We start from the raw sequence: 71,921 nt of genomic DNA on the forward strand, positions 1-71,921 counted from the left end.
TGACCTCTGCCTGTGGAACTAGTAGTCTAATGGAACTTTATTAGTATTGGCAGTTTTGCTGCCCTAGACTCCTTTGGAAGAAGGCAGGGCATATAAATTTAATGACTGAATAAATACAGCTCCCTGCAACAAAATAATGTAAATAAAATGCAACAGTGCTCTTTCAAAGTCAAGTTTAAGTGGCCCATTTTCATGGATCTGGAGTTATATGCTGCAGAATGGAAAAATAAAAATTGCTCCTACAACTGGAGGGAACAAAAAAGTCAAAGGACGATGCTGTTCAACTCACAAAAGCTTGATAAAAAATGTTTTTATTCCTAAAATATTTTAAATACAAAGCTTTAAACACAAACCATTTTAAACAGTGTTCTGCTTCATTTAAGCCAGTTTAATTACAAAACCGAGTGAATACTCTTTTAAAAATAAGATCTTTGCAAATTCTGCTTTTTAACAGGACTAGTTATAACTCATAGTAATCCTAGATATTTTTAGAATGCACCCATGAACAGACAAACTGGTTTGAAAGCTGAGATTCCTGCTTTTTGTAGTCTTATCAACAACAGGACATCATTTTTATTTTCACCTTGTGTTTAGATATGTAGTTGTAAATTAAAACGTCACATATTGTATCATTCATTGAAATTAACATCTTGGGATGAAATTCTCAGGAAACATGGAAGAACAGGAAAATGTATACTACACATGCATGTTTACAAGCCACCCCCATCAGAAATCAACCATTAAATTTGAATATCCATCATTCCGAAAGACCCAACAACACTCACATTACCTTAACATTCATCAAGACGTGTTGCTGGTCTTGTCAGGGCCAGCCTCATGAACGAGGGGGCCCTTGGTAAACTCTAGTGAGCCTACGTCTCTACCAGTGGTCCCTGATAGGCTTGACTAGCAGCAGCATGGTCTAGCCACCATTTTAAATCTCCCACAATGCCTTGAGCTAATGCTATATCAGGGGCATTGTGGGGAATTTAAAGGGTGGCTAGACCCTGTTGTCTAGTGCTGCTTGCAATACCAGTCTGAGGGGGTGGGGGGAAGCATAAAGAGAGCCCTTGGGCAAGTATCAATGGTGAAGCCTTGCTTGGGCCCCCACTACTACTTCTGAATGATACTGACCCGGACTTTTGTCCTGCAACAGCCTTGGTAACTGTCAGGGTACTGCCATCGGAACAGGGTAGGGAAGCAGAGGGGCAGTTGGGTTACAGGGAACCTCCAAAAATCTTGCAAAGCAGTTTTTCTTCCTGTGGTGAGGAAAGCCACACCTCCAGTGGGGAAGAAAGGAAAGGACCAGAGGATGCTGCTGGGGAGCCTCAGCACCGCTCCTGACCAAGCCGGCCAGGAGGGAAGCACGCCCCTTCCATCGTCCACCCTGCGCAGAGGTGTAAAACGCAAAGAAGGAAGGAAAAGGCTGGGGGTGACAAAGCTCTTATGTTGGGGGAGGTCCTGGAAACAACCACTCCCAGATTCTGCTAGCGATTGAGGCAGGCATGAACTTGTGGCTCTGCACTGTAAATAGTTTTGCACCCAAATAAAACCTGTAAAAGACAGGTCTGAGTCCTGACTGATTACTCACGAGCAACCACCGCTGCCATCTGACAGTAACAGAACCATCTTTTGACTGTTAGGGCAACCACAAAGCCCTGAGGTTCAGAGCACTAAAGAAACTCTTCTCCAATCTCTTTACAGTTCCATCTTTCTAGCTGGATAATTATAACAACATCTCCAACGTAAGAACGAACATACAACTACTGCTGTCCATATTCTTGTACGAAAGTAAATTACTGGCTTATTTTGGTTCCACTTCCCCACTATCTTATCACAACAAGTAGTTTTCCAACACAGTGCCCCACATTTGTTGCTTTTTAAATATTAAACTCCATTTAAAGAACCAATGTTAATACTTCTATTTAAGATGTATGCCTTCTGTTATAGTCTGCTAAGTGACCATATACAACACAAGATACAAGACATCTCCAAAACTCAAGCATGTCTGTCTTAACCAAGTCACATCACAGTATTTAAAACTGCAAGGAGATAAAACAACCACCAAGCACGCTCAGAACAACACCACAAGCCACAGACGGGGACAGTAACACAGCACAACACGAGACATGTGAAACAGTAAGAGTATTATTAGCTTGAAACTTTATTAGCACTGTGGAGAGATAGTAATTGAAGTGACTGCCCCTTTAGTCTGAAGCTGGAGTACAAAGAAGATATATATATACATAACCACAAAGATCTCTTCATCAAAATAAAAAATGACCCACATGACCCAGTGTCAATGTCCACAATGTTTCCTGGGCTATGTCTTCGCGTTATGCTGCATTTGAGAAAAAGGGATTGAGAGTCTAAAACTTGCAGTAAATAAATTATCTGGTACAAATTTTTTTATCGCTTTACACAGAAATCAACAGGAGAATGGAGATAGGCACCATTATGTTAGCATACTGTAAGATGAACATCATTAAAACTTAACACTGCAGATTAAAAATATGGCCTTGCTTTCAAAGCCACCTTACTATCCAAACCATTTTTACCCTGTGTCAAAAGGCATTAAGGCTTTCAGATATAAATAAAGGCCATACTAATCTAGCTCCTTTTAATGAAGGGAGGATAATAATTAAGACCTAGTCTTTATCCAAGGGCCCAGGGATAAGAACATTATAAAAATGCAAAAATTTACAAAACACACACAAACACACACCATACCTTCTTACACAAAAAGGAGAAGCAAATCTGAAGTAGCCCACAATGCTATTTCAAGTGCTTAGGAAATGTGTGTCAACTGGAATACTTGGGCTATAGTCAATAACGAGATGTGTGTTGGCTGCGGGCTACCCAACTGAGGTGCAAGCGGTTGTTCCACAGAAGTAGTTCACCTCAACACAGATATTCCATTTCTAATCCATACCCTTTGGTAGGAAGATAAGAAAAAATAGCTTGAAAGGGAAAGAAGGAAAAGCAGAACACGAAGCATGTGAGAGGGGTTGTGTACTTCTTAGCTCCCATGGAATTAAGCCAATAAATGCCAAAAACCTCTTCACTAGGAAAAACAACCACCAATGATTAAAAGAGTGCAAGCAAGAACAGTTCAGAACAAATCTGTACACATTCATTCACAATGTGATAGGGTTATTTCAAAAATAAAATAAAATATGGGCCTCCATAATTGGAACCCTAAGGTCATGTGCCATTACCTTTCTTTTGTTAACAGCATACACAAAACAGTCTCAATGTACAGCCAAATAGGTGCTTCTTACAGTTGACAGCACCAAGGGTCACACAATCAGAACCTTATGTATACTATCCCATTAACTTGAAAAGGAAGATTCCCAAAATACCTCCAGAAGCAACTGGTTATACTGGACTGTTCTGTACAAAAACTACTCCTCTCCTTATCGGCTTAGAAGAAGTCAATAGCAGTTGGTCTTTTCTTAGTTGGCATTAAAAGGGATTTCTTCATTTGAGGTGTTGCTTCTGCAGAAGAGCTGGCAGGGGACTTCAGCACCCCGTGAGATGGTTTTTGCTCAGGATTGAAAGCCACCCGGGAGGCTCCCTCTGGGGTGACCAGGATACTTTTGTCTGTCGTCTTAAATTCTGCCAAAGGAAAGATTAAAAAGCAAAAACTTTAGTATTGCATCAGATTGTTATCAAGCATGTGCAAACATTTCGATGGTTGCTAGAGCTGTTTGTGCACAGAAGGAATCCAGAGAAATTGTGGGGGAACAAATAGAACACTGCAAACCAAAAGTATTCTATACTTATTACCAAAGAGCCTGTCTGCTTCAGTACGCCAGACCACATGTGTCAACTGGGCCTGACCTGTCTGGTCCAACATCCTGTTTCCCACAATGGCAAAACAAGAGGCCTATGGGATGCTCACAACAGGACATAAGACCAAGAATACCATTCTCTTAATCATGTTCCCCAGCAACTACTGTTCAGAGGCATGGTGTTTCTGATACGCAGGGTATAGCCATTAATGACTATTAGCTGTTGATGTGCTCAGGGACAGAGTTCATATGGGGGGCAAAATCTCCTTTTCAGCCCAGATGGTGGTGAATCTAATGAGAGGTTTGTTCCCACCTCAGTGGTGTCACAGACAGCAGCTTCTTCCCTCTTCTTCCATAAACCTGTTTGACAATTGTACGGTCGTACCTTGGAAGTCAAACGGAATCCGTCCCGGAAGCCTGTTCGACTTCCAAAACGTTTGAAAACCAAAGTGCGGCTTCTGAAGGACTGCAGGAAGCTCCTGCAGCCAATCGGAAGCCGCAGAAGCCCCGTTGGACGTTCGGGTTCCCAAGAACGTTCACAAACCAGAACACTCACTTCTGGGAGCCAAGGTATGACTATGCTAGCTACTTGTGCCCTAAGGGCTGGTGTAGAGGCCCTTCTTTCTGTCGAACCTATAGTGGATACAAGATAAGTTACTATGAAAGAGAAGAGCCTTCTTGCTGGCTGCAGGTAGGCTATGGCGTACCTCAACTTGTGTTCATTTGAACCCTTCCCACACACTGATTAGTGAAAACTTTTGCTTTTTGCTTGCCAGGCTGATGTTTTACACATGGCGAATCGGTTAGGGGCTTTTAACTGTGATACCTCCTCATTTTTATATTGGTTTGTTTTATATTGTTAAAGGAATGTTGTGTTTTAATGGTTGCACACTGCTCTGTGTGGTACAAAAAGCCGTGCTAAAGAGCTGTGTATAAATCACAATGAGGCACATTTTTGGTATTTGATTAAGACATTAGATATGGATTTTGTCTTTGTTTCAATATAAATTGCATTTAACCTTTGAATAGAATGCATCAGTCAATGATTCCTGTGTGCCTGCATTTTGCAACCCTCATGCTTGTGAAGCTATAAACATGTAATCTTATCTAACCCTAAAAGTAACGAGCCAGCCAGTATGTTTTGCTATGTCTGTTTTGAGTCAACAGTAGGATGTAAATCCAGCATCTCCTTGAAGCTCCTCCAGATGTTTTGGGGAAAGGGAAGTAAGATATGGGATTGGAATGTCTCTAGCCACTACTGAAGGCCAGGTGGCTAAGGCAACTGGGTTAAAGTGTGGTAGTTGAGGCCAAATGGCTTGGGGCACCCAAGGTAAATGTTGGGAAGTTGATCTCAGAATGGAGCCATGCATGCCATTTTCCTCTTGGTTCTGTGTTTTATTTAAAAGATGCTCCCTCACCTGGGCAATAAACAGCTGGTGTAGAAGTAAATTCTTACCACAATTACATGCACAGACAGCATTTAGCAACTGCTATTTAAAATTGCATCAAACCTTCCACTGTTTTACCTGCCTGTTTTTAGAGAAGCAACAAGGTTTGAAGTCATTTTGAACTCACCAGCAGTCATGTTTTTACTCAGTCCAAAGGTGACCTTTTTGGAGTTGGAAGATTGCAGCTTGCTTAACTACAAAGAGAGATTAAAGTGGCAGATAAAGTTGTTTTTCTGGACCAGTTAAACCCTTCCCTTTATTAAAACACTTTTTGTGTCTCTCTACTATCTGACTTGCTTCCCAAAAACACAGTTCATCATCTTCGGTAGTTTATAGTTTCTGAAAGACTGAAATATTTGCAGTTTTGTGCAGTATTAAATAATCACTTAAGTTCTGGTGTGTTTTGCTCAGAAAAAACATTTTAATATATAAATACAATTCCTACTGAACATACTTTGCAGACACCTAGGTGTGACCAATAGGCTTTGGGGAAAAGCTCCCATTAGTGCCAGTAGGATATTTTCCCCTAACTGCAATTGCAGTATGGGATCCCAATAATTATTACCCCTCACTGCAAGCTGTCTATGTGCCTAAAAAAAAATAATAATTAAAAATCTGCTCCTCAAATACAAATACACAATTAATGTGGTCACATGCAGTTTGGCTTAGAGACGAGTAATTCTGAAAATTCTATGCCTAAAGTTTGTTAGGAGATAGCAAGCATGGCATGCAAGCCTCCAACATTTTCACACAAGGAAGAACAAAGGGAGCATGTAAGGCCTTTCCTCACACAACCACTCTCCACACCTTTGGCATGTGGTCCCTGAAAGGTTGCCCTGGAGGGAATGTGGCGCTTGGGCTGAAACAGGCTACCCGGTCCTGCTTTAGCTGCACATTATAGTACCTTTGTCACTATACCTGCATGGGGGAAATGCTGGCTTTAGCTTTTCTAAAGAACATTGGCTTTGGTAGAGTTGTCTTTTCAAATTTCACAAAATCATTTCCCGTCTTTGCCTTCTTGTTCCTTAGCAGCACAGCAGCGCCACCTGTTTCCTGCAGGGAGAGAAAAGAGCAGCAGAGACCAATTAGAGTCTGGACTCAGTAATATGCTGCTGAACAGCACCAGGGACCTTGGTGAAAATGGTCCAGCAGGAGCGCTGGACTAGCTCCTGCTGATGCACCTGCACCCGGCTGAGCCCACTGCCTCTCCTCTCCTTCCTGGTAAGCAGCAGTGGCTCAGTCCCTGCTCCGTGTCACCACCCACTATTGTATTAAAAGGGGGTGTGTTGAATGTAAAAAAAGGCTGAGCCAGAGCAAACAGTTGCTCATGCGCTGTGGATTCTTGAGGAGATATTTATAAGGGGCCTTTTGCAGGCAACATAGGAGGCACTAGGTCTACTGGTGCTCACAGAAACCTTGTTAGCAAACCACGGGCATACAACATAGTCTATATACACTGCAAAATGTCCATGACTTCCACTCTTTTTTGTACAGCTAGATCACATATCGCCCCCAACCTTTAAGACCACAAACATTAGACAAGCCACGCACTGAAACTGCACGACTTCATCTGGAAAGACAAGAGGATTTCCGCATTAGTGTGAGAAAATCAATTAAACTGGCCAACAACAATCAGACCAGGAATATAGAATTTAAATAATCTCATGGAAATACAGGTAGTGAGGCCTTTGCTTGTCTAATTTTAAACTGTCAAAGCTTTCACTTCTTAGTTTCAGAAAATAGATTTTAAAAAAAAACAACACATGGGATTTGGGGATTTATTTTCTTCTTTAGCTTCTATCTGGTCACCTGTTTTACTAGTAAAACCAGCCATTATATACATTCTCTCCAAATAGAAGCAGAAGGATCTGTGTTGGAAATATAGCTGTTTGAGGCAAAAGTACACATATCTGGTATGGGACGTGGGTGGCGCTGTGGGTAAAACCTCAGCGCCTAGGGCTTGCCGATGGCATGGTTGGCGGTTCGAATCCCCGCAGCGGGGTGAGCTCCCGTCTTTTGGTCCCAGCTCCTGCCCACCTAGCAGTTTGAAAGCACCCCTAAGTGCAAGTAGACAAATAGGTACCACTTTATAGCAGGAAGGTAAACGGCGTTTCCGTGTGCTGCGCTGGTGCTGGCTCGCCAGAGCAGCTTCGTCACGCTGGCCATGTGACCCAGAAGTGTCTCTGGACAGCGCTGGCCCCCGGCCTCTTAAGTGAGATGGGCGCACAACCCTAGAGTCGGACACAACTGGCCCGTATGGGCAGGGGTACCTTTACCTACACATATCTGGTGGTACATGTAAAGCAGAGCATCAGAAAATGCAGCCCAATAGAATGTTTATTGTGGTCAGAGAGTCCTCCGCAACCTGCTCCCCAAGCTGAGGTGGAACCAGACACTGTAAGTTGCAGGACAGACCTACTTACACTGCTTCTGCTCTTTTTGTTTTCAACTTCAGTTACAGCTTCTTCCATGGAACTTAGGACTTCCTTGATTTTCTTTTTCTTTTTCATGCTGATTATTTTCTGCTTGGAACCCCTAATCTTGACCAAATTTTGTTTTTTCCTCAATTTAACTTTTCGGAGCACTGTGCATCCAGATTCTGCCAAGTTTTCCTTTTTGGGCTGCTCAACAGCCTCTTCAGAAAAACTGCTCCCAGATATCACACCAGTCTCTGCTTTCCGTTTCTTCTTAATTGCTTTGCTACCACAGGCTACTGGAGCACAGTGGCTGGGATCTTCCTCAGTACTTATATGAGCCTGTCCATTTTGATGGGTGAATTCTATAGGGACTTTCCGCAGGCGGCCATTTTTCTTCTTGGGCTGTTTCTTTATGCTGTTTACCAAACAAGTCAAGGTCTCCAGCACAGAATCACCACTGATACCTACAGTGGGTGCGGCTGAAGAATCCATTTCACTGACCTCCATGCTTAAAGACTTCTTTGGTCTTTTCTTACTATTTAATGATTCACTGTCCTGGTTTGGCTCTTTGGCTCCTTCCTCAGGGACCAGTCCCTTCTCATTACATTCAGCAGCTATACCAAAGTCAACCATCTGGCTGGACTTCCTCTTTCGCTTCTTCTTCTTTTTCTTCTGTGGCCCTGGGCTCTCCTCCTCTTCCTCAAGACCATTTATTATGTTTCTAGCACGAACTGTAAAGACAAAATAAATAAGCTTTGAAATTCAAAGAAGAGGCTGTCGAGCAGCAGCCTCCTATCTCTCTTCCTGGGAAGGGGGCTCTACACCTGAAGAAAGAGTGGGTGGCCCCAACTCCTGGGGCGAGTGATTAGTAATCGAGGAATGGATACTACTATTAGACCCAGCTTCTGTGTGTCCCAGAGGTACTGCTCTAGTCACTGTTGGAAAACAGAATGCGAAACAAGATGAGCCATTGATCTGTCCACAACAGGGCAGCTGCTATACTATTATTGTACAGTATTTGTTGTTAACAGAGCTGATGAGAACAACTACAGTACCACCTCCGTTTTCGAATGCCTCCGTAGTCAAATGTTTCGGAACTTGAATGCCGAAAACCCGGATGTAAATGCCTTGGTTTTCTAATGCACCTTGGAAGTAGAACAGGAAACATGGCTTCCTTATTGAGGCTTCCGCTTTCAGTTTTCGACCGTTTCGGAACTCAAACGGACTTCCGGAATGGATTACGTTCGAAAACCGAGGTACCACTGTATTGTCATTGATTTTCATGTTAGAGATTTTAATAAGCCCTGTTCAGATAACCACCTGCCCCCTGGGATTTGGATCACATTGAGGGGAAGATCACAGCCACACTCACCAGCTCTGTTCCTATGCCCTCATTACCATGTGTGTGTATTGGGGGGGGGAGTTTTTGTGAATTAAGGAGTCAGTTCTATGTATGTAGGCTTCCTGCATGATTTAGAATGCTGATTGCTTCAAATCTTCTGCGCCTCAATGTGTGGAAGGTTGGCAGGAACAGGACCTGAAAACGCAGAATACTGGGTATATGGACCCACTCTCCTCAACATATGGCTGCTGTAAATTGTGTTACGGGAGAGTGTCTAAACAAGGTTACGTTCATGCAGAAAGGCCTAAATGTTCAGGCTTTCCCTGGCAATTAACATTAGTTCCAGCCACCCTCTGTTAATTTACTTTCAGTTTAATTGAACAGAGACACTACAGCAATCAAAACGATACATACACAAAAAGATACACACATAAATCTAAGAAAAAGACAAAAGTTACAAATAAAGAGATGAAAAGAAACACAAAATAGCACTGTCTGCCGTTTCACAGGAGCGTCAGGAGAATTTGGCTTAGTCCCATTTCAAAATGTCCAGAGTCTGGAAAGAAAAGGCTGACCAGCCTATTGATTCAACACTGCGAGCACAGCATGCAGAAATCCTATTGAGAGTGCTTGATTTTGTAACACAATCAAGACTTGCCAAGTCTTCTGTCGTCATCTTGTATTTTTGATTATTATCTGTGGCATTTGCTTTTTCTAAGATATGATTTCAATATATTTCTGAACTCTGTAAACTGCTTTAGAATTTTTACTCACCAGGGGTATATAAATGCTTTTAAATACACAAACAAAATTTGAGGCCACTGCAAAGCTTCCACTCCCTTCCGGCTAATACTCCAACAGCAACAGCTATTTCTAATTTCCAGCGGAGACAATTTATTATCATAGTGAAGTTCAGTTAGGGTTGATCAGTTACTTAAAGAAAATAAAAGAAAAGACGCTTAAAAGGGCAATCCTACAACAAGGCCCTAGGTTCATCTCCAGGTGTTTTCCTCCTAGTGGCACAACAATAAAACTCCTAGCACATGTGCAAAGCTAAGCAGGGTCCAGAATCGTTTCAAATTGGATGGGGGACCACGAATTGGGATTCCAGCATTGCAGGGCGCTGGACTAGATAACCTTCAGAGTCCCTTCCAACTCTACCATTCTATGATTCTACATGGAAGTCCTTCTGAGTTCCATAGGGTTTACCCTCCCAGAAAAATGTGTATGGGATTGCAGGCTAAGTTAGGATATTGCATACTGGTAGCAACCTCACCTTCTTTTTCTGGTTGTGTTTTATCCAAGGGTTTGCCAGATTTCCTTTTCCACTTCCTCCTGCTGAAGGTATCATCATCTTCATCTGTAGAAACGTCTTCAGGGAAGTCATCCTGTGGAAAGGTCCCTGAAGGGAGAGAACACTGGAGTGAGAGTTGCCCCCAAGCAATTAGTGGCTCAGAGGTCCTTCACCCATACAACACGCTCTTTTCTCTACCTATACTTTAGTCCAGCCATCACCAACTTGGTGGCCTCCAGATGTGGTCAGACTGCACCTCCCATCAGCCCCAATCAGCATCTGGAGTGAGCCAGACTGGTGACAGCTGTTCTGGTGTGTATCTTTCTCCATTACCTTAAATGCCAAGCAGAACAAACTGTTCATTCAAAGAGAAGGGCAAGACCTTATCACACCTCCCCAAAGGCAGGAACGGGCAACCTTTGGGGCTTATCTATCAGTGGCTACATGATGGTAATTGGCTGGGCTGAAGCAAAGATTGGGTGGGCACCCCTTCCCTCTCTCTTTCTGCCACCCTCTTCTTTTCAGTCAGCCCCTTCCACACACACCCCATCAATTCCTCCCTTATTTACCACCCACTTGCAACTGAGCAGAGAGCCGCATGTGGTTATGAGGCTGCAGGCTGTCTATGCTTCTTTAGGAGCAGGGATGGGTCTCCAGTCCCCATCATCCCAAGGAGGATGAGAGTTGGTGTCCAACACTTGGAGGGCCACAGGTCCCTCTACCCCTGCTTTAGAGCATCATGTGATACTGGACACAGTTGTAACTAATGTTAGGATACAACCGATTTTCCAGTAAGTTATAATGGAGGTTGGACTAGATGACCCTCATGATCCTTTCCAACTCTATAATTCTATAAGAGGTGATATAAATGTCCCCAAAAGAAGCCCTTTCAGGTGCACATAAGATATCTGTTGCAAATTTAACATGACTGCATTTTCTTTCCTCTGCTACTGTACAATTCTTCACGGAAATGAAAGAGTAGCAGATGTTCTTGAAGCCTCACCTTCTGCAAGATTTTGGAACCTGAAAAATAAGTGGAAAGGAATTATGTTGTCTCAGTTACACCCAAAAATGAAGGCACTATGGGGAAGCAAAAGATAAAAGGGCAGGGGTGTTGGGACTCCAGAAAGTGAAAGGAAAGAGAGGATAATCAGGTAAGTCAGCACAATCAGAAAGAACATTTATTACAATAGGAACTTACTTTTTCACCACTTTGTACAGGCACTTTCTGTTATAAGCAGGTGTGTTTTTTCTGCTGGCCAATTCAAACAGTGTGTCGCCAACAGTTTTATAATCAAACTGTAAACATAAAAGAGGAAGGCATTACAGAAACATAGATCAGCTGCATTCAATAATTTAGCGCAGAACCACTTAAGACACTAATTTACTGATTTTGTACTTACTCCAAATTGGAAAACCCCAATGGCAGGCATAGGCAAACTCGGCCCTCCAGATTTTTTGAGACTACAATTCCCATCATCCCTGACCACTGGCCCTGTTAGCTAGGGATTATGGGAGTTGTAGTCCCAAAACATCTGGAGGGCCGAGTTTGCCTATGCCTGCCCAGTGGAGTATCTCTGTCCAGCTCAACTCCCTGTGCTTCTTCCCCACCAGTCCAAGCAGACTCATTCTCTCAGCCATGCTCCTTCACATCCTCAGGCCTTTGGTTACTGATCCCACAGCAGTCAGGCCTCACTTTCATAAATCCCAATAGGAACCACACTTCAGGAAATCTTGTGAGTCCAACACTCACAAAACTGCACAACATTCACTTGTGCTCCAGGTCTTGCACTTCGAGAACCAGCAACTTGATCTACGTTTAAATCAAGCAAGACAATAAAAATGGTCTTCTACCAGTTTTCAAAGGAAAAAAAAGTTCATTAGGCTAGCTGAATATTGTTTGTGAGAGCTTTTCATTTATAAGAGAGCAGCCATCAAACTTAATCAGATTTAACAAGGCAATTCCCTAGTGCTCAGACCCTACAGAAATTAGTATGTTGTCAAAGACAATACTCACCTGGAGAACAGGCCCAATGTTATCATCTGCATCTTCTAAAAGGTTGTCTGGTGCCTCTGAATCTAGGGAATGTTTGCTTGGCAAGTCTGTGCCTGCAGGATAAAAGCAACACATTTAACAGAGCACCAAATGTGAAATCCGCAACAGACTTCACTAAGGTCCATGAAGCTGCCATCAACATAAAGGAGGGATGCTTTATGCAAGCTGTTAGATGTTTAATGTTGCACACCAGCACCTTAAGGACAGTGCGTGTGTGCGTGCGTGCGTACACACACACACACACAATCTTCCTTTACCCTCAGGAGAAGGACACAACATGTGTCATGTTAAAACAGTGGCCAGAAAGGTGGGGAAATTTGAAAAGGAGACAGAGTACTAAGCTTTGCACACATAGGGTTCTAGGTTCAATCCCTGGTATCTCTAGGTGGGGCTCCCACAGGTGTCCTATGCTCCCATGAGTTCACTTTCACTAGTAAGCAGATGGTTGCATTCTGAGTTGAAGTTTTCAAAGCAGAAGACATGACAGGACTCCATTCTAGAAGTTACAGTTATTACTGTGGCCAGGCCCATACCTCTGACGACTGGCTCGTTCTCTCCTTCATTACTTTCATCTTCTTCCGATAAGTCATCATCGCTCCCCGCTTTCAGTTCTTTCATTAAATCTTCTATAGCAAACGGGGACTGATCAACAATAGTTTCAAAGATGCCACGGATTATGGCTTGCAGCAAAAGATGACTGAACCATTAAGGGAGGAGGAAGGGGAGGAAAAAAGGAGCATCACAAAAGCATTCCAATTTATGGACTCTCTTTCCAATCTATCAAAAACTAACCCATGAAAATTGAAAAAATTGTATGCCATTTGCAAAGAGTAAATAAAAGAACCACAATAAGTCAATCACATAGATTGTGAATCAGAAGCTGATGTCTTTGGATTTGCCCAGGGTTTTCTTCAATATCACCATAGTAGCGCCCGAGGATCAGAAACTAGCTTTTTTATCATCAGTATAAAAGGAACTCATGCAGTTCCCATAGCTACACACTTTCATTTCAAGGCACACAAAAGAAAGCTTTGCTTCACAAACTGAACATTTCACTATCTCGCTTCTTCTGTTTTAATTATGCTCTGTGAGTCTATCCAGACGTTATCTACTATTTAAGAAGAACGCCCCCCCCCGACAACCCTTTAAGTTTAGAGTCAAGCAGCAAAACATAGCTATATAACATACTCCTTGGTCTTGGCAACGATTTTGCAGAATGGTTCTATAAATTTGAGATTCTGGTCTGCGGTGAGCTGCAAAAAAATAAAATACATGGTTAGTTCAACATCAACCTATTCCAATTCTACTCAAAGAGACGGGAAATTTCCCCATCTGAATATTCCCAAGGTTACTTGAAAAGAGCTAGGACTCGGGGGAAAGAAGCATTTTACAGTTGGGGTAAAAATATCATAGAAGATAAGCTCTCTCTTGCCAAAAGATGCTAACACAGACTGGCTAAAACCAATATGATAGCCTACAACAATAGAAATACAAGGAGGAAATATATTTTATTTCTAAATATATGTTTATGAATTACTGTGTAACCAACTGAAATACTGTCAGGATTTGACATGATTTGTCATCTGTTAAGGTTGTCATTATTATGGATTATTTTGTCTCCTTTTGATATAGCCTGACCAATTTCAAAAAGATGGAAACACATATCATGATGATTTTTCCGCCCCCCCCCCCCTTGTAACGTCAGATGGGAAGCATTATACAAAGCCTAATGATTTCCACTGTATTTAAGCAAGACATTTTACATTTTAGGTAACATAAAAAGTTGAGCAAATCTGCAATTCATAAGTTGCTCCATGGTGAGGATTTGCTTTTATTAGCATTAACCAAAATTTTCAAATTTTATCTGATTTTATATGCTTATACAGTGCTACAACAACAAAAATCAATTAGATAGCATGCCCAACCTAAGCAAATAGTAAACACACACAGAGTAAACTTGACTTTAATATCCTTCCTAGGCGAAGACATTAACAGCACTTGTTTTAAGCAAATATTTTAGGGAGACTTGCTAGATTGCACAGCAATACACAGAGATGTTTTGTTTCCTACCTCTTTAGCACCAACTTTAGCCAATTCTTCCAGATAGATGTCAATAAAATGCAATTTTATCCCAACAGGAGCCTTGCTGTCTGGGTGAATAACCTCCTTCATTAGCAAGTTCAGAAATGGCTCAGTAAAACTGGATGAAAAGCGGGGCGGGGAGAAAATAAAGCATGGTCCATTCATCTGTGTAACGTCATATGACATTGCATCAGTTCCAAAAGAGTGGCCACTGCTTTTGAAACAGAAAACAATCTGATCCGCTGAAATAGAGCAACAGCGTGAATCAAATGTTTTCTTCTCTAAGTGATTTACCAGGGTGAGAGTTCCAACAAGTTTACCCTCTCCCAACAAATCCTTTGATGAAAGCTTCTTTTAATACCTTAACGTATTAAAAAACTGTGTGATGTCAGTAATACACAATTTAAAATTGTAGAGGTATTCTAGAATTCTGCACTAAGCCCCTAAACCAGTGCTTTCCAAATGTGGGTCTCCAGCTTTTGGGACTACAACTCCCATCATCCCTAGCTAGCAGGACCAGAGGTTAGGGTTGATGGGAACTGTAGTCCCAAAACAGCTGAAAGCCCAAGTTTGGGAAACACAGCTCTAAACTTTTGTTGTATCTAATGCAGTATAAAGGTTTCCAGCTTGTGCAACAGGATTGCCCCACACCATCCACAATCTGCTCTGAAGGGTTTGGGGGAACCCCACAATAGATTTAGGGGGCATGGTGGGAGGTGTCCCACTGAACCCTTATGCCAATGTGACACTTATGTTATGAATGCCGGCGTGGTTGCTCGAGAGTGTCCCACTGGTCTTTTCAAGGCTTTATTATCTGTCCAAAACATTCACAATGCAGAACGTCTCAATTCCATGTCTTGCTCAGTCACTAGCAGAATCTGGGCGGTCCTTAAACTTTCCCCAGCAGAGCAGTCTTTTGACCCCCATCCTACGCCTCCCCTCTCTGCGCGTAAGCCTCCTGCGCAGAGAGGGCGTGGGCAAAGGGGGACCTGCCTCCCCCCCGCTTTGCTCCGGCTCGGTGATCTTCGGCGGCTCCCTGTAACCCAACTGCCCTTCCACCTCCCGCCTCTGAGCTGATGGCAGTTCCCTGACAACTTACTTATAGCAATTCACTGGATATAAGATGGTAGGACCTCAAAATCCAAAATTTTCAGTGGCCATTAATTATTTTGGTCAAGCAAATATGTACATTGGTATAATTTGCACAGCTGACACAACTTGCACAGGATTCATGGGAATCTTAGCTAAGCAATGCAGATTTTATATAGATCGGAAATAGATACAACACAGATTTTAACTATTAAACAATTCCTAATTTTTCTCACAGTGCAATTAATCTACTGCACCTCTGCTCAAACCTTTATTTTCTTCTAGGAGCACAATCTGGTATTTCTAGTGTACTGAGGCCTTTTTAACAAATAGGCCATGTGCCTCTTTTTTCTTCAGCAACAAAATTTATTGTGTGCATAAAAGGCAGGATGCAAGTGTGTGGGAGAAAATAATAGCAGAACCACTGAAATTTAATTATAAGAACATTATTATTATTATTGTACTTGCTACTTTATATAACACTTTATATAGGTCCAACTCTATGGATGTTTACTTAGGAATAATCCCCAGTGAAGTATTCTTACTATTGCTATTCAATTTATGGCTGTAGTACAGGTTTTAACACTGCTGTTAATGTATGTCTACCCGGAAATATGTCACATGTGTGTTCAATTTATCTTAGAATTGCTGCTTGGAATACAAAACCAGATTTGCAGAAAAATGTGTATAAAGGAAGTGAGCACAAGATGAGCTTTTGGGATGAGGCCCATTATGCCAGCCTGGATAGCTCAGCTGGTTACAGCTTGGTGCCAAAAATGCCCAGGTTATAGGTTTGATCCCCATATGAGACAGCTACATATTCCTGCATTGCAGGGGGCTGGACTAGATGATCCTCAGGGTCCCTTCCAACTCCACAATTCTATGGTTCAATAATGCTTATCAGGGATTGTGAAAGAAAATTTATTGGTAACTCATCAATAGATTTAGAGTGAGCAAGAGCAGTTTCTGTTTATTTCTCTCTCTCTCTCTCTCTCTCTCTCTCTCTCTCTCTCTCTCTCACACACACACACACACACACACACACACTCCCCAGAGGCGCCACCTACCTTTCATTCCATCCATTTCTTTTCAGTACTTCAAAGGACTGTCTCAGCACCATGCGGATCAACTAGGTTAGAAAAAGATGCATCCCATCATGTTTCAATTGATAGGAAATCATCACTTTGTTGACAAACAGCTTAACCATCCATGCAACTTTATACATGTCTATAAGACCTACTGTTTCGATTTGGCCTTACCCTCAAATCAGCACTTATAGGATTATAGCTGATTTTCCTTTTTATGTAAGAACGAAACTTCACATACAGAAATTGAAAGTCTTCTCTTGATGCTAAATGGATTATGGAAGTATGGTGGGACTGCAGAACTCATGCAAGGTTTCTCCATAACACCAAAATCCCCCAGCACACAACAGTAAAGATTAAACATGATATGTTCACGTCTCCCCACTCTGGTTTAAAAATGTGAATTCTAACTTTAGATTTGAAGAGTTCTCTATCTATTCCCATTGCTGAATCTTACTTGTGTTGTGTTCATTCATTATGCTACTACCTAATTTTATGAAACAGTGCAATCCAAAAAGTGGAAGATTTTTCACCCCACACCACCGATTATGCCCCTTTAAAAGACGGTAGAAGAAACAGCTTTTACCATGTAAAATTTATCTAAGCGCAGGTTGTCTATTCCATTCCACTCACGGTTCATGGTCTGCCAGAAAGTCTGAACGAACAAATGCCCTGCAGTGAAATAAATAGAAGCAGCTTTAAAGTTCCATACAGGCTGTGTTAGTTCAAAACATTTTCACTACACTTTTCATAAATGTAGGGGGAAAATACAAAGCTGAAGCTTGCAGTTTAAAAGAAAGATGAGTACTGTAAGGTGGGGAATGCATATGAGGTGTAAAAAATTATGTGCAATGTGATAAAAGCGGATAGTTTCTCTCTCTCATAATACAAAAAGTGAGACCACACAATGAAGCAGAATGTTAGAATATTCAGCAGAGACAAAAGATGGTACTTCATCACACAATGTGTACTTGACAGATGGCTTTATTCTCTATCTACCCAAGTTGGTCATTGAAGTCTGCAGAAGAGATTTCCCTACAAGTTCCAAAGATTTCAGAAGCTTGCTCCACAGTAATGCAGGCTTTTAGTGTGTTTTGTGGAACAGCATTCCTGTAGCAATACGACAGGTGCCCACTATTTGCACTTTCCAGAAACAATTGAAGACATCTTTGTTATGACACTTTCCCAGCTGGGTGAATAGGTATCTGTCACTGGTGTCTATTTTGCATTTATTTTTATCCACTATTTTCTGTATTGTTTAAAACTGTTTTTATTGCATTCTTTACATCACCTTAAAATGTATACAGAAAATGATAAATAAACAAATAAATAGTAGCTACTGTAGAACTGTTTTCACAAGATGTAATGACAACCACCAATTCAGATGGCTTGAAAAGAGGATTTAATCAATTCATGAAAGATAAGGCTACAAACAGCCCTAGCCACGATGGCTGGTTATGCTGCCTGTAGTGTTAGAGGCAGTATGCTGCTGAATACGAGTTCCTGGGATTCATAATTGGGGAGAGCACTTCTGCCGTCAGGCCCTAGTTATAGGCTTCTCAGAGGCATCTGGCTGGCCACTGTGAGAGCAGGATGCTGGACTAGATGTGGCCAGCAGGATTCTAGCTATTTTCACATGTGAAGGACAATTAAGAAAACTCCAAGTGTGAACAATGGTAGTAAATTATCTCTCTGTTCTCAAAAAGTGAAGGAAGCACAAAGCCATCAGTGTGCTGCTGAAGCAAAAAACCTGAAGGGGTTGGCAAGGATCTGAAAGTCATCAAATCCAACCCACTCCCCAAGGCCTAATTTTCCAATATTTATCCAAAGGGAGCTGACATTTTATTTTCCCAACAGAAACATACACAGGACCTATTCACATGTTATTCCAGTTGCTTCTCAGAACTACTCGGTACAGATGGAGAGAATGTCTGACCTAGCATTCCACATGTTTCAGCTGAATTCTATGGTTAAGTATAGCTGCCCGCATTGATGAGTTCTACAGGAGTCTTGATGATTAGTAAGAATTTCACCTTGTGACCAATAGAGCCTCTTATATGTAGTAAGGTATGCAGTTCTGCAGCAAACAGTGGCTGCCCAAACACTGCCCTCAAAAAAATAATAATCATGGACTATTCATGTGGTTTTCATAGAAAATGAAGACACAATGCTTCAGGACATCAATTCTTTTTTTATATACTAATAAGCAGAACAAACAAACTTGGCGGGAAACCCCTGAACATATAATAAAAGTAAAAACTAAAAAAAAATAAAAATAACTTACAAGCATCTATATTCTCTATTACATGGGTAAGTTGTGCTATATTGTTCGATAACTCCTCCTAAAAATGAAAGGAATTTTTTTAGTATACAATGTTCCAAGAGTAGATTCCATTTTTCCTTTTCAGAAACTACCCCCTCACTCCCAAACACTGAAACTGCTCTCTAAACTCCCCCAAACAAAGAAAAGACTATTTGAGAATTTGACCAATAAGGTCAAAATATATTATCACAGTTGGTCTGAAATAGTAGATAAACGAAGAACCTTCTTACCCAAAACAGGGTGGACATTTCAATGCAGAATTTGGTCAGACGCAGACCTATAACATAGTCTTTTGTGCTACCTGTACAGTAGCAAACATGTCTCCAAATTTCAACCACTTACTATCAGTGGCGTAGCGTGGGGGGTGCAGGGGGGGCGGGCCGCACCGGGCGCAACATCTGGGGTTAGGGCAAATCCATGGGTTAGGGGGCGCAAATCCACGGGTTAGGGGGCGCAAATTACTTGCCTTGCCCCGGGTGCTGACAACCCACGCTACGCCACTGCTTACTATTTACTTACCACACTCCTCACCCTGTACAATTGTCTTTCATGTTGTTTGGGGGACAAAAAAAAAATCACCTCCAAATTCCAACTGAACATTGGGTATTTTGTTACCCCCCCATATACTGTAACATGCCAGAGGGGGAAAATACATGAATAAAAGCATAAGCAACATCAGTGCATGAAGAAGGGGCACAGTGTCCCCTCCAGCTATTACACTGTGCTCCTGAGGGTGGAGCAGGCAAGGTCCACAGACAACTGCTCCATTCATAGGCAATATCACGGCAATGCATCCTTACACAGATTGTACATACCTGAAGCAGGGGTTTATCCTGCATCCACATGCAGTAGAATAGTCCTTTCCATATTTTCAGCCATTCTTCCTGGCTAAAGGTACCTGGAGCAACAGAAGTAAACTGCGTATATTAGAGAAAAGGAGGGAAGTTTCCCCAGCCTGTCCTACCAAAGCCCCTACCCCTAGAGATAACAGGAGCCCCATTGCCCATGAAGAGCGGCGCCTCCCCTTCAACCGTACCGTGACTCCACACTCGCTTATCACACCGACCCTCAGTAGTTCACAAGGTACCTGAGAAGCAGAGCCCGGTTGCAAGCACCTCTCGTCCCGGCGCCCATGTGCCCGCTCAACCCCACGCCCGCCTTTCCCTCCTCAGTCCTGTCGCTGCTTCGGGCGGCTGCTCTTCTGCCCCACGCGCTGCCCTCTCCGCCGCTCCAGCAGCCCGGGTCGCCCGGCTGCTCTGCCCCACCAGCGCCACGTGCTTCCCCCGCATCCCTTCCCCGCTCTTACTCGCCGGGCTCCGAGTCCGGAGAGCGAGGTAGCCGCGCAGCTTCTTCAGCGCCCGGTCCCGAACTCGCTTCTCGTTGGCGGCCAGCCTCTGTGCGAACTGAACCTCCGGAGGCTGCGCGGCGGCGGCGGGAGCCATGACACCCCCACCAGCCCTGCTCGCCGGAGAGAGAGAGAAAGGTAACGCGCCGCCCTACGTGGGCCGAGCCCGGGCAGCCTCCCCGACGCCTGCGGATGACGTCAACAGCCGCTACTCCGTCGCAGACCCACAGGCGCAGAACGCCGCGAGCCCGCCGGAGAGAAAGGGGCGGGGCATGGCGGAGGGGGCGAGACGGCGCGTGGCGCTCAAGGCAGCTTTTCCGGAAGGCTCGAGAGAAATGAGTGGCGCAGAGTGCTACTCTACCCAGTCAAACAGGGCGTTTAATATGCCCTCCTCTTTATACTCAAGTCGCGAACGAGAATACGAGCAAATTAAAAATACACGGTCAACAAACAGGGGAAAAATCCAATATCAAAAAAGCATGCTATGGGACCTGCTCCCAGCACATCGATACACAGAAGTAACCTCCATTGAGTTCGATGAGGCTTTGTCCTAGCTCAGAACTAGAGCCCCAGCGGGTGTAGAATTGCAACCTTATTCCCACCGAGGTCATGGTTTTACCTTTGCGAAAGGTTGAGGGCGTTTTAGTTCAAGGCGAGCAAGTAGGGGTGACATGACAGGTGCAATCAACGCCACACTCAAATCAGCCACTGCAGTGCTGGCATCCGTCTGTGTCGAGGGACAATCTGGACCGGAGTATGCTTCCGGTCGTGAAGTCAAACCGCTACTTTAGCAGCACCGAAGTGACCTCCCCGGGGAGCAAGCCCAGGCAGTGTGCATGGAGGCCCTGGGCTGCCCAGGCGACAAGACCCCGCTCCCGGCCTCACTGATGGTCCAAAGGAAAGCAGAGCAATGCTTTATATGAGAGCTGGGGCTGGTCGTAAAGGCAGCTTAGCTTCTCGATTTTTGGCGGATCTTCACTCAAATACTACAAAAGAAACAAAAATTATTTCATTGTATTGCTAACCTATACAGAACCGATTTCATGTAAACTGCATCATCCTACATTGCAGGGGGTTGGGCTAGATGATCCTTGGGTACCTTCCAACTCTACGCTTCTATGATTCCTTTAATAGTCTGTGCGCGCATCGCGAGGAATCTCAATTTTATCCCCTACTTCACATTCCCGTGCCATTCCCCCCCCCCGTCTTCTCTCAGGCTTGAGTTCACTCTTCCACCAAACGGAGCTCGCCGCTGATAAAGGAGGAGCGAAGGGTTTCTTCGAAATTAATCTCTATGGTTTTTTGCGCGAGATTCCAACGTTAAGTATGGGGTCTCCGCCACAGAGATGCGAAAGGTGTAGAGCGGACACTATCGAGAACTTGAGAATTCGGAGCGGAAGTTCCGAGGTGCGTGACCCCCCCACTCCCCCCCACCCTCCTCCTATCACGTTTTGGGAGGGTTATCTGGGCGGGGCCAGAGGGACTTGTTTCTCTCTCGCTTCGCGGCTGGCTGGCGTTGCTATGAAGCGCGCGAGCCGAGGCAGCGCGTGCTGCCCGCGGGAGGGAGAGCAGGTAGCAGGCTCGGAGAGCAGAGAGCAGGCTCGGCCGAGGAGGACGAGGGAAGCGCCTCGGCCCGCTCTCGTCCTGTTAGGATCGGGCGCGGGGATGAGGGATGAGCCCCTCCTCGCCCTCCTCACAGCAGCCTCTGAGGCACCTTCGTCCCCTGTCCTGTTTCCGCCTCTACCTCACAAAACACACCGGGGGACGTTGGGATAGTCGGGCGCTCTCAAGCTTAAATCATAGGATGGTTGTGAGGATAAAAAAGGGGAGAGGGGCTGTTGTGGGTCCAGCCTCCAACTCCTTATAAAGGGCGACCTTGGCCCAATCATGGAGCCAGGAACTGCCCTTCTGCCCTTTCCCCTCTCTTCACAGACAACAGAGGCCAGCAGGCCTAGCAGTTAACAGAACTGGGGCTGGTGGGAGTTGTAGTCGAACAACTTTTGGAGGGTAAAAAGTTATCCAAAACTTTATGACTGGAACATTTTCCTTGGTGCGTAGTGGCTTTGGAGTCATGGACTGAAATTTGAGGCATCTGGGTTCTTTTGCTAGTGCTTAAGATTGTGCCTTCAATTTGTCCTTCAGAACTGAGAAATAGTTGTTTACAACATTCCTGTAATGTAGACTTCTGGACTTGGAAACTTAGGTTGAACTGTGGATATTGTAGTTGGGGGGAGGGTGAAGAAATTTCAGGGGTCTTAAACGCTGAAAACAGTTCTAGAATGTGGCCAACATGTCATATACGGTAAATAGTAAGTACAGAGAAAAAGATAATGAGTTTTTGTTTCTGTTACAGAAAGTGGAGACGCAAGGGGAATTTGTTAAAGTCAGAAAGAGAGCTTTGGAGAGGCTGACTACTGAAGTGATGCAGCTACATGACATTTTGCCCAAAATACTGAATTATGATATCTTGGAGAACTTGCAGAAATTGGATGCTGTTGAAACAAGTGAGTTCTTAGGTTCTGTCATTAATGCTGTAAAATCATTAATGCCATAAAAGCAGCTTAGAGCGAACAACTTAAGTTTGTGGTGGTGGTGAATATTCTTGAAGTACTGGTAACTGAAAGTTGAATAATCGAGGTCCAAGTTAGATAGGACAGAGAAATGTTTGACTCATTCTTGACCTCAAGAAAATACTTGTGGTTGGGTGAGAAGAGGATTTCAAAATGTCAGAGAGGTAAGGGAATGCCCAATCCTTTCCTTGTCTGATGCTCCTCTCTTGCAAATCTTCCCTGGGGAAAAACAGCTTTGGGAGGGAATAGTGATTTGGAGTGGAGAAATGGTTGACAGGGAAAGGGTTAAGCACCTGCCTTCTCACTGCTTCTCTCCAGCACCCCCTTTACATGTTTCTCATGGCAGAATTGGAGCTTTTTCACTTAGCCACATTTTATATTGCTACTGATTAGTGGCTACATGTGCATTATAGTAAAGTGATACCTCGGGTTACAGATGCTTCAGGTTACAGACTCCACTAACCCAGAAATAGTACCTCGGGTTAAGAACTTTGCTTCAGGATGAGAACAGAAATCGCACGGTGGCGGCGCAGTGGCAGCGGGAGGCCCCATTAGCGAAAGTGGTACCTCAGGTTAAGAACATTTCAGGTTAAGAACGGACCTCCAGAATGAATTAAGTTCTTAACCCGAGGTACCACTGTATTTGAAAATGCTTGTCCTTCTTTTTATTGTTTTACTTGAGCCCTCCATTTTTTACAGTTGTGGAAAGGAAAGATATTGAAGTGGAGCAATTAAGAATGGATTGCGAACACTATAAAGCCCGTTTAGAAGCAGCCCAAGCTGATTGTATGAAAGAAAGAAAGGTAGGTAGATTATTAGCTGAAACCCACTTTTTTACATACATAATTGTGCTATACCTCTAACCATAAGGGCAATCGTAAATATGCCTACTCAGAGGTAAGTTCAGTGGGAATTAGCTCCAGCTAAGTGTAGGAAGGAGTGCAACGTCCATACGTGTTGAGACAGTTGGGGGGGCATGCTTTTCTGTACTGGCAACCCCCTCTTTTTGCAGAAGGTTCCTGCAAAAAGAGGTATGAAAGGTTCATTCTGTCTTATGGTAGCCTGTTACATCCTACAAGTTGCTTGGGGAGTTTCTGAGCCCTACTGCAAAGACCTAGCCGAGGTATAAGAAAAAACAAAAGAGAAGCTTTGGATTGATCTTTCCAGAGTTCTGTGAATATGGAATTTCCCAAAATCTTGTGTAATATTCTCAGGAAACAAGGGATAACATTAGCATCTATGCCATCCATCACATGGAAAAGATTCCAGGGAGAAATTATGGAGAATTGCTTTTTAATGCCAATGAAGCTAAAGAATTGTATTAGGAAAACAAGGAAGGCAACAGTCTCGCATACAGAGTTACAAATAACACCAGTAGAGACTATCTAACTTAGCCAGTTACCTGCTTGAGTATTTTCTTGGATTTCAGAGCACGTTCAGAGTTCCTAGTAAAACAGAGGTTCTGAGAGAGAGAGAGCATCTTTGACTCTTATTTAGGTGTTTCCCAGAATATAAAAAACTGAAATGAAAGTTTCACATATTTATGGGAATCGGAGACTAAGCAAAGTTGGCCTCCTTCCCATGATGGGTTATTGCTTGGTTCTGTCATGAAACCTCTTCCATCTCTGATGTAATTGTTCTCTGGCCAGCTAGAAAATTACTTAGAGGTTAGTTCCACCTTTTAAACAATTTTACAGCTGTACAGTATATTGAAAAATTTAAAGCTACATTTGGATGCAACATTGTGAAAAATCTTCAATCCTGAGTGTTTGTTCAGAAACAGTTAAGGATATATGGTTCATACTAAGGGTTCCAGATGCTCTAAGTAGCACTGTGGAGGTCCATCAGAACATAGCTGTTTGTAACATATGTCAACTCACATTGAGCTCAGTGAGAGTTACAAGTAACTATTGATCGCAACTTTCGTTGACATTTTAGACTACAGTCCTCCAGTCACTTTCCTGGTAGTAAACGCCATTGACTTTAGTGGGATTTGCCTCTGTACTTTTCATGTATTAACCTACAATACAGGACTTTCCTGCTGGTTTGCTGTCTTATGTTCATGCTAGCATATCACAGGAATGATTCAATTACCGTATTTTTCGCTCCATAGGGTGCACCGGACCATAGGGCGCACCTAGTTTTTAGGGGGGGAAATAAAGAATTTTTTCTGTCTTGGCTTCCTCTTTAGCCACGCGCAACCTCTCCCGGCGGCAGAAGCTGCGCGCGGCTTTGTTTTTAGCCGCGGGGCTGGGATGGGGGAAGCCCAAGCTTCCCCCGACCCCCGCTCCCAGAACAGGCTGCTATCTGTAAGCCTTCGGAGCCCAGCGGGAACTCCCACCGCACTCAGAAGGCTTGCGGATAGCTGCCTGAAGCCTTGAGAGCGAGAGGGATCGGTGCACACCGACCCCTCTCGCTCTCCAGGCTTCAGCGAAAGCCTGCATTCGCTCCATAGGACGCACACACATTTCTCCTTCATTTTTGGAGGGGGAAAAGTGTGTCCTATAGAGGGGAAAATGCGGTAATTTAGTGTTACTGGATCTTTTCTAGCTAGGATTAATTCTGTAGTGTAATTTCTTGAATTGTTTTCATTTTTCCTTTCTGGACAAGGTTTGTGGAATGTCTGCTATTTCTGCTTCACCCACCTCCCCATTCCTTTATGTGCAGCCCCATGCGCACTTACCTTTAAATTCTATATAGCTTATTTGCAGGTGTTGTAACTCCATCTTCACATGGAGAGTGCATTTTTACCATGCTGATAGAGGAACAATTGTACTAGTTTGCATAAGATGTATCAGGCAAGAGTTTTCAGGAGAGATCTAACAAATCTTTTGAGTTCTGTTTCCCTCCAAACCTCCTTGTGGTACCAAAGACAAAAGCTTGCCCCTTTGCCAAAGAGGGAGCTGCACTAATGGAAAGCATATCTTTTGCCTGGCTCAGGTTGTAATCCTAACGCAATTTACATTAGGAATAGAATTGTAGAGTTGGAAGGGACCGTGAGGATGGTCTAGTCCAACCTTCTGCAGTGCAGGAACATGCATTACAGTGGATAAAACCTGCAACCTTGGCATTACTAGCACCATGCTCCAACCAACTATTACAATATAATTCCCATTTAATGCAGTAGGATTTACTTCTGAGTAGACATTGTTAGAATTGTGGCTTATATTACCAAGAATACTTGTTTGAGAACATTGCTACTATCTATTTTTATATAATTATCCAGACTGTTCTTTTCTTCTGCTTATGACTGTGTAATGTTGCCATAGAAGCTGCGAGATGAAATTCTGATGAATATGCTTAAGTTTGCCATGTGTCCTATATCAAGCTCCTTGAAGGAAAATGGAATGTAAATGTAAATATAAATAAGCAAAAAGTCTTCTATGTATGCAGATATGAGAGAATTCCACAGTTTAGGAAGAATTTAAATCTTAGCAGATCTACTTCACCAGAGCCAAGTTTTTTTGTTTTTTGTTTAATTCTCAGAGGACTTTGGAACTTATTGTGAAATCTAAAGAACGGTCTGATATAATCCAATATGAATCACATATTAGCTTTATTACTTTCAGGAAAAATTAATTGTTCGGCAGCAGCTGAATGAGGCAAAGCAACAATTATTGCAGCAAGCTGAATACTGTACAGAAATGGGTGCTGCAGTTTGCACGTTGTTGTGGAGTATCTCTAGCAATGAAGAAGCAGTTAAAAGTATTCTAGGAAGTGTAAGTTCAGTGACTGCAGAGATCTTTATTTGTTACATATTATACACATATGACAGCTTTGACTCAAACTTTTTTTTAAAAAAAATTACTTTTGTGTCATTCTGGTTAGAATGTCCACATAGCAGCTGACAATCTGCATTTGTTTACTGTGATTGAGACACTAAAATTGCTACATTATTATTGTTGTTGTTGTTGTTGTTGTTGTTATTTCTACACCGCCCATCAGGCTTACAGCATATATATATAAAACATAGTAAAACATATAACATTAAAAACTTCCCAATACATCAGAAAAAGTGGTTAAAAGTTCCTATTCCAAAGGCCTTTGTGAACAGTACAGTTTTCAAAGATGTATTTTAAAAGGCAGTGATAACTCCTGCCAGACTTCTGTTGCCAAGGATTTCCAAAGAGCAGGACCTGGCACACTAAAGACTCAGTCTCTGGTAAAGACCAACCAGATGTAAAGGACACGACCAAAAATGCCCTATCACATGATCTCTGTGATCAAGGTGCATAAGGAATTAGGTGGTCTTTAAGGGACTTTGGGCTCATGTTTTTAGGGCTTTGTGAATTTACACAGTAAACTTGAACCTGGCCCGGTACCAAATCAGCAACCAGGTAAGGAGATTTGTATAGGATTCCACTGTAAGTCACTTTAATTTGTGAATAAATGTCCAGACTTCAAAATAACATTCCTTATGGAAAATACAAAATGTATGAAGCCACAGTAGTTGTAATCTGTGAATGAACTATATATGACAAATTCAGTCTATGTGCTAGCTTTTCCCTGATCAAAACATAATTTCCCAACTGCTAAGTGTAAGACAATAACTGCTGCACCATATTAATATGGTGTAGTGGTTAGCATAATAAAATCAGGACTAGGGAGACCTAGGTTCAAATTTCCACCCTGCCATTAAGCTTACTGAGTGTCACTTGGTGACATTATCTGTTGGCCTGGCTTATTGTGAAGCTTAAATTAGGAGGACGGGTGGATAGATGACCCTATATGGCACCTTGAATTCCTTTGAAGTTAAGTGGTATAATAAATTTCCCTTGTTGCTTTTTCTGTCACAACCTGAGCAGCTTGTCTCTGTTGGCACATGCACTTTGGGGTTTTTTTCTTTCTTTCTCTGAGGTGCTGTCCCCTGCACAGAAACAAGGAGATTAGTGGCATATATTATGGCACACATTTATTTATGCCATGATATTATTCATTAGTTTTTCATAAGTCTAACTTTTGGAACTAGCTTCTTGTCCTCTGGGCCATCTGAATACATTAGCACCGCCTTTCTCAGCCTTGGGTTCCTAGATGTTATTGGGTTACAACTCCCATCATTCCTAGACAAGATGGTCAGTGATGATCGGAGTTGTAGTTCAAGAACATCTGGGAACCCAAGGTTGAGAAAGGCTGCATTGCAGGTTGATTTATGTTTCTGTTTTTTAAGATTATATTTTATAGAGTTGTGACCTACCAAGGACCTCTTGTGTGGGATATAAATCTCAAGAATGAATAAACTAATGAAAGGAAATAAAGTGCCACATGATCCTTTGTTGTTTTTGCTACTAACACAGCTACACATCTGGAAATGGTTGTGCTCTGTACATAGGTGAAACCACCTGTTCTGCTGCTCCTCTTGAACATGGGTTACACTCTTGATGTATGCATTGAAAGGCATCTCAATAATATGTTGGAATCCTACTAATCTGATGCCTGGTTTCATAATGTTTATAGACATTATTTCCCTAGTTAAACTCTTCTTGCTACAGTTGCTTAGGAGAGCTAAAGTCACTGAAAAACATTTGTCTTAATAGAGGAGTCTTGGTAATGTTCTGTGCAGATCAGTATCATAGTGCCATTGAGTTTTACCTACTGAAAAAAACTAACCATTATTTAAAAACTCGTAAGTTTATAACCATAAAGTAGTAATTTTTCCTTATGAATTTTCAGAGTAAAGCTATAAAGTTTTTTAGCATTGCTGGACAGACTATGGAGAGTTTTGTGCGATCATTAAGTGAAGATATCAAACAGCAAGACATGGATTCTGATGAAAGTCAGTTTGTGTTAGGTTTGGCAGGGATTGTTACAAGTAAGTTTGTCCTGGAATGTCATAGGAATAATGAAACACATCATATATAAGTTAGCATATCTTTTTTAAAGTTTCTACCTTTCAAAAGACTTTTTCTGAGCTGATATACAGTGGTACCTTGGGTTACATACGCTTCAGGTTACAGACTCCGCTAACCCAGAAATGGTGCCTCGGATTAAGTACTTAATTCGTTCCGGAGGTCCGTTCTTAACCTGAAACTGTTCTTAACCTGAAGCACCACTTTAGCTAATGGGGCCTCCCGCTGCTGCTATGCTGCCGCAGCACGATTTCTGTTCTCATTCTGAAGCAAAGTTCTTAACCCAAGGTACTATTTCTGGGTTAGCGGAATCTGTAACCTGAAGCGTATGTAACCCGAGGTACCACTGTATTTAGCAAAACTGACCTCACCATATTAATGACTTCCTGCTTGAGAACAAATACTGAGTAAATTGCTTCTTATGCGTACGATAATAAAACCAATGCATGATTTTAAATAGAACTAGGGAAACACTGCCCCATGCCAGATTCACTCTACTTCACAGTCACTTGCACTGCCCAGTGCATGCAAACACCACATACATACAGGCTAGAAACATATGTCTCAGTCACTCACACTACATACAAACAGCTACACATACATACTTCCCCTTCCCCCACACCCCAGTGTACATACTTTTTTCTCCATTAGCATCTTTTGCTCCCTACCTTGCTGATCCTTCTTTTCCTTTCTCTCTCAATACAGGAACATCTCCCTGCCCCACCTTGCAGATCCTTCTGTCTCTATCCAAAAGTGTATCTTTCACCCCCACCCCATAGATCCTTCTCTCTCTACCCAGGAAGTAGGCAGAGTGCTTGAAGGCTTTCCACAAGCATCTGGTCAGTCACTGTGGGAACGGGATGATGAATTGGATGGGTCATTGACCTGACCCAGCAGGATTGTCTTATGTTCTTAAGAGCGTATCCTGTAACCATGAAGCAATGGGGAAGCCAACCTGTTGCTTCTCCCCCAGCACTCAAAGCAAATCCCTCAGGGCTTGCAAAAGGCCTGTGAAGCAGCTGGGACACCCACACCACTCAAATTAAAGCTGTCCATGGCATGCAAATCCTACACAGGCTTTTTATAACCTCAGAAACAGCCTTAACCATGTAAGCTAAGTTAACAAACTTCATAAGAGTAAAGGAAGGCAGACAAAAAGATAATAAATGTATTGAAAAGTGGAATCTATTTATCCTCTATTAGTCTACTGGAATAATAAAGTGCAAGATCTAGCCCAATACTACTCTTTAGTGGGGGACATATAGGGATATTTTTATATAAATTAGCAATGTAAACATTATTGTAATGTTTTTGTTATTTATTTTTATACCTCAAGTAGGCTTTTGCATTTGTGAGGATTGTAATAACTTTCACAAACAGTGAAATAATACTTAAATACACTTTAATCAGGTGTGAATGATACATTTATATATTTATCTGAATTACTGTATGTATGTACTTTATTGTTCATAATATTTGCAAAAACAATGTAATTTTACATAATAACATTTGTAAAAACTCATTACAACTAGGCTTGATAAGGAAGTGGGTTTCTGCAGAATTTGTCCCTCTCAGCCCATGGTTTTCCTCCATAGCTACAAAATTTCTGGATTTTTTTAATCTCTAGGAGATGCTGTAGTGAAACATAGCACCAGAAACCAGCACATCGTTATTGTTGTCTTGTAGGGGATTATTTTCTAGAACTCTAATCCATAGCCTTCCCAACAATTACTGTACAGAATTTTCAGTAGTGCTGTTAGCTTACAAAATTGTGCTGAATAAGAATGTTTTTATTTTTGTGTTCTCTTTTGTAGATGTTGCTGCTTTAGCATGTGGTCGTGAATTCCTAGTTAATTCAAATCAAGTATTGTTGGACACAATGATGCAACTTCTGGGAGACATGAAGCTTGGATGCTGCACAAAACTTAAAGTGTATGATGATTGGATGTTTTTAGAATGAAACTTGTTGTCTTAACAATCTAATATAGTCAAGAATGATATATAGTGTGGTGGAATGTTTAAAGTGCTGTGAACTAAAATGAGTTGTTAAGTGGGGAGTCTATAGTTTAGGTAAGCTGCTGTTAGACTTAACCCCTAACCCCTCCCTCCCTCTGTATCTTTGGTATGGAGGATAATAATACTTGCCTACCGTACAAATGCCTCTGCTTTCTTGTGTTCACTAACATTGATCATGAGTAACATGAGAGAGGCTCCCAGGTAAGGTTTATGAAGACACTACGAGAGTGGGCAAGTCATCTTTATTGACAGAAGACAATGGGTTTCCAGGGTGCAGTCGTTAGTGGATGGTGTGGTGTGGCAGCAGCACTTACCTGACCTCCCAACAGCTGTGTTGCTGCTGCTTATGGGGAAGAAGAGTGGGATGGGTGAAGTGGCAGGGTGAATGTACTGGCAGGAGCACTCGACTGGTGTTGCTGTTGTGTGTGCACTGTCCTATTCACTTCTTCCCCTTGACCCTTCCCACTAGGGGGAAGGGTTGTAGCAGTAGAGCATCTGCCTTACAAGCATTGTAGATGTCATAGCATATTAAACATGGGGATAAAATTATAGCAAGTACTTTGGCCATCCTTGCATTTGAGCCTCGCAGTCAGCCCAAAAGATCAAATCCAAATCTCTGGAAAGTTTCAGAACTGACGTCCTTAGAGATGTGCCTCTGTCAGTTTGCTGGGTGAAGAAGCAGCAAACCAAACACATTTGTGCAAGAGTTTATGAATGGGTAAAGAGGCTTTCTGTATTACTTCCTTAATAAGCTATTTAGATATGTAACTCCTAGGCAGGGAAGATTGAGGATTTGTACCTTAGTCTGTAGCCCCAAATACATTAAAATCCAGCTTTGTCTTGTTTGCTACTGAAAATATGCCATATAAATTTCAGTTGTCTCTATATGTTGTCACAAAGGATGGCCACCAGATGGTGCTCCAGGCTTTGTAAAACACTTACAAAGTTAGCATTTCTAGACAGAACTACTGCTGGTCATAAATCTGTATTTTCTTGCCCCAGAAAACTTATAGTTCAAGAGATAACTAAAATGAGATACTTTATTAAAACGTTTGAACATTTTTAAAAGTATGGATATAGTTTTGTAGTATAACAAATATAAGAGCAGTTGATGATAGGAGGTGGTGCTGAAGAAATAGGGATCAACTCCCAGGCTGTTTGCTTTGGCAGACAGCTTTGCCCTTTGAACAGCTTAGCAGAAGATGTTTAAACTCTGCTTCCCTCTGTTAGTATTTTTTACTGCTTTACTTTTTCAGTTCACCATAACCAATCCCTCAGTTCCCTACAAAACAAACAGCTGAAAGGAAAACACAAAGCACAGCCATGTTTCTCTGCGTCACCTTTAATCCATTTCGTTATCTACTGATACTACTGATAAACAAACAAAGACCATATCAAGAAGTATTAATCCCTTGCACTGTAAGAAATGTTACATAATTTTACATGGGTTAATGATGCTGAACAGCAGACACTGCAAGAGATCCTTTTGTATCACAATATGGCCCTCCTCTGGAATATGATAAGCAGGAATGAATGTGAAGGTCTGGAGAAGGATGTGATTTCCTCTCTTTTCCCAGTTTCTCTCCTTACTTGGAGAAAGATTTGAGTGGATCGCCATCAAAGCTATTTTCATTTTCACATTTCTGCTTCGGATAATAAATTTAGAAAACAGAGATGCAAAAGCTGAGGTCTCTTTGCCTAATCCCCATCTTACATAGAGGGCCCAGCACCTGCTGAATAGACCATCTTCGAGGCCCTGATAGAGCCCACTCCCGCCACAGCCCCGCAACCAAAGGGGGTTGTGGAATGATGCAACATGATGTGGGAAAGAAAATTTGTATCTGTAGTGACTGAAGCATCTTGAAGCCTATCAAGGTGGAATGCAAGGTATTTTTTTTTTGCTTCCTTTTCCCTTTGCTTCAGATAGCATCTCCAACCTGAACATGGCAGATCCTCGTCCTTCTTCCCTCTCCTCTCCCCCCCGCCCCCGTCGGAATAGTAGCAGGGACCACAGGTCATAATACAGGTGTGTCAGTGGCAGAATCCACACTACAAAGCCTACCAGAGAAGCATTTCATATGAATTCAAATACTATCCACCTTTATGTCAAGCTTCTCCATAAATGTTATGAAAAAGAGAAAATGTACAGGGCAGGTGAATTATCCAAGGCTCAGCCTCTCCACCTCACCCTAGGATTGCATTCAATCCAAAGGCTTAAGACCAGATGCCACCATGACTCAGAAGTATCAGAGACCAAAGAAGAACATAGACCAAAGGCGCAGATACTAGCAACAGAATCTGAAAATATTTTTGGACCCACCACTCTTATGGTGAAGGTGGCTTACCAGACCATTTTGAGAGCAAAATCTACAAAAGCCAATGAGACTCAATACTGTAATATAAAGCAGATAAATGACAGCTGTGTTTTGTTTTTCATGTTGATTCTCAACCGTTTATTTTTTATGGGAAAATTTTAAGTTGGAAGGAATAAATTCCTGTTGTAACAGAAGAAGCATAATTTAAAATTTTATTATCTCATTGTGTGAGGGTTTAGGAAGCATACAATTTAGCAAAGCGGTGTTATGAAACATTTCTGGAGGCTTTTGAAAATAGCTGACTGAGCATAGCACTTATCCACTGTGTATATTTTCAGAGTGCTGTGTAAACAGTAACAAGTGGTTTGACAAGAGTAGTGTCACTTCAGAAATAATGGCATAGTTGGTGACTTTATGTAATTCAACAAAATATGCTTTGGCCTTTCTGAAATGTAAATAAAAGGCTAACTTGTTCATCTGAGGTGATGGTGGGAAAGTCCTCTTAAGAGTATTTTCTTCTCAACCTCACAACAGATAAGCCCTGGTTTGCTGTCCTGATTGAAAGCTGATAACTGGGAGAGAAAAAGCTTTTCTTTTCACAAAAAATTAGATTTCGAATAGTAGAAGTTGTTTTATTGTCTTTGTGTAATCTTGGAATTTTACTCTTTATTGATATTGCTCAAACATTCAGATCAGTTTATATTCTTTTAATGTGAACTTCAAAGTGGTGGACATAAGTTTTTAGAAGAATGCATGTCATGTGAGTCTGTTCTCCTTCAGAAGCAGAATAACAGACTAGAATACTTGGCAGTTGCTCCATGTGGGATGACAACAGTCAGGATTAAGATTGATGACTTCCTCCCAAAGGAGGAGCTTCCTTGCAGGACCAGTCTGTTTCCTGTCTCTTAGGAGACAGCAGGGTTTTAGCTAGAGCTCTTTATCAAACAAAAAAGGTAGATTGAATGAATCTGCCTTTCACCTTTCTTGACCCCTCTGTACTGAAATTAGGTAGGACAGGTGATGGAGTAAGCCGGGCAGCAAATCCAAGAGAAACAAGCTGCTTAGGCAGAAAAAATCTTTAATGATGGCTCTGACCCCTTGCTACTTAGCCCAGGAATGTAGAGCTGGATAACAGTAGTGCTGTTAGTCTTTCCAGTAGGCCTTTTGCAGAGCTGTGGTGTTTCAGGCCTCCAGAACCTCCTCTGTCTTTACTAGGCTGGTGTACCTGTGAGCCTGTCAGATATGTCTGATGGTTCAGGGCAGGGGTCAGCAACCTTTTTCAGCCGTGGGCCGGTCCACAGTCCCTCAGACCATGTGGTAGGCCAGACTATTATTTTGAAAAAAATAACGAATGAATTCCTATGCCCCATAAATAACCTAGAGGTGCATTTTAAATAAAAGCACACATTCTACTCAGGTAAAAACACCAAGCAGGCCCCACAAATAACCCAGAGATGCATTTTAAATAAAAGGACATGTTCTAATGTAAAAACACATTGATTCCCAGACCACCCACGGGCCGGATTGAGAAGGCGATTGGGCCGCATCCGGCCCATGGGCCTTAGGTTGCCTACCCCTGGTTCAGGGCCATAGCTTATAGAAAGAGCTTCAGGGATCTGGCTCTACTCACTGCAGACTTTTCAGCAAGAGTATCTAATGTAGCACCTAGAAGAAGTTTTTGACTTAGGCCTGGGCCATAGCTGAAAAATCCAAAAGTGATATCAGGGATATCCAGTTCAGCAGAAATTTTATTTATGTGGGGCTCCAGAGGTTGTCTTTGTAGTACCTAAGGATAAAAAAGTTTTATTCACAAATGTGAAGAAGGAAGACAACAACAGATTTTCAAAAATTCCTGACATTTAGAGACCCTATTCTCTTTGCAAGACATGGCAGTTGAAAAAAATGCCAGATACAAAAAAATCAAGCTTTTTTAAACAAAACAAAACAAAAAGAAAGAGGTGGTGGGGTCAAGCCATCTTGGATCTCAAGTATCTCAGCAAATTAGTAATATGAAGTCATGTTCATCTCTACATAATTCCATCCTTATTTGGGGCATCATGATATATCAATATATTACAATGTTTAGCTGGTGATATATCGTGATGTTGAAAACCAGTTATCGCCCAGCCCTAAACGTTGTAAGTAGTTTCGTTTACTTAGGTTCTGATGTAACAGGGGTCTTCAGGAACATGGTTGGCAGTGAATTTTGGGAATGGGGCACATATTTTATTCTGAAGTTTAATTTAATCTAATACAGGCTGTCTGGCTGTTACTGTGAGAGAGGCACAGCTTTGTTCATGAAGAAGGGTCAGCTGGAGTTAGGCATTGATGTGTTTGCCATATAAGTTTGTTAGAGACATGACAAGCTGATAATAAAGTTAAAGTTGAAGCTAAAAAGAAGAGAATGAATGAAGGATAAAATTGTATTGGAATTTGTTACATTTGTGACAGGATTTTCAATTAAGCCTTGTCAGGCTAATTTTTTTAAGTGCCCTTTTCTGTTTGTCAGGAGGACAAACACTTAATCAGGATGATAGGCTATCCGCTGAGGAGTCTCAAGAGGATTTCACTGAATGTGTTGTGTGATCATATAAGGCTGTGTTCATATGAACACCTCCAGCTAGTTCAATAGGATTTGACTGTTGCCAGGTTTCTTTACACTACATTATTGCAAAATGAATAAAAAGAACATACAGGATTATATTAATATTGATATATCCATTCAGTCTTTGCTTTTTAAATGTGAGGAATGTGCTAAGCTTCCTGAGGCTTGTGTTAGTAACATGGTTTGCAGCTTTTGTAGTGGGATGCAAATTGATATACTCAGTCCCCTTTTAAACTTTTCTTACAGACTGATGCTGATGTCCTTATACAATGTCAGTATCAATGTGAAAGGCTTGAAGTACATCAGTGAAAGCCCAGGGTTCTTTCCATTACTCTGGTGGCTCCTGAATGGTAAGACCTTTATGAATGCAATACGGTACTAGATTGTGCTACACATGTTTTCACTACGTAACAAATGTCAGTATATTAGCTAAATGGAAATAAACCAGCTCCTTCTTGTTTATCAAAACACCTTGTATAGCATGTAAGAAAAGACATATTTTGGAACTTAAGATATGATAGGCAAGAGAATGGAGAATGGAAGGATGAGTTGTATAAGATTACTCTTGCTAAAAAGGTTTATATGCTGATTATCCTATGCATATAGAAAACTATCACACATTCTTCATTTATGCATTGCTGAAATCCTGTCCACTCTTACTGGGGAGGGCCTCTCATTGGACTTGATGAGACTTTATGGTGAGAAAAGTACATAGGATTGAGCTATTAGTTAATCAGTTTCAGGCTTGGGGTTTTTTAAAGTCAGTTATTATTAAAATTAAGGATCTAGACCATGCCCTTGAAATGCAATGTTAGAACAATGAAGCTGTTCTTGCTTGAAACTATTTGATGTAATCTATTGTTTAATTAAATGGCTTGACATCTTCTTAAAAACAAAAACACTGCAACTGTTGATGGAAAGATAAGTCTGAACATTTGTCCTGAAGGGCAAAAGGAAAAGTTATGATTCTGCGCTTGTTAACTTCCTGCTTCAGCTGTATTTTATTTATTAGATTCTCACTTTCATTTAATTTATAACTTTCTCCGTTATTCAGTCTTAGGATAGGTATCAATTCTAAAATCAACACTTGGTAAAATCTATAAATATTTATAAAAGTGTTATATATTATTATAAAAGTATTAAATACATTATTTCAATAAATTACACAGTATCTGCTTGCCACCCAGCTTTTAAAAGCAAGCCCAAGTTAAAATGTATTACGGCTTATTGCAGAGTGATAGGGCTTGGACTTTTCAAGTCTCCATGGGAGGGAACTAACAGAATTGAACTGAAATGTGACAAGGGGCACTGGTGCAAATATATATCTTAGACATACCTCATATTGACTGTTTGTTACGATTTGAGACTTGCATTTCAAAGAACAGAAAATCTCTCAGTTTTGATTCTTGACTACTGAGAGAGGCCTGCTTACCTCCAAAACAGCTGTGTGGTTCCCCCAGCCAGCGCCAAAGCGGGACTTACCAACATAGGTAATACAATAGACCCAGGCATTTCCAAATATTTTTATCAAGACTTGTCCTCTGAGGTTTGACACACAACAAATCCATTTTTTTAGTGCTCCTCAGCACCACATTCTGTCTAATTTCCACTGCATACAGTCATAAAATGTGTCTAACACAGCTACCGTATATACTCAAGTATAAGCCGACTTTGTGGTTTGGTGAACCGGCTTATACTCGAGTCAATAAGTTTTCCCAGTTTATTGTGCTAAAATTATATTCGGGTTGGCTTATACTCGAGTATATACGGTACTTACCCATATAAGATTTGGGACATTGCTTGAGGAAATGCTTGAAACTTCCAAATTGTGCAGTTTGGTGGGGTCTTCTTCACATCAGCTCTTAACATTTCCCAGTGATGAAATAATCTGTCATTAGCAAATAGAAGGGAAGCACCCCACCAGCTTGGACTGGCTTGGTGTGGTATTTCTCAGTAGCATAGCAACAACTTACCCATTGTGCAGCAATGAGACCTGACTCACTACAAATATATTTCAGGAAGCTTCTTTTCTGTACTAAGTATTGGTGTCAGCCCTTAATTTATTGTAAAAGGAGGTTTAGTTTACTGCTAGTTAGATTTGTGTGTGGGGAATTCTCTCCAGGGCTCAAGTTTCATAAGTGTTTTTGACATAGGTGTCCCTCCCTGAAAACTCACATTCTAAAGGCACAATAATGCAGGGAAGCACAAGACAGAGCACAGAAAAATAATGAAAATACCTCAGAGCAGGACTTCCCAGTCTATTTTTAAGGGAGATTTACTGCCAATATTCCCTCTTTCCACCCATTTACCTGATTGTTCTCTGCCAAATTTTCACCACAGCCGCAATTGTTCCTAACCTGTGCAATTCTTGTTAATTACTTAGCCTGTTGCTAGTGCAGCCTCCCACCCCATTTAAATTAAGCAATAAAGAGATATCTGTTGTAACTTTATACTCCCTACGACAGCAATCTGCATTTCAGCTTCATGATATGCTTGTTTACATTGAAAAAAGGGCCACTGAATTTCATGAGACTTAGTTCCAGGTTTGTACATAAAGATTGTAGGTTTAAGCATGCAGTCAGTGGCCACCTCACATATTGCTCGTATGAAATTATACTAAAACGTTATAATGACTGTGGGTAGAATGATGAAAAAGCTTGTAAATTAGTAATACTTGAACTTGGTACCCGTTACTTGTCAGCTTGATAAATTATGTCTTTGATGACTAAAGAATGTTGCAAGCACCTGTCAGTTGAATTCACACCACACTTCCATAGCCGATTGCAGATTAACAGTTTAGCATTGAGGTAATTCAATTACTTAAACCCCATTATAGAGAATAGTTCATCTGTGAGTATACTCCTAATGACACATGTGACTACAATAACTCTCTGCCTTATCAGTTGCTTCTGTTAGTGACTGAATGCAAATGACATCAAATACTACGGTACAGTTCATGTCAGTGATGTTAAGGTAGATTTTCAGTACGTTGTTAAAATTGTGTCAGCTTTTATAGGCGGCTCCTACTCATGAGCTCATGCAAGCATCCACACTATTGTCTTTAAATTATTAATATATATTTTTCATGACTAGTTCTTTGCGGGGAGGATATTGTATTGTTTCATGCGGACCTTAGCTAACACAGTTCAGAAACACTTTTTTCCTGAGAGGTGCATTGAAGAGGTATTTGGTGTTGTAGTGGAAACTGCACTACCGTAATGTACTCTTTGTTGCCTTTCAAGTTGACCTGGACATTTCAGCTAGTACAGAATGCAGCAGCTTGGGTGCATTTTTTTGCTAGGCATCCATAGTATACATTTTGTGTCAGTTGCATTGGTTACTGGTACATTTCTGGGCTGAAAGCCAAGTGTGGGTTTTGACCGTCAAAAGTCCTAAATGGTTTGGGGCCAGGTTATGCCCATTTGAACCTGCATCAGCTTTTGTCATTGACATGTTGGACCACCTTTAAGATTGGTCAGATTGGCAGGTTTTAGGAACAAGGGTTCTCAGTAGCAGCTGCTGCTATGTGGAACCAGAGGGTGTAAAGTTGTACGCTTCAGTTGTATTATTAAAAAAGAACAACAACTTTGAAACCTGCTTGTTTCAAGTGTCTTTCTGCAGATGTGTGTTTATTTGACATTATTCTGACTTGTTGCTGCCACTTTTACACTTGTTTTGTACTGCCTAAATTTATATTTTAATGTATCTTTCTATTCTCTTAATTTTCTAGTTTTTAATGTAATTGTTGTTTCACGTTTACATTGTTCGCTGCCTTGGGTGGACTTTGTCCAGAAACACAGCTTCAGTCGTACCTTGTATCTCAAACACCTTGGCTCCTGAACAAATGGGCTCCCGAACGATCGAAACTCGGAAGTGAGTGTTCCGGTTTTCGAACGATTTTCGGAAGCTGAACGTCCGGTGCGGCTTGGTTTTTTAACAGTTCTGGGAGTCGAACGGAATGCATTCTGTTTGAAAACCAAGGTACGACTGTATTAATATTTTAAATGAACAAATGTTTGTTACAAAGTGGCATTACCCATTAGCTTGTGATCCAGTTTTGTGTTGTAACATACCAGTAGAAAAACAGTGTCCTGGTAAACAATAAACAAAAGGTACAAGTTGGTAGTTCTGCAAGTATTTATGCTACTGCCCCTCCAGACAACTTAGAGCATGGGAAGGAAAAAGCAGAGTTGTACCTGCTGGCCTCCTCCATGTCATGGTATCCACAAGTTCCATCTTCCTGATCTCTGTACATTTGTTGAAAAGTCTGAATGGGGAGCCAGTCCAGCTCCTCCATGTGATCCTGAACGCTGCATGAACAGGATTCCCAATTGTGTGGATTAGCTTACATGCTGACAACTGTGCATTGGGTCCTTGTTCACATGTTCCAAAAAATGCACAGAATCAACAGGAACATTAGCAAGGAGCCAGGGACAATGGATGTGACTCCATTTAATAGTGAGAAAATGAAAGTTGGATGTAGAAAAACTTCATTTGTTGTGCTCAATGAGAAGTCTGTTCTTTTATAAATTATGATAATTGGTTTAGTTAGTTTCTCTTTCATGTTTAGATCCAGATCCAGAAATATGTCTTCATGTTCTACGGCTTCTCCAGTCTGTGATTTTAGAGCCAGATGTTTTAACCAAGTCAGCTCCTGAAATACGTGACTCTTTGCCACTTCCACGTATCCATATGCTGTCAAAGAGCCGCAATGCAGATCTACAAATCCTGGCCCGAGAACTGCTTGAGGACCTTAAAATATTAGAGAGTGAAATATAAGGTTCTGTTCTATAACATTGTTATTTTCTCCAGCATTTTTCCCCAGTGTTGTAGTAATTTGTAAAATTATGCATGCATTCCAAAAAAAGGTTCTTCTTGTAAGTAGATTTGTGTGTTTGTATGTGACCAATGTTTCTTCACAGGAGAAAGTAATTTCATCCATAAATAGGATACATCAGAATTCCCAGGCTAGCCACATTACATCAAACCATCTCACCCAAGCTCACTAGACATTATTATTTCTGCTTTAAGCTGTTTGAAGTCGAAGATTAAATGGTTTGAATAAACTGCAGCTGGTTACATGCAAGTTATATTTGTCACTTTCAAATGATTGAAACGTGATGTTGAATAAATCTTTTGCTGCTGGAAATGTTGTCATTGACTGTGGTCTTTGCACATAATGGGATGCCAGACTATGTCTTACTGTGAACAAGCATGTGTACTGGTACCTGGAGATAAAAATCACAACCACTTCAGTTCTCCCCTGATCCTGCTGCTGTCACACTTCCTGAGAGCTACACCATGGCTTGTCTTGGTGTTACGTGTAAACCTGACTTTATGGTTTGCCTTGCTCCAAACAAACTGAACTGTAACCAAAGTTTGTACCTGATTTTTTTGCAAGACCCTCTATTCTTGTTATTTATTCTTCCTGTGGTATGATGAGTAGGGAATCAGACATGTGTTGATGTCAAAAAGTGCCCTAGAGGAATCTGTAGTAATGATGCAGTGTGCTGAATTCCTGTTTTAAATCTAACAATGCTGACAGTATGTAATGCTAGCCCGGACCTTTTAAGAGACTGCAAGTTTGAAACAGCTAGAGTCTCAGTTTCCTAGGCCACTCATTAACATCAGTCTGATCTCAGTTAAGAGAAGCAGGAAAGGAGGTGTTCTCTTAGTAGTCTCTTGATGGCAGATCAAAAAGAACAGACATTTAAAAGGCAACAACCATCCCATTTATATCTGTTTAGGCAATCTCCTTTTTAAAGTTCTGCTTGTGTTCTTTCACTTTATTTGTGTGTTTGTGGGAAGATGTATATCTAGTTAGAGCATTATTAAAGTAATTGACAGATCATTCAGATGTGGATGGCTAAAGGGAGTGTTATCTATGTTTACTGTAGAAAGAGTTTGGATGAGTGCCGATTCCCTTTTTATTCTGACATGAGGTTTACCAGTTTATGCAAGATTGATGATTACGAGTGGCAATATTGGGGTGGGGCTGGTTGGCATGGTCCTCCTGGCTCTCTTCCACACATTCACTGAAAATGGCAGTGGCAGCTTAAATCTACAAATGACCAGTTCACAACCACTACATTATAGTGGTACATTTGAGAGATTAAGGTGGAATGAAAACTCAACCGTTAGGCTTTACTAATGTCTATCTCAACTGAATTTGCCTCCAGGGTTACAATACATGGACATCAACTATTCCACTTTATAGAAAAAGTCATATCCCTGCACCTTTGTCACAGTACACTATGGCAAGCTCAGTTCTGGTCTCTTGCCTTCAGAAAATCCCAAAGCGAAACCAAAGCCCTTAAATGCCTGAGACCTGAGTAAAAGTCAGTCTTGGGGAGTCATTGCTGTCTTGGTTAGCTGAAGGGGCCGTTTTAGTGTTTGTGGCCAAAGTAAACACTGCCCGGTCATGTTCACTTGACACCATCATGGTTTTCTGTCAGACACCTGAAGCCCATCTTAATTCTCCCATGCTTTAAATGGCATTTAAGATCTTTTTAACTGCTGCTTTTATCAGCTGTAGCATTTTAAGTGTGCTTTTATACTGTTACCATTATTGGTTCTGTTTTGTGAAAAGCCTTGTAGGCTTTTGAAACTGAAACGTAGGGTATAAATGCCTTAATTAGAAATAATAAAAGTTAGGTGCAACCCCATAGAAAGATATTACCAGATATGACTGCCAGCTCTACACTCTGCAGTTTTTCTATGGGTGGTATTCAAGGAAGTTTCACTCAGAGTAAACCCGTTGGCATTAATGGTCTTAACTGAGTCACGGTCATTTCAGTGGGTCTGCTCTGAGTAAAACTTGACTGAATACTGCTCTATGTATTTTGGCTTCTGGAGACTGGAAATAATGCAGCAGAGGTGGTCCTCAGTTCATTTAGGTATAGCTATTTGGTCCACAGACCCCAACATGGCACATCAACTATGCAGTAACTATTGCACAGGCTGCACGTTGCTTAAATTCTAATGTGCGGACAAGTTTGTGTCCTCGAAATTTCATGCTCCAGCAAGTTATTATATTTGTCTTATATAGCTTGACTTGAGTGACTTTTGGTACAAAAAAATCCTTGCTTGTGCAGGAGATCCATTTAGTGTCAGTCAGATGCAAATAAAAGGCTGGTGAGTTTGAAGTAGACATCCCATTATAGGAGGGATTTCTGTAGCCATGGTGATTCATCCCTTGTATGCTTTGAAGTGCTTGGGAGCTGTCTGCTTCATTGGGCAAAATCTATGTGTCAGCAAATACTAAGAAAGAGAGCAAACCAATCAGATCTGGGGATTACTGCTGTGACTCGGCAGGTAATCCAAGAATGAGTGGCCTGACACCCCAACTGTCCTGAAGTTGTTCAGACAGGTCTTTGGTAGAGAGTCACAACATTTGTACTTGACAGCTTTGTGAAGTTAATTCTGCATCAGCCAGAAAGCAGTGCCTTCTTTGTTCTTGTCAGTGACAAGAGAGACCCAGCATTGGTCCATGTCAGGGGTTGGCAAGGTTTACCTTGCCTGGACCGGTTCACTCCAGCGGAGATCTGTCCGTGGGCTGGATTGTGGGTGTGTGTGAGCACCCACGCCCATGATTTCCGGTGTCTGCATTTGTGCAGATGCGATTTCCATCGCTGCAGAAGTGAGTCCCTGCGCCCCGCTGCACCACTTTAGTGCCGCGTGTGGGGACTCATTGAGTAGGTGGCTCAGTTCGGGGGCTGGTTAAATGACCCCTGTGGGCCACGTGTGGCCCATGGGCCGCAGGTTGCCTACCCTTGGTCCATGTAGAGTTAGCCTACCTGCCTGATGAAGAGATCTAGTGCAGATTGCCAGCAAAAGTTGAAGAAAAACCTCTCCTCACACCAGAATAACCTGCGCATCAGTTCAATACAGATTAATCAATCAATCCATTCAACATGTTACTAGAGTGATATGGTGCACTAGACAAGGTCTGTGCAGACAAATAGCTCCAGATGATGACTCAAAATACGATAAGTGAAGAGACCTCAATACAGGTTCATGACACCTGCTGGGGAAAATCCTTTCTGATTCCAGTTATGTCAACTCTGACTGTAAGCAATGTCTGTTCATTATGTCTTTCATTATGGTCCAGATTCTGTTTCTGTTCTGTGAAGGAAGGGGGAAGCAGATCTCACTCTAGCAGAAAAGCCCACACCCACTCCTGCTTCTAGATACACACCTTTAATTGAGTTCAGCAGGTAGAAAACAACTGTCAGTTCCTTGAAGCTTGAAAAGCTGAATGTAGCTCAGTTCCGACATGTTTTAAGGCTGAGCTGGGGATCCTGTGGCCCTCTTAACATGTCAGTCCTATAATCCTTGACCATTGGGTGTGCAAGTTGGGTTTGGTGGGAGATCATCTGGAGGGTTGCAGTTTCCCCATCTCTGTTTTAAGGTCACTTCTGTATTTCAGCTCTACAGAAGCTTCACTCTCGGTGCCAGGCTCAGCCAAATTAATTTGAGTATAATGCTCACTTTTTGCTCTGCCATGAGCATTCTCTTAACCCACCATGATATCTCCTTGTCACAATAAGGCTTTTTTTTATTAAAAAAAGGTTTGTATTAATATATTTTGTTCACAATAGAATGCAGGAGATATCTACCCCATTAGCGCTGCCCCTCCCAGTTATACTTCTTTCTAATTCCCATTCTATGCGCACCACAAAATTTAACATCAGTGGAGCTGAAGGTGACAGAAAGCAATGCAAAACATGGGCTACTAATAATGAAAGACTAGACAAGGCATCAGGCTAAAACGGGTGGGGAACCTCAGACCTGGGGGCTGAATGTTGACCCTACAGGGTTCTCCCTGGATCCCTCCCCTCACTTGAGTGTTTCTGACAGCAGAATGTGTCATTGAACCCTGATCACGCTTCTTGCTGACATGGATGGACGATAGGCTACTGTACAAAGACAAAATCTGCATTCCTTGCTCTACCCATTGTTGTCTCTGACCCTGCCCACTACTATCCTGTGGCCCTCAGAAGGTTTCCCAGGTGGGTGAGTGGCCTTTGGGTTGAAAATGGTCCACGCCTGAGTGAAAAGGACCTTTTCCAGAGATGGTAACACTTTTATTTCAGTGTTTAAATTGACACAGAATGGTGTTTTTAAACAACAACAACAAAACCCACCAAACAAACACAACCCTATAATTTTGCTTTCTAAGAGTGTGCATGAAAACATAAAATTCCAGTCTGTGGGAAATGAAAGGAGTAAAATGTTACCATTTCCATTCACTGGTTTCATGTGTTTCTGCCAGGCTATGCATTCACTGGATCGATATATTCCCAAATTGTCTATACTGTACTTAGCAGTGCATGCAGACACCACAGATGGCAAACTGAATAGCATCAAGTTCTCCTGCAAATGAGTCCTATTAGCAAGGGTTGTCCCCCTTCACTGCCAACAAGAAATCAATGCTAAGTCCTTAGGGAGAAGCTAAGAGAAGTGTGAGTTTATTCAACATCCTGACCAAAATGCAATTCACTAGTGTAACCAGAAGTCTAAAGCTAGGTATGCATTATGGGCTTAAGACACAGCAAGGCCGTTTTTTGTTTTTGTTATTTGCGGCATTTTAAATCACATTTGCACACTTCTGAATGTCTGTCCACAACAGTGGGCATGGAAGGGTATGTGGTTATTTTCAGACGGCTTACATTTTCAAAAACTCCCATTCTGTCAGTTTCTGTCATACTCTTTCCAAATCCACACTTGCTCCAAACTATCTGCCCTACTCACCAGTTGGAAACGGTTGCTTTTTAAGGCTGGAGAGAGATTTTTGGGTATTAAGGCAAACATCCACCCTCCACCAACCCCAGCTATTAAGGAATATTGATATGAAGTCCCTGACCTCCCCTTGGTTGCTCACAGTAATTGAGGCTGCCAACTCATAAGAGCTCCAGTCCCTTTGTGAAAATTGATCAGCGGAGGAAAAGAAACCTTATCAACTTCAAGTAGACTTCTCAAGTTTGCAGAACTACAATCGATGAGTCAATTTCAGACTCATTATAACGGCAATAGGCCAATGAGAAGGTAATTTCCTGGCATTAATGACTGGCTGACTTATAGGTATAAAGGTAAAGGCTGCAATTGCTCCAGACAGTTGCTAGGAAATACCCTCCCCAACGGCTATTATTGGTTAGCTTAATAGTCAAAGGGGAGGATGGAAAAGGGGAACTCTTGAGTAATATGAGATACGCACATGGTGGAGCTCAGCCTGCTTCTTTTACAGGGCCTGGCTGCCTCAAGATGTCTGTCTGGTGTCAATTGGTGGATTGGAGTGTAAGGACATGGAGAATTGTAGCTGCTCCTGTAAAAAAAAGATGCAGACAGAAAAGACCCTGTTACACAATTTAGAACATATCAGCACAATATTGGTAACATGGGGTTTGCTTCGGATACGCTGTTAGTCTCCGTCAAATGATGCAAAGGCCTTGGTGCTTTTCAGATCAGGGCTTAACCTAAAAAACAAAACAAAACCCTGCCCAAGTCAGCAGAAATCATTCCCTTAGGGAAAACTGCTGAATTTGATTTATGTGTAGTCCTCCTTGTTAGTTCTGAGATGCGATGGCTAGAATTCTAGTGAGGATTCTAGCTGATGGTGGCAAGCACAGGAACGTCTCTCTTCCTCTAATAGAAGGCAAATATCTTTCAAACACTAAAGCGTTTGTTGTGGCTCTTCTCCCAACAGTATCCCAAGGTTTCAGGGCTTGTTATGTTGATAATTCAAAACCAGCATTAAGGGCTAACGTTACAGTAACTGTGATGATGTGGAGGGGAAAAGGGCAAACTAAGGTGGAGAAATAAAAAGGGAAAGGTGTGTGTGTGTGTGTGTGTGTGTGTGTGTGTGTGTGTGTGTAATTAAAAACTCCCTCTCTCTCATACCTGTGCAATCTCCAGGTTTGCATGTAGGCAACATCCCTTTCCTTGTTTACAAAGGAGCAACATTGCGGATTTTTTTCAGCGGCATGATTCATCCGTATCCTTGAGTCCCATATGAGAGAAGGACCTCCATGGCTCAGGGGTCAGCACACTTTTTCAGCAGGGGGCTGCTCCACTGTCCTTCAGACCTTGTGGGGGGCCGGATTATATTTGGGGGGGGGGATGAACAAATTCCTATGCCCCACAAATAACCCAGAGATGCATTTTAAATAAAAGGACACATTCTACTCATGTAAAAACATGCTGATTCCCGGACTGTCCGTGGGCCAGATTTAGAAGGCGATTGGGCCAAATCTGGTCCCTGGACCTTAGTTTGCCTACCCATGGCTCAGACTCTTCTTTTCTAACCCATCTCCTTGAGACAGTAAAAAATGAAGCAGAGAAATTAGGGAGATCATGGGAGGGTGCTGAACCTGCTGGCCAAGATCATCCCTGAGAGCCAATCCAAAGTACCTAAGGGTATGGGGCTAAGCCTGATGTCTGGAAGGGTTTTCTTCACCCCACTCTGAGAGTCTGAAAAGCATTTCTGGGCCAATTATTACCTAGCTAGCACTGTCAATTGAGGGTCCAGTCACTCGGAACGGGAGAGCCTAGTCAAGAGGGAAAGGTCACTGGGTTTGAACTTGTTCCGGGATAGCATTTTTCAGAGATGGACCAGGTAAGTAGGAGCCTTGGAAAGGCAAGAAAGGCAGGCTGGTGCCACAGATGAAGATTCTCAATGAATGGGAGTGGGGAGGCCTTGCCAAGAGCACAATAAGCCAGCCTGCTATTTTCAGGCAAACTCCCAGGTCAAATGTGTGATCACATAGCTCCTCAAGTACTTTCCCCCTGTGTTCCCTTTATACTGTGACACAGTATTTTAATACAGATGTCTCATTCCTAAGGTTTTCTGACCTCCTATATGGCTTAGGCTAAGGCATAATAGCCGACACAGGCAGATCCAATGCTATGCGTGCTGTGTTTTGGATTTGTACCACTTCTGATTTCATTGCAGTGTTGCTATGTTAGTTTTGATCCAAACTGGAATTCTGCTTTTTGATACCACCAGATTTGTGAGGTGCTGCTGTTTCCAGAGCCGTATTCTGATGAAATTGTAGAGTCTGTGATCCAAAATAGACAAATAAACAAATGGGAGCATTTAGAGCACACCGTCTGCTGTTTAAATAACCGATTCTGTGCATCATCAGCAGGGCTGAGAAGATGTTTGTGAAGCGCTCCGAGGTCCTTCTTTTAAAAAGTCAATATGTTACTTTCATTAAATGGGAGGCTGCCTGATGTTGGGAAAGTGTATTTACGTATTTTAACCACTTGACCTTTTGAGTTAATTTATCTTCATCATGCCTCTGCTCGTCTCCTTGCTGTTTTCGCTATGTGTACTTGTTGACCTGGCGTCTCGTTTTCTGCACCGCTGTATACCGTGGAATGTTTAACTGGAATTCTGAGGTAAACTGCACATTCTTTGCATTGTGTACCCTTTAATTCATTCCTTTACCACTGTCCTGAATGGGGAAGAATCATAACGACAGCAAATATCCTTTGTGTGTAATTTGAGCAAGAGTGAGCAGGTGTTCCACTCTTACTTTGAGTCAAAGCCTTAAAGCCCTAAGGTAGATGAGTCACTCCACAACTTCTTAATAGCAGACTTTTCAGTTTCCTGAAAATCAGGCACAGGTGTTGTAAGTCATGTCCTACCTAGGGCCACTGTAATATCACGGCATATCTCCAGGTTATTTCCCTAAGGGGGCTCCCATACCCTTAACATGTAGACCATCCCAACGTTCTGCATTTCTAGGCCACAAAAACTACACCTGTTGAATTTCTGCCCACCATGCAGCTGTTACAGGAACAGGAACATTGCCAAGAAGAAGGCGGTGACCTTTGCATACCCAGAGTGAAGGAATCCTTAGCAGATGGAGTGTCTGCAGCTGTTCAGCCAGAAAACACCCATTTCTATTCTTACCTTGACAGTAATGCAGTATCAGCTAACTATTCAACATGACCAGAATAAAAATATCGGCGTCAAGAAATATATGCATTCACTCAACAGCTGCAGAGACTGAATCGTCGTCTCTTAATCTAGAAGAGGACGATTCAGAGCGGCCTGGTAATTTGTAGCAGTCACAACTGCACTAAGGGTTTTGGAATTTGATTTTCTTTTAAATGTAGTAGGAATACACCCCCTGCAGACTGAGTAAGAATTCCCCAAGTGTTTGGTTTAGTTGCAGACTATATTTATATAGCTCCCTGTGGGGCTGGGCGTTATTGACTTCAGCACAGCCATTCCGGGGATTGCCCTAGCACCAGGCATACCTGAGCAAATGCCAAGGACGGTGTTCTTTTCAAGGGGCAGAACTGTCAAGGTTGGGGTGAGTCAGAAGCTGAAGTGGCTGGAACTCTCTGAATCACAGAATCGTAGGATTGGAAGGGATCTCAAGAGTCATCTAGCCTAACCCCTTGCAGTGCAGGAATCTCAACTGCCATCCAACCTCTGCTTAAAAACTTCCAATGAAGGCGAGTCCATAACCTTAGGAAGAGCCATGGACCCTAGCAGGCAAATAGCTGAGGAAGTGAAGAAAGCCTTCTTAGGGTTCAACACCAAACTGTGGGGGCCAGGTGTGCATGCATGCGTGCGTGAAGAGGGGTCCCTCAATACTGCCGTTGTTCCCAGCCTGAAGTGTTTTACAACTTAATCAGGGGCAGCCAATTGCTACCCCCAAACTTTATTTTGGCAGAGACAAAATAAACAAATGTGCATTTATAAGTGGATGCCCAGAACACAGACCAAAGTGTCACAGTTTCTGTAAATTCTAAAAAGTCAGACCCATGTACAGTATGAGACATGTAAACACGTGAGAGTTTTGCAAAATGCAAGTTTTATTCTGCATTTATTTATGCATTTCTGATGACTTATGGATGCTCTAATTTTAAAAACCCACGAGGGAGATCAGAAGTAGACCCGGGACCCTATAGAACACATGAAATAGTTGTACCCTCTCACTTGCAGATGCCCCAAGCATGACATTAGCTGTGTTTGTTTCACTGGATGTCGCTACAGCTCTTAATAGATTCTTGGACATCCCTTTGTTCCAAGGAAAACACAAATATAAATTCAGCATAAATTGAAACAACCATGTTTAATTTCTCTCCAGTACTGTATTCCAATATGTGGAAGCAGGACTGTTTATTTCTAATTTATTGGTGCTTGCCCTTTTCTACCAATTTCAGAAGCAAAAGAGATGTGGTGTGTGGGAGGCACACAAAAAGAACTGCTTGTTTTTGTTTCAGACCAAAGCACGTAACATGAGGAGGTGTGTTGGTCATTTGTTGGACTTTTCTGAGTGTTACATTGCCCACTGCCATAATTCCTGCTAAGGATGTAAAAAGATGTCAATGTTTGTTCTGACCTGTGTTCATCGCATGTAGTGCTGTTTCCGTTTCACAGCAGTTTGGCTCTGACAAAAAATGGTTTCCATGGTGGAATTTTGCACACTTAATTATGTAATTACACAATTATTATTTTATTCCACACCATTTATTTCAATGCAAAAAGGCCATTTCTTTCAATGTGTGTGTGTGTGCGTGCGGGGGGGGGGATGTCACCAGTTACATACTGTTTGCAGACTGAAAACAATAATTGGCTTGATTTCCATTCCAGACATAGGATGAATAAGCAGACATTGACAGTCTCCATTATCTTTTCCATCAGAATTCTCTAACATCCCTGTCTCCTACACTGGGTAAGTAAAGGATATATTACTGGTGTATCAGCAGCATCTTTCTCTCACCTACCAACCTGGTTGTTGTTGTTTAGTCATCTTAGTCGTGTTCGACTCTCTGTGACCCCATGAACCGGAGCATGCCTTGGAAACTTTCACTTTCTTCTCAAAGCTTCTCCTTTTTTATGTCCATGGAGTTTTCTTGGCAAAATACTGGAGTGGTTTGCCAGTTCCTTCTCCAGGTGGATCACATTGAGTCTAAACTCTCGGCTATGACTTGTCCGTCTTGGGTGGCCCTGCACGGCATAGCTCATAGCGTCTCGGAGTTATTCAAGCCCCTTTGCCACAACAAGGCAGTGATCCATGAAGGGAACCAACCCGGTAGAACTGCTATATACTATCTAATACATAATATTAGATATATATACACCAACTATGTCATTGGTATATATAATTACTCTATGAATTTCTCATACATTTGACAAGTTCATATAAATATTTGGTGAATGATATTTAATAAACCACCTCTTTTGGTACCAAGGACTCAATTAGATGTTTGTTTAGCTTGTTAAAAAAGACGGGGGGCATTAAAATATGGAGCACCTGAAATTCCCTTTATAATTCTGGCCTCGGTTGTGACATGATTAATGAGCTTTTCCTCCAGAGAAGGAGTTGCACTTTCACTGGGTGTAGCTGTCCAGCTTGACCCAGATGAGAACATCCTCCATTGTTCGTTCTGTGAAAAGCTTTTTGGTTTCGTTTATCTCAGCTTCAGCATTGTAGTTCCCTTGAGCGGCAGTCCTTTCCTAGTGGAACCATGTCCATTATTCTAAAGTTGAGCAATTTGTATGAATCAAAGAAATGTTCCATTTGCTCTGCAAATCTTACCTCTTACACAAATGGTCTGCGTCAAAGAAGGATTAATTCTTGCACACAATAAATGGCAGGGGTGACCCGATGGGGGAAAAAGAGGCTGAGTTTCCTTAACCTTTAATAGCTTACACAAGACCACAGATTGGGTGGGTGATCTTGCCTGTGGCTCTTAGAAGCTGTCAGCATGATGAGACAGCAGCCACACCCCAGGAACAGCTTTGACTGGCAGGCTAAACCAGCTAAGGGTAGCCAATGGGTCTCAATCCTTCAGTGAGTTAGGGACTTCCCCTGCATCTGCTCTGGCAGATTACGAAGACAAGAACAATCGCGGGTCCCACAGTCAGTAAGGTGGTTTGTGCAACATGCTGTAGAGGGAAGTGAGGGGCAGGTGGGGCTCATCAACCTGGGAAGGTAGACAACCTAGGAGAAGGAAAGCTCTGATCCTAAACCTCTGCTGCCTTGTGGGATATCTTTGGGATAAGAGAAGGCTAAGAAGTAAACCCTACACAAATCTGGAGCAGAGTAAGGAAGTAGTTTGACACATCCACAGTTGAAAATGAGAAAGCGTGCTTGGCAAAAGTTTACCAGGCTCCCCTGACATCTCTCCCGCCCCACAGATATAAATAAAATATAGACTGTTGCTTTGGCCACGACCCACTTTCCAAGCAGTGTGGTTCTCTCTGAAAAATATAGGTATTCGCATGTCCCATTCTGCCACCTGTCAAAGCAATTGAAGATTTACAAGTGACAACTGAGTGTTAATGTCTGCCATACTTGGTCTCCAAATAGCTGATGCATTCCAAGTCCCTCGGCCTTTACGTCAGTTTTCATCCCCTTATTTCCAGCCCAGCTAGTAACCCGGTGGCCATTTGGAATGAATCATTCTGCTAAATACATGTCTTCCACGCCAATTACAACTTGGGGCAGGGCAGTGGGGGTGGGGGAGTGAGGATGAGTCATTGCATAATGTGGAAAGCCAGATTTTGCCCCTTGGTATTTCTGTGCATGCAAGAATGATGAGCACTTATTTTTAGATGTTTTTCTCTTTTCTGCAAATGTTGCTTTCCATTTGGAAAGTTCGCCTTGAAAGTCACATATACTAACGCTCCAGCCTTTCATGAATTATTACAGGAAAGACTGACCTTGCTAATATTCCTTTATTCTCTTTCCGACAATCTAGTAGATATTGTTGAAAAACCTGGCTTTTGTCAGCTTTTTCTAAGTTCTGATTGAGGTTTTTGCTAAGCTCTTATTGAGCACACACAGTGAGATGATCTCCATTTCTAGCATAATAATAATAATAATAATAATAATAATAATAATAATAATAATAAAAAATAATTCTGGGGGCGGCTTCCAACAAAATATTAAAATACAGTAATGCATCAAACATTAAAAGCTTCCCTAAACAGGGCTGCCTTCAGATGTCTTCCGAAAGTCTGGTAGTTGTTGTTCTCTTTGACATCTGGTGGGAGGGCGTTCCACAGGGAGGGTGCCACTACCGAGAAGGCCCTCTGCCTGGTTCCCTGTAACTTGGCTTCTCGCAGTGAGGAAACCACCAGAAGGCCCTCGGCGCTGGATCTCAGTGTCTGGGCTGAATGATGGAGGCAAGACGCTCCTTCAGATATACTGGACCGAGGCCATTCACATTAGGATTCCTTTGGGTTGGTCCAATATATATGACCCAGTGTACTGGGCATGAGTAGTGCTGGAGGGGTGTGTGTGAAGTGCCCTCTCATACAAGGAGCTTGCCCCCGCCCTTGCCCTCACCTTTGCTGTACTTGTGCCATTGACATATACTACCATTTTTCTGTCAGTTAGCTTACCATGTGTGATACAACTCGGCCACCTCAAAATATCCTATGTCTTTTCCGTTCCCCCCACCAATTTTTTCCTTATGCCACCACTGGTATTTGGGCAGACTAACAGAGCTGTCAACCCAAAACCTGTGTTGCTACAGCTTACCTGTAAACGGCTGTGACAGGTCAGGGCAGCAGCGAGGTTAGGGCAATGTGGACTGGCGTCTGTGCAGCCTTGTCCTTGTCACTATATAGCCCCATCCAGGGAAACTGTACCAACATCCATCTCAGCAGGACAAATTCACAACCCTGCCCTATCCCACCAGTTGCTGCTGGATTGGGCTCTTTCAATCACCAGCGAAAGCCACGAGGAGGCGAAAATAAATGTCAGCTCTTCCAGAGTTCAGAATTACAAGGGCTACTACAGAAAACAGACTGCTTGTCTTGTTTATGGTATAGAGCAAGGTTATTTTAGTCACTGGTGTACAGATCAAATGCCAACAAGCACAGCAGAAGTCTGAGCCCTAACAGAACCCAAGAGCGCATTTTAAATGCAAATAGTTAATTGTTTCCTTAAGTTGGGTTGAGTTTTCATTTCATTCATGTTTTCTGTGTGCACACAGTGGAGATGCTCTGTGTTGTCTCAGACCATGCCTATAATTAGGTTTCTTTGGTCTAGCCAATGTAATAAACATGCTATCCTTCTATTGTCTCCAGGCAGATATGCCCATAGTAGCTTCCGCTTTCATGTTACAACTTTAAGAAGCTGTGTTTGGGTTTATGCACTCACAGATATGGGTGGGAGAATCTGTCATTTTCAGGTCTCTTGGTTTCTCATTTTCCAGTCTTAAATTTAGCTGTCCAAATTCTGCAGCAATTTTCATATATATATAAAAAATGCCTTCATGCATTTTTTGGTTGGTGAACTGCATTGCAAACTTTGGATAAGTGTGAATACTGAAGGATGGCTATGTTTCAATTTGCATATTGTTTTGGAAAGTGTAATTGAATTTCTCCTCCAACCCTATAGATACAGTATACCATGGGTAGGCAAACTAAGGCCAGGGGCTGGATGCGGCCCAATTTCCTTCTCACTCCGGCCCGCAGACAGTCCAGGAATCAGCGTGTTTTTACATGAGTAGAATGTGTGCTTTTATTTAAAATGCAACTCTGGGTTATTTGTGGGGCATAGGAATTTGTTCATTTCCCCCCCAAAAATATACAGTGGTACCTCGGGTTACATACGCTTCAGGTTACATACGCTTCAGGTTACACACTCCACTAACCCAGAAATAGTGCTTCAGGTTAAGAACTTTGCTTCAGGATAAGAACAGAAATCGTGCTGTGGCGGTGCGGCAGCAGCAGGAGGCCCCATTAGCTAAAGTGGTGCTTCAGGTTAAGAACAGTTTCAGGTTAAGAATGGACCTCCGGAACGAATTAAGTACTTAACCCGAGGTACCACTGTAGTCTGCCCCCCCATAAGGTCTGAGGGACAGTGGACCGGCCCCCTGCTGAAAAAGTTTGCTGACCCCTGCAGTATACCATTGCACCCAGTCAGTGCATGATTCTCGCTAATCTTAATTGCAGATAACCCACCTATCAAAATCCTAGTCCAGTGTTTTAGAAATATGGAAATTTCAGATTTGAAGGGGCCCTGCGGGGACAAATGTGGTGGTTCCACCTAAGGATGGGAGTGAAATTCTTTTGGTTCCCATTCTAATGTCAGCCTACTAAGTTTGCATTTATGAACCAAGACAGAAACCAAGCAGAAATCCTCCAAAATGTGCCATGCTCTGAATTTTGCAGTACAGCTCTCTTAACCAAAGAATGGACACAAACATGTTTTTGCTAGTGAAAATGCACCTCCCAAAATATGTATATTAGTGAAAACAATGTACAAAAATGGATTCTAGGCATGCAAAACCACATGTCCCATACCAAAATGTATACGTCAGGAGAAATGCACACAAATATGCATATGGATTTTCGTGTGGCATTTAAAAAATCATGTGGAAATGGAGTGAATGGAACTTAAAGATTGGAAAATGAGAAATAGTGAAACTAACATGGACAGATGCACCCATCTCTAGCTCCATCCACATCTCCATTGTCCCTCTTCTGTTCATTGGCGTGAACCCACATGATGTAGAACTCTGATTTCCTATGTTTCTGCGCTGCATAGGGACCGCCATGAGTCCGGGAGACTCCCCACTCCAGAAGGTTACAATCCAAGTTATTGAGCTAGATGGAGATGCGGGTTGGGGTTGGGGGACAGCTACTGTTCTTGTCCCAATCCTGCATCATATGTGGAATTTCCACATTTCCATGAGCAGGAATCAGGAAACATGTGCACTTAGCCCCTCCTCACAACTGTCACATGTTGCTTACAGAGAAAAAGAGTGTACCCACTGAGTTTTGTGGACTGTGGTGTGCTTTTGATTGTGCTTTATTTTGTTTCAGCCTCTGCTCCCTTGAGGTGGTGGAGGGAAGTTGGGAAATTACTGGGTTTCATACCATATAAATATTGAGACAGAACTTTCTGATCTTTCTGATCAAATGATTGCATAAATCATTTTTGGTGTAGCGGTTCATTTATTGGAGTCAAACTCGTATAATTTTATTTTATTGAAAGCAGACAAAGAGTCTTGAGACATCTTGAAGACGAACAAATTTATTATGGCAAAGCTGGACTCACGGACTGGACTCCAGTTCAAAGGCATACTGTCTCCAACATTTGAGGGAGCACATAGCCATCAGGGCTAGCAGCCATTGGTAGCCATATTCTCCACCATTTTGCCCAAGACCCTTTCAAATCCATTGCTATATCTTATGGGAGCAAATTCCATAGTTTAACTATGCCCTGTCCTCCACCTTCAGCTTCATTGGATGGGCCCAGGTTCTAATACTATGAGGGAGGGAGAAAAATATATCAATACCCACTTTCTCCACATCATGCTAAAGCATTGCAATTGAAAAATTTAATGTGGATCAGTTACATTTTCCTTCAAAGTTATAAGAAGGACTTTGTATGCCAGCTTCAACATTTCCTTCATTTAGTGCAGGTATTTTATTTTCAGCATAAATAGGACTCCGTTTTTGCACCTACACACACACAGAGCAAAGCCTCCTGTTTCCAAAAAGGAAAGGAAGGGTGTGTGTGTCTGATCTCTCCAGCACTTTTAATTGTTCTCCGAGATGTGGAGGAGAGGAAAAAGGAGAACCAGGACATTCTGGGATCAAATCAGAAACTGAGATGGCTTCTGTGATTCCAGGAAATTGGGCCACTTGCTCACTAAGCCCTGTTATCTCTTCAATTTCTGACACCTCCCCCCCCAAGTCTTCTGCCTCTTTCTCTCTGGCCACTCACTGTCATCCCACCACCAACCCTGGGCTCCGAGCTTTCTTGCCTTGGGAGTTCCCCAGCTAGTTCCTTCCACAATTCCTCAGTCCATAACAGATACCTTCTGAATATATGTCTAAAGAGAACAGAGGAAGATATGAATTCAGACACTTAGAATGAAGGAGCATCTGCCAAAATTTGGCTACATCACGGGCCTGCTTTAGAAATCTGCAACTAATTAGTTCATTGGTTAATAAAAGTATTTTGTTCTTTAGATTTTCGCCATGATATTGTTCACTTGACTAGACTGGTTCAGGCCTGTGCTGCATGGCCCTGCTGAAGGAACTACTTCATTTGCCTGAACCATATGGCTTCTCTTTACAAAAACTAGTGTTTCACAAAAGTGGTCCCAGTGCTGTAGTATTCCAGATTTGCTCCAGGCATTAGTTCTTTGCAGTCCAAGAGGGAAACATCCAAATGGAATAAAAGTTAAACCCTCTCTTGACTGAGTGAGCACCGGTTAGCAGTCTCAGTCCTAGAGGTATATTAAAAGATTTCATTTTCTTAGTTGTGCATCACTTCAGTTTTTCATACTTGTCAAAGAGGGCAGTGGTAGAATAGGGAAAGAGTGAATTCTTTCCATCCTTTAACCTTTGTAACAGACAGCAACAACCCCAAGCTCTTGGCTGTAAGTTCTTGGACTACGACTCCATGGCAAGGGGCCAAAGTACTAATGTACAGGAAAGGCCTAATTTATGAACGCTCCAGTACAACTCTGAAGTCATAGGAGGTGACCCTTCTGAACCCAGGGAGCTTTCAGAGTGCAATGGAAGTATGCGATAAAAATGTGGTGTTGGGTCATGCTCAGTGCTTGGCAGGATGAGGGTAATTTGAAAGGCTTTCCTCCCCACTCACACACTTTTCTTTTCTTTTCTTTAGTAAAGCAAATCTATCATTTTGGGAAACGGGCAATCTAGTTACAACACTGAAGGATTTTTCATGTCTCCAAGCCAAAGGCTGTGAATGTCAAGACAGAAATGAACAGCCCTTGACATCGTTCCACAAAGAAAGGAAATGCAGGAGTCAAAGGAAACGTGGTTCCAGTGCTCTTTTGGTGTGAAGGAGCACAAAAAGCCAGACTTAAAAGGCCTCATTGAACCTAGAGAGCCCATGAGCCCAACACTCGTGCCTCAGCTGCCTCTGGCAGACAGTAGCCAGATGTCAGAAATACAGCTCCTAAACTCTGAAAACCATATTTATTAAGTAGGTCAGTTTGGTCATAATGATCCAAGCTTTATAAACCATAGCTGATTAAGAGATTATCAAGTCCATGTGCTCTCTGTGTCCTTCCCTCCTCATGCAGTGGACTTTGATGTCTTGTTCATGGTCTCCAAAATGGAGAGCTGTGGTTTTCCATTAGTTCACTAACCAACATCTGAAATCAGTATACAACTGTGGTTTAAAGAGACCATGACCAAAGATCCAAAGTCAACCTATAAGGGAAGGAGAAAGGGGTGGGGGAGAATGTGGGCCCAACGCTTGCTCATGTTTTAATAAAGTTGAACTACAGTGGTACCTTGGTTCTCGAATGGCTTGACTCCTGAACAAATCGGCTCCTGAACGCCGCAAACCCGGAAGTAAGTGTTCCGTTTTGCGAATGTTTTTCAGAAGCCGAATGTCCGGTGCAGCTTCCGCTTGAGTGCAGGAAGCTCCTGCAGCAAATTGGAAGCTGCGCCTTGGTTTTTGAATGGTTTTTGAATGGACTCCCAGAATGGATTAAGTCTGAGAACCAAGGTATCACTGTATGGTTTATCAAGTCAGGATCGTTACATCCGAACCCACCCATAGCTCACTATAATCACTATTACGATTTCCATTCAGATTACTTTCTTGGGATCAGGATCAGTTTGCACAGATTTGTTAACATATTTGGAGCATACTGCTTTTAAAACTTTCAGGAGGAATAAAGATGTCAAGGTATATTTCCTTTCCCTTCGTTTCTGTTTTACAAAATTAAATGGAATTATTCTCAGAAAGATAAACATATATTAATCATCGCCCAAATGTTTAGTCTACCTACAGATCTGAAATAAAAATGTCCTTTAGAGCCAGCTCTGTGCATGTTCAGGGGTACTACTTGACTGAGTGCATGTGGGGGACAGGATTTCCTACTCTACTTCAGGCCTCCAAATGTTTCAGGCCCAGGGTCTCATACAGGAAGTGAGGGCTTTAAGAGATGGCACCAGGCAGGACTGGTCCTCCCGTGAGGCAAGGTGAGGACACTGCCTCAAGTGGTGGAAGCCTGCTAGGTGGCACCCTCTTGAGTGCCCCACTCCCCCTGCTGCTAGCAGAGGAGTGGTGCCAGCAGTGGCACCAGTTTCCACTGAGATCTCAAAAGATCTTGCTGAAATCTCATGAGACAGGTGTGTCAACTCCGTGGGGCTGAGGTCTCTACAGCCCCCCAATGTCTGCTGGGATGGGGCTCAGCCCCCCCCCATCGTGAGGGGGCAGAGGATGCCTGGCAGGATGATGCCCTGGGCCGTACAGCATTGGGAGGCGCTGTGTGGACCAATGTGACCTGGCGGGCAAATGTCACATTGGGAGGAGCCCTGGTCAGTCTCTCCTGATGCAGCAGTCTTGTACATGGCACACAATGCAGGTGACGTCATGCGCATGACATTGCACGTGTGATGTCATCCCCTCCCCCAATGTCAGGCGCAACTTGGCACCTGTGTCATGAGATCTCACAGAGCGCACAAGATTTTGCAATATTTTGGGGAGCTCTCAAGTGATTTCACTGGAGGCCACCGCCACCACTGCCACTGGTGGTCTGCGGGAGGCACAAATGCAACACACCTAGGGGAGACTTCAGCAGTGGAATGGGGCAGCGGGTGCCAGTGGCAGGATGGCAGCAGGGCTGGGCCGGCACGTTCCCATGTCACCTCAAGTGGCAAAACAGGACATGCCACCCCTAGCACCAGGGAACTGCAAGTTAGGAGAGATGACACTGCACTTCTGTTCAAGGAAGTTGCATTAATGTTTGAAGTAATTAGCAGTAGCCAACCCTGAGCAACAATATAACTTCCTAGCTATTAATCCTGCACTGAAAATGAAATTAAGTTTCCATGTGCTTGGCAGAAGGGTTCTCCCACTTCCTATTTGGGGAATACAAAGAATAAGGCATCTGCTGCTTACAGGAAGTCAAAAGCCCACGCTTCCTGCCAAGCTAAGAGAAGGAAAACCAAGGGAACACATCTTTCGCAATGGCAAGCCTCCTCTGCACGTACTTTCCCTCACAGCCCCCATGATCCAAACAATTAAAAGCAGGGGTGGGGGTGGGTGGGGAGAGAAGCCAGTCCCAAAATCATTTGCTTATGTTCTGCTACAATATGCCATTAGGAAATCGATGCAAGTCAAGGGTAAGTATTTCTCCTCAGCCCAAGAGATCATGCAAAGTACTCCTGTTGCATGGTTTTCTGTCTTGCTCTGGTCAGAACTTGGATCATCAAGAAAATAAATTGAATTCAATCAGAGGCTTTCTCATATCCACACACACCTTGCTCTTGCCAGACACAGGTCCGTGCTTTAAAGCTCTGTGTCCAAGCACTCATTTCTTTTTGCCCCAGAGCTTTCCCTCAAAAGCCCATTCTTTAAAGCTGAAGCACAACAAATGGCAATTCAGGCTTTCCCCAGATTGCTCTTTGCTCCGATTCAGCTTGAAAGAGTGGGTTTTCACAAGGAAAGCTCCAGAAGTGGGGAAAGGGGATGATTCTTGGTCATGGAGCTTTAAAGTGTAGACCATGCCTGGAAAGAGCGGAGTATTGTTAAGTGTGACATGTAAATGCTCACACACATGGTTACACAACACTGGTGCATTGGCATTTCTTCCATCATGTTCCATTCTGTACACCCTTATGCAGATAGCAAAGATTGCTGAATGTTTCTGAGTTGCAGCTATTTTGTGTAATAATAATAATAATAATAATTTTATTATTTATATACTACCTATCTGACTGGGTTGCCCCAGTCACTCTGGGAGGCTCCAAACAAAATATTAAAAACACAATAAAACACCAACAATTAAAAACTTCTCTGTACAGGGCTGCCTTCAGATGTCTTCTAAAAGTCATACAGTGGTACCTCGGGTTACAAACACCTTGGGTTACAAACAGTTCAGGTTACAGACTCCGCTAACCTGGAAGTAGTACCTCAGGTTAAGAACTTTGCCCCAGGATGAGAACAGAAATCGTGTGGCGGGGCGGCGGCGGGGGGAGGCCTCATTAGTTAAAGTGGTACCTCAGGTTAAGAACGGACCTCTGGAACAAATTAAGTTCATAACCAGAGGTACCACTGTATAGTTATTCATCTCCTTGACATCTGATGGGAGGGCGGGCCATAGTGTGGATGTGCCCATCGAGAAGGCCCTCTGCCTGGTTCCCTGTAACTTCACTTCTTGCAGTGAGGGAACCACCAGAAGGTGCTTGGAGCTGGACCTCTGGGCTGAACAATTGGGGTGGAGATGCTCCTTCAGGTATACAGGGCCGAGGCCATTTAGGGCTTTAAAGGTCAGCACCAACACTTTGAATTGTGCGCTAAAAGTAGAGCAGCCTTTTCCAATCTGGTGCCTTCCAGTTACTTGGGCTACATAGCTCCTCTTGGCCCAAGCCAAGATGGCCAAAGTCAGAAAGGATGGGAGCTAGAGTTTAGCAAGCATCTGAGGGATATCAGATTGGGAAAGGATGGTGTATAGATTTGACAAGTACTCAAGGCTGTCCCTATATCCACCTGTGAAGTGTTAGAGGGTACATAATAAATCTTCAATAACCTGGACCAGGATGCATATGAATTTCATCCAGATACACACAACGTATGTCTATCCACGTACATTTAACATGTGCATATATAGCAAATGTGTTGCTGATCATGTGTTCCATGCAGGTACACTCTGAAGCAGGAAAGTGGAACTGGCCACATATCCTGTGCCGCTGTGCAGCGTGGAAGCAGTCCCAGGACTGCCTGATCCAATGCTTCATATCTGCTTACAAAGCAGGTTGCAGGAAATGTCTCATTGTTACCTCTGCATCTGACTCACTCAAGAGCATGCATAGAACCCTCTTCCTTTGATAAGTCATTCACCTGCAGCTTCTACCAGCCAATCCCCCTTCATTCCGAGAGTTTACTGTTCCCAGCTTTCTCCTAGCTTTGTCTGAATTATTGCTCCCTTCATTCTTTTGGTTTTGCCTGAATTGGATTTTTCCTGGTTGTTAATTCCCAGCTTCCCTCTGCTGAGAGGTAATCATTACATGACACTTTATTGATCCCTGTTTAGATCCTGTTAAAATGTTAATGTTGACTGAGCTTCATGATAATAAGAGCTAAATAAAAATACTTTCTGCTGGCAAAACCCAGTGACCTTGGCTATTCTACTATTTCACTATTCATCTCATCTCATTTCATTTCAAGGGCTGGCCCTACTTTGGGGGGAGAGTGCATCAGCCACCTGAGGTGGCAAGTGCTGAGGAGGTGGGGAATAGTCAGAGCTGGGAGTAATACATGGCCTGCCCTCCACCCCCTAAGCCAGGGGTCAGCAACCTTTTTCAGCCGTGGGCCAGTCCACCATCCCTCAGACCATGTGGTGGGCTGGACTATATTTTGAAAGACAACAACCAAAGAATGAATTCCTATGCCCCACAAATAATCCAGAGATGCATTTTAAATAAAAGCACACATTCTACTGATGTAAAAACATCAGGCAGGCCCCACAAATAACCCAGAGATGCATTTTAAATAAAAGCACACATTCTACTCATGTAAAAACACGTTGATTCCCGGACTGTCCGCGGGCCGGAGTGAGAAGGCAATTGGGCCGGATCTGGCCCCTGGGCCTTAGTTTGCCTACCCCCTGCCCTAAGCTACTTAGATGCAGTGGAGGAGGATGACAGTGTTGGAGATATAGGCACCAACTATGTAGGGCCCTGGGTGCCCAGGCACCCACAAATTTTAAATGGAGTGGCTGCCCCCCCCGTTTTACTTGGCAGCACGGTGTGTGTGTCACATCAACACCCACTTTTCATTGGATCTACCTTGGTTTTTAAAAACTCAGCGCTGGAGCTCTGCTGACATGTAGTTATCCCTGTAGTTAGCCAGGGAATATCACACCAATTGTTAACAAAGGCAATCTAGTTATTCCTACATCTATAGGCTTGCCAGCATTTTTGAAAGCCTATGGTACTGTAACAGTGTGATCCTAACCATGTCTACTCAGAAGTCAGTTGAATTCAATGAGGCTCAGTCTGAGATAAGTAGGGTTATGGTTGTGGCTAAAATTCATTTGTAGCATTTAAGAACATGTATGTGTTTACACACATTTTATATATTTTATACATTCATGCTCTTCACAATGAGGGACAGTTGAGAAGTAAAGGTAAAAAGGTAAAGGTTACGTCCAGTCAAAGGTGACTATGGGGTTGTGGTGCTCATCTTGCTTTCAGGCCGAGGGAGATGGTGTTTGTCCACAGACAGCTTTCTGGGTTATGTGGCCAGCATGACTAAACCGCTTCTGGCACAACGAAACTCCATGATGGAAACCAGAGCACATGGAAACACTGTTTACCTTCCCACCGCAGCAGTACCTATTTATCTACTTGTACTGGTGTGCTTTCGAACTGCTAGGTTGGCAGGAACTGGGAACGAGCAATGGGAGCTCAACCTGTCATGGAGATTCGAACAGCCAACCTTCTGATTGGCAGGCCCAAGAGGTTCAGTGGTTTAGACCATAGCACCACCCGCTCTTACCATTGGTAAGAGATCCCATATTCAAATTTTTGGGTCACAGTGCCTTATTATTATCTGACTTGTCATAAACCTGAATAACTGACAGCCATTCTGGATCATGAAAAATGTTTATGACTTCTTCTTCTTCTTTGGTGATCACTCATAGCCGAGTAAGATTGTCTTCCATAAACACGGTTTTAACAATTAGTCTTGTGACTATGGAGGCCAATTCTGGATCCCCATGTCCTTCCAGAGTGGGGATATTGGTTTCCGGGTGGGAGTTGATCACGGTGTGGATTTGCCAAGTGTGCCTTCCTCCTAGCACTTTTCTCCCTTGTGTCCTGAGTTCGATCTGACAAAGTCCGTATATTCCATGTTTCAAAGTTCAATTGTTTTTTACGACCGCTAGGAGGTGACCCCACTGGGCGTGGTAATCCAGTCAGGGAAAAAGGGAGGCAGGCTATGTTTAGGGCACCTTTTCTAGCCCCTTCCCCTTTTCGGGGTGAGCAGAGTGCATCCTAAAAAGGGCTGCTCAGTCATGGATACAGCTGCCGAGCTGCTCAACTGCCTCATTCCTTGAGTCAGAACAACTGAATCTGTATCCACCGCCTATGTGCCGGTTCATGACTTGGGGTCTTCCAGATTGCAAGGTGCTGCCCCCGTTACCATTTGCCGATCGCCATGGGACTTTGGGGGTTTGGGTTGGGTTTTTGGAAGATGCCTGTGCTTGAATTTGTTTTATGTGTGTAGATCAGTGCACGCTGACCAACACACAGTCTTTGCAGTAGGGCTCTGTTCCGATGGCATGAAGTAGTCATGACAAACCGGTAGATTCCTATCTGCTGCAGCCTTCATCTGCCTTCACAGCTGTTGTAACATATCACTTGTTATCATCTGCCTGTTCTGCCGTTGAGGACTTCTTGGGTCATACTTTGTCTAGCTCCTTCCCTTTGACCTTACCGCCTTGGGCGACCCTGCTGGGAGTACAAGATTCCCAATGGCTTCGCTCACAACGGTCATAGGAACATGCAAGCCCACTCACCACGACAAGGTGATGACCCAGCGAGTGGGGTTTATGACTATGCTGCTTTGTGATCCACCAGATTTTATATGTTGGTTCTTTAAACATCCTGGAATTTGCAACATAGGAGCATCAGATAGCACTTCCTTGAGCAAATTCCTGCAGTGAAAGTACATACAGAACTACCTAGTACAGATTCCAAAATTCTGTGTTAAATTGTTCTAGGCAAGTGTGTGCCTTTGCCTTGGATTTATGTGAGCATATCTTCACTTCTTTATGAGTTCAAGCAGTCCTAGAAGAAATGGCTGATTTCACAATTGAAGCTGTGGGAGGACAACACAAACTGGGCACTGCTGGGTAAGTTATGTCCAAAGGTAGAAAATTAATCACACTCCTTTTTTAATAGCATATTTCTATCTGACTGGCTTTACCTACTGCTCCCATAGTTTTATTTATTATTATTTATTTAGCAACATAATCATAGAATTGTAGGATTGTAGAGTTGGAAGGGACCCTGAGGATTATCTGGTTCAACTGCCTGCAATGCAGGAATATGCAGTTGTCCAATAGGGGGACTGAACGTGCAACCTTGGCATTATGAGTGCCATGCTCTAACCAACTGGGCTATTCCAAATTTGCCTTGCATTTATATCTCACCCTTTCTCTCGATGGAATCCAGGATGGCAAACAGACCCACAATTTAAAAACAAAGTGACACCGAGGTTCTAGTTAGGACAAGGAGTGCCTCTGATAATCTTCGGAAGTGGGGCTGAATTGGGGAGGCCGGGGGATGGGGCAGAGAGATAAGCAAAAGAGTGGGCAACAGTCACATAATCCAATGCCCCATTTTTCATTTTCACTTGCTTTTTTTGGGGGGGGGTACAGTAAATTGAAGCAGAGAAACTGTTCCCTTTCTCACTTTTCAGCCTAGGAAGTCACAGCTCCCCACTGCCCACACACTGATTCCCAGACACTGACCGTGAGGCAGATCAGACGTCATCAGCTCGGTTCCTGTTTGTGTGGATTTTCATGGCAGAGTCAACAAGCATAAAGTTAAATCTGCTCCACCATTAATCCTGTGATGTTCTTAGCCAGAATTATCACACCTATGGCAACTTTAATGTTTGTGTGAGAGAGTTTGAGTTTCTTTGCCTTTATCTTGTTTATGTTAAGGACTTCCGGGTTAGCGCCATCGGCAATGGCGGAGTTCCTCTGACTGAGAGGAACCCGCTCCGCGAAAATCGGGTCTTGCCGCCGCGGCGAAGGCAGAGACCCCTCAAAAATCCCAGGCGGAGGAAGCCTGGGAACGTGGGATTCGGCTGACACCAGGAGCGCCTCCCCTACTTGCAGGGAACCCCTTTTTTTGGGATCCGAAGCGACGTGGGGTGAGCGGCGCGGTGTTTTGAATCGACCGCTATTTTTACGGAGTGAAGCTGCACAGCCGTTGCCAGAGAGCGCTGACTTTTCCTGTGGACAATTGGACTCTAAACAAGTACCCGTGAGTAGAACGGAAAATTGGATTAAGAAACATTTTAATTTGGTATCGAAGCGGGAAGGTCTAAACAGGAAGTCCGCCTTCCGCTTTTGTAAATAGACTAAAGCAAAAATTGTGCAAGCTAAAGCCTGGAAAGTTGTATATAAAGGTCTAAATTTCCTTCAGTTTTAACCACCAAAACCCCTCTTGGAAGCAGGAGAAAAGAGGGGGAATTTTGATTGTTCAAGCCTGCAGAGAGAGAGAGTAAAGAAAGATAAATTTCCACCGTCTCAAACCTGGGAACGGGGTGTCAGAGACAGAATTTTTTGTGGAAGTTCATTGACTGTGAACGGAATGTCTATTGACAGATAGCTGAAGAAGAGAAACAAATTGATTCCAATGTTGCCTTTTGCATTTAAAAGAAACAAAAAAGTTGAAAAATGAAAGTAATTTTCTTTTGTTGGACCTGCTTTCAAAAGATGGATACAAATAGAAATTGTCTCCTCTAGCGGGAGCTTGTTAAATTGTTGCTGGAGTCGATCTGGGGATTTCACAGCTGTGGAGATTAGGATTGTGGGACCAGACTCTGACCTTGAATAAAAATGTGTTTAGAAGAAGTTTTGGTGCTTGCTTTCTGTAAGACAAGTGCTTTGTTGGAGCAGATGCATGAGAAGATGGATTTGATGACTGTTGCAGTCAAAAACTTTGGACAAACAGCGAATACTTATATAGAAACCATTCAGGAACCAACCCAGGAACCTGTTTTGACAGGGCAAGTGCAAATGCAGAAGACAATGGAGGAGGTTGCTGTTGAACCTCAAGTAACACAAATGGAGAGACCTGAGGCCCTGCAGGAGCATAAGCCGCTGTCCTTGAAGATTGAATCTGGAGCGGGCCAGGGGGGGTCTGGAGTCGTGGGGGCTCTTAATTTTGGAGGGACTTTGAAACATGCTTTTAAATACTTTCTGGACTACACTACTGACTGTGGGGAATGGGACTGTGGGGAATGGGCCGATCTGCTGAGGGGAGATGGAGATATCTTTGGGTTGGAGTTCCCCCGAGACCTACTCTTCAATGAGAAAGGAAAGAAATTAAGAAAGAGATCAACAAAAGACAAGGTAAAGTGCAGGTATAAACAAGAAGAAGATCTGCAGAAGGGACATGGAAAAGACTTAAGAGCCTCGGACATAAGATTACCAGGTTGATGGACTAGATGGAATGGACAGTAAGGACTGATACAACCCGAGACCAGGAAGAAGAGACGTTGGAGGAAGATTGGAAGAAAGTTTTTTAAAAAAATTTTATTTTGGGAATTAGTGTAAAATTAACGAGTATTATGAAAAATGTTGGAATGAAACTATTTGGCTTTAGTAGAAATGATATAAGGAGTTATGTATAAATAAGTACTAAATTTTAAGTTTTAAGGTATTTTATGGTAAGATAAGGTTAAAATAAATTAAGATAAACTGAATGACAGAATATAGTGAAAGATGGAAAGGATTTGCTGAGTTAATTAATAAGTTAGACTGCTAAGATAAATTACCCAATAAAAATTGAGAAAGATGGAAAGAATTTGCTGAAACAAATAACTAAACTAGAATACAAAAAGGGAGGTGTGAGGAGGTCAATGAAACAAGTAAATGAAAGATAAAGATATGGAATTATTGGATGTGTGTTTTTTATTGTTATAGTTGTATTTTTTATTTTTTTATGTATTTTTTATGTATTGTAATGTATGTTTTGTTAAATTTTTTGTTGTTTTCTTCTTTTTTTGTAATCTTTAAACTTCTAATAAATATCATTTTTTTTAAAAAAAATCTTGTTTATGTTAAGATTGCCATTTGCAATATTCACTGATAGTTCAAAGGTCTCTCCTTATTAAACGGAAAATGTATAAGAAGGGAGAAAAGCAGAGAAGAGGGCTGTCCCCCCCCCGCTTGGGATTGTATATGATGGCAATGCTACATGCACCTGTATAGAGAGCTGAAGACCAGACAGAAACTTTATTTTCTGCCATTTTTTGAAACATAGATTAGCTTCACGCATACCTAACCTATATGCTAAAAGGAAATATTAAACAAAAGAAACAAAAATATATAAAACAAAGTGAAAGAACCTTTAAAGTTTGCTTATTGTGCCCTCTCATCATTTATAGGAACTCTAAAACAAAGCTGACAATCCATATTCTTTTCCTACCATCCATCATCCTATGATTCCTACCGTGTTCACCCAACGACTGAAATTATCATTCTAAAATTTGGCAGGATTCATTAGAAGGTGTGACCACAACTGAAAATTGCATCCAGTTCTGTCAAAAACTGGAAAAGCTAGACTCTTTTGTTGTTGTTCTTTTAAATAAAACCCTAAGGTGCTCTGCGTGGGATGCGGATGGCGCTTTGGGTTAAACCACAGAGCCTAGGACTTGCCGATCAGAAGGTCGGCGGTTTAAATCCCCGCGACAGGGTGAGCTCCCGTTGCTTGGTCCCTACTCCTGCCAACCTAGCAGTTCGAAAGCACGTCAAAGTGCAAGTAGATAAATAGGTACCACTCCGGCAGGAAGGTAAACGGCTTTTCTGTGCGCTGCTCTGGTTCACCAGAAGCGGCTTAGTCATGCTGGCCACATGACTTCCTCCGGCTTCCTCGGCCAGTAAAGCAAGATGAGCGCTGCAACCCCAGAGTCGGTCACGACTGGACCTAATGGTCAGGGGTCCCTTTACCTTAAGGTGCTCTGCATGAAGCCCTCTGCATACCGCTCAATTGTTCAAGAGAATCCAGAGATTGTGTGACCTGTGCTGGTTTAAGATAACTAGACTGCTCACATCCACAAGTGTCACTCTCCACACTGGAATCCTTCTGTTCGGGAAAAGAGCACCTGCAGGGTTCTTATCTGGATTAGGGACTCCTGGCAGCTATTTTAAAGGAGAGGGGGAAAACAAGAACAATGACAACATGCTTAAAGTCATAAAATAACTTTGATTATTCCAATTCTGTAGTTTGGACCCTGGAACAATGGCATCATGGGTCCTCCTGTGAATCCTTGTATTGTGTTCAGCCAATTTCTCATTTACCTGGCTTACTGACAAGCAGGCACACTGACTTAGATTATGATCTGTTCTGGAGAAGAACTTTAGATTAAAATAACGCTTACTTTAGAAGATAGGTGAGTATTGCAAAATGGACACATCTACATTGCAAAGCAGGTATATATGAACATCAGCAATGGTGCTATTTAAAATTCAGTTGGCAGTGTCTAGGTTCCTTTGGATTATTCCTGTGGCAATGCTTTGAAAAGACTAATGAAAATACAGTAATTTAGTTAAATTTGCAGTGGAAAAAGGTGTTTTTTACCATGTTTTTGAAAAATGTTCAGCAGGATTTCCTAGTTTCCAGTTTGCCCAGTGTCCTTTCCCCTTAAAATTAGAATTACGTAATAGAGTGTGCGCTTTAAAAAACCAAAACAAAATACTTTTGTGAAGAAATTCTGCAAGGCAGAAGTGCCTGGCCACAATGCAGTTATTCAAACCAGATGGTAACCTTGACATCTTTTGCAAATTTATGTAATTTCTCCCTTTGCTCTGCATTGGAATGACTCCAGATTAACTCACCTTTAAACTGCCTGGGACTGATTAAAAAGCCAATGCCATAATATTTTAATGGATTTCATAACAATACATTTCATTTCATTCTTCTAAGGGTATGCAACAGCCATAAGATTTTATTTTTATTTGAATTTTTAGTATTTGGAAGCAGCCTGATTTGTTTCAGAGCTGCTCTATGTCTTCCTAATTTGATTTACTTCACATTTAAAGGCAAACCTAACTAATTCACACTTTCCAAACGAGTACATGAACTGGGACAAGGATATCATGTGAAATTTGCACTTCTCTGAATTTCTGCAATTTCTCCAGCCAAGTAATGGGTACAAAAATGTGTAAAGTACACATAGAAATGCATGTCTTAGTGAAAACAGAGACAAATGCTTTACATTAGGGGAAATTTTATTTACAAAATTGTGTATATTTAGTAAAGGTAAAGGGACCCCTGACCATTAGGTCCAGTCGCGGATGACTCTGGGGTTGCGGCTCTGATCTCGCTTTATTGGCTGAGGGAGCTGGCGTACAGCTTCCGGATCATGTGGCCAGCATGACTAAGCCACTTCTGACGACCCAGAGTAACGCACGGAAACGCCGTTTACCTTGCTGCCAGAGCGGTACCTATTTATCTACTTGCACTTTGACGTGCTTTCGAACTGCTAGGTTGGCAGGAGCAGGGACCGAGCAATGGGAGCTCACCCCATCGCGGGGATTCGAACCGCCGACCTTCTGATCAGCAAGCCCTAGACTCTGTGGTTTAACCCACAGCGCCACCCACGTAGAAGTCCACATTAAAGTGCTGGTGAATTTTTATGAGGTGTTTTTTTTAAAAAAAGAAAAAGTTGCAAACTGCTGTGGGAAAATGGGGAACTGAATTTGAGATTGGAGAAACTGGTCTGGAGAAACTGGTCTGAGAAAGAGCCAACAGGGCTCCTTCATTAGAGAAAGGCATTTTGGGAGTAAATTTGACATTTTACTTACACTTAAACTTAAACTTTACTTAAGCTTAAGGTTCTTGCTGCATTTGCAAGCCCAGGACAGAAGTGAGGAAAGCAAGAGGAGAACCAAGGGGACATCGATTGGCCACCCCCTGCACCTTTGTCTCAGTTCTCCTGATGACTGGGGTGGCTCTGGGTGAAGGTACACTGAGACGATCTGTGGTGAGTTAGGAAAGTGAATGTTGAGGCAGGGGCTTAAAGGTTAGAGAGGATAAAGTGGAGGATGAGACCTTTCTAGGCACAGGAAGAAATACAACAGAAACCACAGAGATGGGAGTGAGGGAAGGACAGAGAAGAAAATTTAAACAGCAGACAAGCTGTTGCGGAAGACAGGAAGGAAGTTGGGGTGTAAAGGGAAATGAGGAAAAAAGCAGGCGAAAAGCTTTAAAACGAGGTTGGCAGGAAGCCAACAGTTAAGGAACACAGTAGTGAGGAAGAATGATGATGGGCTTAGCAGACCCATTGACGAGTGGCTGGAAAGAAATGGGAACTGGCGGGTGGAGAAACACCAGCAAGGAGCCTTCCAGAGAAAAACGTCACAACAAACTGCAGCACAGACGGCATATGACACACGAAAAGGCTTTTAAGCCTCTCTCCTGGAAGCTCTTCTAGCCAGGTGGCACACAGCCCAGCCTTGACTGTGTTTACTCAGAAGTAAGTCTCATGGATCTGACGTTTCAAAGACTGCATTCTGTCATTGAAAAGATGACAGGGACGAGCCCAGCTGAGTCCTGGCACAAATTAAGCCTCAACTGTGTCTGCTCCACTAGTTGTTCACTGCAAGAGACCTGGATCCATGTTTTTTTGGGACGTTCCGAACAATAAAGCAACGTCAGGGCAAAGAAAGTGGCTGGAACTCATAGCCATTAAGCTCCTGCAATGGCCAGAGGGAATGCATTGCACAATTTCCTGTGCACCAGGTAATACTGAAGAATATATATATGCAAGAAAGAGGGTGTGTGGAGGCACAACACTTCAGAAGCTTCGCTGTAACATTTTTTTAAAGAAAGCAAATATTTACCATCCATTAGAACCTCTGAAACTTTGCAGTAGATAATTAAAGAGACCAACCAGCCAGATATTGTATCATGTTTGATAACATTATTCAAATATTATAAACCTTGTATGTATTTGCTCTGCATACCTATAATGGAGATGCATCATTGTGTGGGAGCTGACTTCCAAAGATCAACATGCCTGTTTTTTAAGGTAGTCAACTCATAAGCTAGAAGAAAGTCAATTATACAGCTTGTATGAGGTCATTGTACTCTACAGTGGGGAGTCGTGATTTTTCAAACACGTGCAGATGTATAATTGCTTGGCACTCATCTTCTTTGCCCCACTTTAGCCTCTGGTAAAACTTATTTTGTATAAACTCCTATAACCTTGGGTGATACCTGGAAAATGCTGACACTAACTCCCGAAATTTGAGATGCATTTATGGCCATTGTGGTACCTACCAAATAGTGCCTGCAACATCATTCACTGGTGGTGAACATATTTCCTCTTCCTTGCGCATATGCAGCAGACTTTGGTGCTCTCTGTAGTTCACATCTACAAGTGAAAACCTCTTTATACATAATTCTATTACCCTGATCTAAGGGTCAAATAGAAATACTCCAGTTGCTACACTTTATACCTAATCCAGCAGAGAATGCCCAGCAACCCGACCTCTACTTCCATGGAAGCTGGGGTATTCCCCCCCATTCTAATAATTATATGAAATTGCTAGTGTCTCATTTTTCCTCAT

At 42.5% G+C, this 71,921-nt stretch overlaps 2 protein-coding genes across 3 annotated transcripts; one reads left to right on the forward strand and one right to left on the reverse strand.

Moving 5' to 3' along the window:
- Positions 1–295: 295 nt before the first annotated feature.
- On the reverse strand, positions 296–20,498 carry RRP1B (ribosomal RNA processing 1B). The gene is made up of 16 exons (XM_083612562.1): positions 20,237–20,498; positions 19,746–19,828; positions 18,892–18,949; positions 17,194–17,279; positions 16,590–16,651; positions 14,422–14,551; positions 13,540–13,604; positions 12,885–13,048; positions 12,313–12,404; positions 11,497–11,594; positions 11,299–11,318; positions 10,278–10,403; positions 7,666–8,390; positions 6,161–6,295; positions 5,370–5,436; positions 296–3,618 (listed from the first exon to the last, which is right to left on the reverse strand). The coding sequence occupies exons 1-16, from the start codon at positions 20,370–20,372 to the stop codon at positions 3,425–3,427; spliced, it is 2,241 nt and encodes a 746-aa protein (XP_083468688.1). The 5' UTR covers positions 20,373–20,498; the 3' UTR covers positions 296–3,424.
- A 1,221-nt stretch (positions 20,499–21,719) lies between these two features.
- Positions 21,720–40,776, forward strand: HSF2BP (heat shock transcription factor 2 binding protein). Of its 2 annotated transcripts, XM_083612586.1 has the most exons (8): positions 21,720–21,847; positions 22,629–22,779; positions 23,545–23,648; positions 26,415–26,564; positions 28,516–28,654; positions 30,506–30,623; positions 35,874–35,977; positions 40,198–40,776. In XM_083612586.1, exons 1-8 carry the CDS (start codon positions 21,797–21,799, stop codon positions 40,404–40,406), a joined length of 1,026 nt encoding a protein of 341 aa, XP_083468712.1. In that variant the 5' UTR covers positions 21,720–21,796; the 3' UTR covers positions 40,407–40,776. The 2 variants fall into 2 exon arrangements, with proteins under 2 accessions (XP_083468712.1, XP_083468711.1); XM_083612585.1 differs by lacking the exon at positions 21,720–21,847 and having other exon boundaries at positions 21,874–22,779.
- Positions 40,777–71,921: the final 31,145 nt, after the last annotated feature.

This window comes from Podarcis filfolensis (assembly GCF_964270895.1).
Source record: "Podarcis filfolensis genome assembly, chromosome: 4".
NCBI classification, from domain to species: Eukaryota; Metazoa; Chordata; class Lepidosauria; order Squamata; family Lacertidae; genus Podarcis; species Podarcis filfolensis.

Bases quoted from the DNA above. Each gene is read 5' to 3' on its own strand.
- HSF2BP (XM_083612585.1), top strand. From the start codon at position 22,566: ATGTCATATACGGTAAATAGTAAGTACAGAGAAAAAGATAATGAGTTT. The intron at 26,565-28,515 runs GTAAGTTCAGTG...ATGAATTTTCAG, and splicing joins TTAAAAGTATTCTAGGAAGT to AGTAAAGCTATAAAGTTTTT. The intron at 35,978-40,197 runs GTAAGACCTTTA...TTTCATGTTTAG, and splicing joins ACTCTGGTGGCTCCTGAATG to ATCCAGATCCAGAAATATGT.
- RRP1B (XM_083612562.1), bottom strand. From the start codon at position 20,372: ATGGCTCCCGCCGCCGCCGCGCAGCCTCCGGAGGTTCAGTTCGCACAG. The intron at 17,280-18,891 runs GTAAGTTATTTT...ATTTCACTGCAG, and splicing joins AATAGAGAATATAGATGCTT to GGCATTTGTTCGTTCAGACT. The intron at 6,296-7,665 runs GTAAGTAGGTCT...CTCTCCCTGCAG, and splicing joins ACAAAAAGAGCAGAAGCAGT to GAAACAGGTGGCGCTGCTGT.